At 39.8% G+C, this 55,808-nt stretch overlaps 1 protein-coding gene across 3 annotated transcripts; it reads right to left on the bottom strand.

Moving 5' to 3' along the window:
• Positions 1-4,393: 4,393 nt before the first annotated feature.
• G3BP2 (G3BP stress granule assembly factor 2) lies at positions 4,394-38,361 on the bottom strand. 3 transcript variants are annotated; one of them, XM_059159050.1, is made up of 12 exons: positions 38,227-38,361; positions 22,131-22,249; positions 19,429-19,510; positions 18,225-18,398; positions 17,041-17,131; positions 15,965-16,067; positions 15,264-15,444; positions 14,185-14,283; positions 9,931-10,033; positions 8,595-8,723; positions 7,919-8,037; positions 4,394-7,312 (listed from the first exon to the last, which is right to left on the bottom strand). In XM_059159050.1, exons 2-12 carry the CDS (start codon positions 22,223-22,225, stop codon positions 7,040-7,042), a joined length of 1,449 nt encoding a protein of 482 aa, XP_059015033.1. In that variant the 5' UTR covers positions 22,226-22,249; positions 38,227-38,361; the 3' UTR covers positions 4,394-7,039. The 3 variants fall into 3 exon arrangements, with proteins under 3 accessions (XP_059015033.1, XP_059015034.1, XP_059015035.1); XM_059159051.1 differs by lacking the exon at positions 38,227-38,361 and adding an exon at positions 38,032-38,186; XM_059159052.1 differs by lacking the exon at positions 14,185-14,283.
• Positions 38,362-55,808: the final 17,447 nt, after the last annotated feature.

The following is a 55,808-nucleotide window of genomic DNA, read 5'->3' as shown; positions in this document are numbered from 1 at the left end:
CTTGTCACTGTCGATTCCTTTTGTCAAAACCCCTCCTAAATTCAAGCGCCAAAAAACAAGCTAAATCTATTTCCTTCCCTTCTAAGTCTTGAATCACAGCAGCTTCGGTTTTCCTGCTCCCATTCTTGTCCTCCTAGCATGTATTCTCTTTTTAATATTTTAGTTATTATTCGAGACTTAGAGACTGGCAGAGAGCACAGGTGGGGAGGAGTGGGAGAAGCAGGCCCCCCGCCGAGCAGGGAGCCGGAGGGACTCGATCCCAGGACCCAGCGACCATGACTGGAAACAAGGGCAGACCCTCAACCCACTGAGCCACCCAGGTGCCCCTCCTACCGTGTATTCTTGACATGGCATTATTCTATCACTCGCATGCTTAATTTTTTTAACAGCTTCCTGTAGCAATTAGAAAAAAATTGAAATAGATCCCTTACCCTGGTTGAGGTGATTTCATCCCCTTACGTCCCCTACCCCACCTCTTACCACTCTGCCACCTCTTGACCCCACTTCACCAATCCCAGCGTCTTCCCCTTACCTTGCCTGCTTTTCCAAGCTTTACATGAGCTGGTTCCTCTGGCTGGAGTGCCAGAATGGGTGATCGGGGACCACCACCCTAAAGTCGCCCCACAGAGGCTATGTGTTATCTTAATGCTTTGCACAGCTTTCACAACTCGAGGAGACCAATGACTTACTCACGCGACTTCAGAATAAGTCTCCACAACAGTGTCCGGCATGCGGTGGTGGTTCAACTTACACCGTATCAAGCATTAAATGGTTTGTCATTAGAACAATAGTGTAGGGGTGCCTGGGTGGCTCAGTTGGTTAAGCAATTGCCTTCGGCTCAGGTCATGATCCTGGAATCCTAAGACTGAGTCCCGCATAGGGCTCCCTGCTCAGTGGGAAGTCTGCTTCTCCCTCTGACACTCCCCACTCTTGTACTCTCTCGCTCTCTCTCTCAAATAAAATCTTAAAACAAGGGTAACAGTATATAGGAAAACACATACACCCATGCCAAGGTACTTACAGAGACGATCTACAGATTAGACTATGGGAGTTCATTCTTTTGGATTATCTGTATTTTCTACAACGTGCACAGCATGTTTTCAATTGCAGTAAATATACACAAAATTGACCATTTCATATACTGGAATAAAAAAGGCACAAGCCAAAATTTCATACAGTCCTAGACAGCCTGACCTTTTCAGGTCCAATTTCACATGAAAACCCAAGAGGGTTTCACCAGCACTCCTGCCTCCTCACCCAGAAAGCCTGTTTTCCCTTGTTCCACACGCAGTTTTATTTCTCCAGTTACAAAAGTGAGAAAATTAGAATTCTTCTGATACTATGCTTTCCCACACCAAGCCCTGGCCATTCTACCCAAAGCTTTGAAATTCTTTCGATTCCTTATAGCCATACTCTAGCACATCTCAGTACACCCTAGTGCCAGCACTCTAGAACCGCAGCTCCTGAGATACCGGCAGTATCCTTTGACCTCATCTGCTCAGTTCATCACAGAACTCCTTCCATTTGTTTACTATGGAGCTAGAGACACTTCAAAATAGAATTACGTGCCCCCACTTATCAAACGGTTCAATTTGCCATTGCTCTTGGGATTAAGAGCAACCTCCTTAAGGCCAACAAGCTCCTTCATGGTCAGCTCGCTAGCCACCTTCTGAAATATGCACCCACATACTTCTTACAGCCTGAAAAGTGGATAGAAGGGAGGCAGAGAAAATTCTGAGACCAGAGAGACTTCAGACATTCCTAGGTTAAAGAGGTCAGAAAAATGGGACATTCATTAGAGAGCCAGGTATGCACAAATCACTTAGAGAAAATACATTGTTTTGGACTTCTGAACTTTGAATTCCCTAGGACTTCAAGGAGGTCCATGGCAGAAAAGGATTTTAAAAAGGTGTTTGGGGGGCCCTCAAGTGGCTCAGTTGGTTAAGCGTCTGACTCTTACATTCTGCTCAAGTGATCATCTCAGATCGTGGGATCAAGGGTAGGACCAGGTTCTAGCTCAGCAGGGAATCAATCTGCTCCCTACATTCCTCTCTCTCCCAAATAAATAATCTTAAAACACAAACAAAAGCAAAACAAAAAACATTACTTGGAACACAGGATAAGACAGCAAAAATCTAGAGTCAAAAATTGTTAACAGGTGGGGCACCTGGGTGGCTCAGTTGGTTAAGCCGCTCCCTTCGGCTCAGGTCATGATCCCAGGGTCCTGGGATCGAGTCCCACATAGAGGTCCTTGGCTCAGCAGAGAGCGTGCTTCTCTCTCTGCCTCTGCTGCCACTCTGTCTGTGCACACGCTTTCTAATAGTCTTTTTAAAAAAAATCGTTAATAGGTATCACTTGCGGAGGACCCACTACCCTATTTTACTTGCTTTATACATGAAGTCACTGAGAATCCTCACAAACACCCAACAAGACCCACCACTGAACGGTGGAGTTGCCCAGGCTGCCTCGAAAGCTCTCCTCTTGACCGTTTCACTGTGTGGGAGCTACTGAATGGACAATATACTGAAGCTGCAGTTGTGCCTGGACTAAATGAAACCACGCAGATAAAGTTTACCAGGGAAGAGACTGAGGCAAGAAGGGACTGGGGGTAGGGGCGGCTGGCGTGTCCGCAGTTGTGAATTGGTTAAGATCAAGTACAGAAAACAAGAGCAGTTCAAAGAATACTAAGTCCTGAAGGTGAAAATGCATTTGGGTAGGCAGCCAGCTTTATGAAACTCCGGGGGAAAAAAAATAAAATCTCAGAGATCAAGGACAAAGATAGCAATTAATTTGGCAATAGAGGCCCAGTAACCTGCCTGTGAGTTTAATTCTGAATCTGCATTTATAGCATTTTGCCCAGTATTTGGTAATAAAAACACTTTCCTAACCTGGTGCATGTTAAACATAAAATGTGCATATATAAATAAACAGATTCTAGAATTTTAGTCTCTATTTTTCAAAAAAACCCCAACAACTTCAGACGTAACTTATTTTGAACAATTACTCTCTATATGAACCTACTGAAATCTATCACAAAGGGAAACTTCTCTCATGATGTAATATTGTTCATTTACCCAGTAATTTTAAAGAATTTAGAACTCTGGCATCAAACAGACCAAAATAGTCTACTACTAAATTAGAAAGTCTTATGGAACACAGAATAAAAGGGGGGGAGGGGTATTTATTCTTCTGTAGTTAAAAATATAAATTATGGGAGCACCTGGGTGGGCTCAGTCCTTAAGCATCCACCTTTGGCTCAGGTCATGATCCCAGGGTCCTGGGATTGAGCCCCACATTGGGCTCTCTGCTTCACGGGAAGCCTGCTTCTCCCTCTCCCACTCCCCCTGCTTGTGTTCCCTCTCTTGCTATGTCTCTGTCAAATAAATACAATCTTTAAAAAATATATCTACATATAAATTAGGATGAACAAATTGTCCTAATTTAAAGGAAAAATACAAATAGCTATCCACTAAATTTTCCTTCACTTGCCACAGACTACATCAAATCATAACTGAAATGGAGCATCTTGTGTGGCTGAAATGTTCAATATATTTTGTTTCACGTAAGTTTCCTGGACCAAATGGTAATTTGCTGCTTCAAACTTGATTTTCAATATAGTGTAGCATATACATTTTATCCCTTCTAAGAAAATGTTTTCCCCAGTCATAAAGTTAGATCAAAGTTACATTATAATATTGAACGTGAATTTACTGTATATTTACAAAAATCTTAAGTCTTACTTCCTTGAGAGTACAGAAATAATGACTACTCTGGCTTCGCTGCAGTACAAACTTGTGAAGACGGATTCAAGGAATCTTCATAAACAGTGTTATGAATACATCATCAGGAAGAAATCATTTATAACCATCCCTTTTCACAAAAGCCTCAAGTTCTAAAATTATATATGCATTAGGACCTCATTTTTCATTTGAAATACATACTTGCAAATGGGATTAATTATTTTCCCTTGAATATTCTTTTAGAACTTGACAAATTCGTTCCGCCTTCTGAACTGGATCATGCCTGTAACTTCAGGGAACTCAATCTTCCCATCCCTCTCCCTTTCCTTCGGAGATAGGAGGCAGCCATCCTTTGGATGTTTGTTTAAAGGTTTAGTATAAGCAGTATGATTTTGATCATTCTCACCTTCCTTAAACTTATTCCCTTATGCTATCCTTTAACTCGTATCCCACTTAGCTAAGTGAATTGGGAAAATATCTCTAACCATGTTCGAGTTGTCCTTAAATGTTTTTTACTTCTTTAGACATCAAATTCCACAAACAAGCCACAGTTGGTTTTAGAACAATTCCTTATTTTCACTTAGGTTGTAGGAAATGCGACTGGGAGACAATACTCTGGAGCACAGACCTACAGATTAAATCAGGGACATAAATGCCGCAGACGTCAGTAGTTTATTGTTTGTTTAGTCCAAACACATTCAAAATGGAAACTCAAAGAATACTTTTCCACCTGAAACAATTAAACTAGATTCTACTAGCATATAATGCTTAACACATTACAGCAATAAAGATGGTAATCCATTGTCTTCTATACCTACTAAAGCCAAGATGGTAAAGCCAATTTGGTTGCGATAGTGTCAGAAGGATAGAATATTACCATCAAAAAAAAAAAAAATAAAAGAAAGAAAAAAAAAAATCAGCAAATAACAGTAATGGTCAATGAATTATTTTTACTCTGGTTCACTGAAAAGGGGACAAAATGTTAAAAGTCCACAGTACTGCAGGTGAACAATCACCATGTAAACTTCTCCATGTGATGTTTTAATGTTTTCTTCATGGTATGTAAAGACTGAAGCTGAATGGCTCTTTACTCAAAATTTTCTACTACACTTAACATTTGTCATTACTTTTGGTGCCAGAACGCAGTTCTTATGGGTGGCAGGGCAATATCCTAGATCGGAAACTATATATATATTTAAAATGGAAAGATAAGAAAAGAGTAGAGGGAAAAATATGCTATAAAACAAAACACTGACAATAAACCACTTATTTAAAAGTAGTTTGAATAAAGGCTTCAAAACTCAAAAGTAATTTTCTGGTAAGAACTTCAAGTACTATACATCAGAAAGTGTAAAAGTGTTCAAAAACAGGAAAAAAATCTTTAAGCCCCCCCCCAAATGGAAACTATGAGGAATCTGTGTCCCCAAAATATATGCAAATAGTGCAAGACTTTCCCCCAAACATGGAAGACCTCATTCAAAAGGACAGCTCTAATTTCACGTATATCGCCCAGTACATGAAAAACAGAATATACTAAAATAGCAAACAGTTTCATAATTCAGATCCAGTTTGCTACTATGTCAAGTGCATTTTTTTGTTGTTGTTATTACTAACATTGGAGAAGTCTTCCATGCTAACAAGCAGCTTTAAGTGGTCACACTTAATTTACCTCACTCCTGGAGCCTGAAACATCAGAAACTGTTATGTACCAAATGCTCCAAGCATAAAATTGGATATCCTTTGCCATACTTGCGGTTTACTGGAACTTGCTATAAAGACAGACAATAATCCAGCAGCTACAAACTTTGCTCACAGAATTGTTTAGAGATTTATGTAAAAATAAAAGATGTCGTCCCAGACTTAAATTCAGAGCCACTCGGGTGCGGACATCAGTTCAAGAATTGTGCAAAATGAATGACGGTTCCCTGCCCCCCCAAATAGAAAATGCAAACACTTAGGAGCTGCTGTTCTTTTCTCCGAAAATTGCAGTATCCTCACTTCAGGTTTACTCGCCATTTATGGAATCTGACTGCTTTTAAAAGGTCATAAAAAATGTACATCAAGGTGATGACTTTCCCAAGCACCTCTCGAGTGATACGCTTCAACGTTCACGTTCATGCTGAGAGAAAAGCCAACAAGAGACTTACTCAAATAACTGACTTCCTCCTTCCCTGTCCCTCCCGAACACACAAGACTCCCTCCCACAGAGAACACAAAGTTGTTAACTGAAGAACAAAGTAAATAATATGCTAGTCGATTTTACTGATTTTAAAGATACTGCAATTTTTACACACTTCAATGATTTTTCAACATTTTGCAGCTGTTTGGCTTTGCAGCACAGCAATTCATACACTATACTGTACAAAATTACCAGCAAGACTGGAATGATGTATTAAGAGAAGGCACCATCATGCTTATTACATTACCAGAGAACGAAAATACAGTAAAGACAATTCTCACTGTACACAGCTGAAAGGAAGGAAAGAGGGAGGAGTGTGTAGAGCAGCCGGCCATCCCTGTACTGAAGAGGGGCAGGTAGAAAAATCTTAGATATGGAGCTACTAAATCTGGTCTAATACTCAAGACCATAGCATTTGAAGTTCGGATTTTTGTTATTTAGTTCATGACTAAATGATTCCCTTCTGGAATATACTTGTAGTCTTGTTAAGGTTTATGTGTACACACGCTGGTCACAGCAAGCAGATAAAATGCCCTCATCATTTCACAAACTATTCTCTACTGGAAAAAAAGAAGAAAGATTTTTTTCCCCTGTTGCCTCCTGTTGCAGATGTCAATGTTAATGAGTTCAGAGTACCCATTAGTGCATTTTGATGAGTGCATAACAAGTTTCTGTTGGGTTGTATTTTGGGGGGAGCCAAGAAAAAAGGCAAGATTCTCCAATTGCACAAATTGCACTATTTGTGTTTCCAACATTAATAGGTAGAAACAGTAACACTTAAACAAAATGTGCAGCAGAGGATTTTTTTTTTTTGACTCAAAGGACCTGAATTCAGTTGGGCATGTCCTTTTAAGTTCATTTTGTTGTAGACAGTTTAAGATATGGTCATTTCTCAGTCCTTAATTCTCCAAGTCTAGATTTATAAATTAACAATGTGACTCCTGTTGTGAAATTGGGGAAATAATGTCCACCTCAATTTAACTGATAACCAAAAGATGCTTTTCACATCAAAGAAATGATCAAAAAGGCTGTGTCACATTCCAAAGCCAAAAAAAAATTAACAAGAATGCAAACACGATGAATAATGTACCACTGCCAAGACTTTGCCAACAGTGGAGCTTCAGCGACGCTGTCCTGTGAAGCGGCCTTCCATTTGCCCGGTTCCTCTTCCAGAGCCAAGTTTCTGTGCCATGCCACCTCTCGGAGGAGGTCCTCTTCCGTCCCGGTCACGCATCATTCCGCCGCCCACTATGCCACGGGGACCACCAGGACCTCGGTCGTTGCGCCTAATATCCCTGCGGTCGTCACCACCACCTCTGGTTTCTCGCTCTCTCGCAGCTCTCGTTTTTTTCTCTTCCACATTTAAACGCACTTCCCCTCGAAACATAATAGGCTTTAAAAGGAGAAAAAGATTTACATGGTCAGGTTAGAGAGCAACTGTCACATATTCCCTTAAGAAATAAAATCCTGACAAAAAACTCCAGGAAATTTTTAATATGCAATCTATTCCAACCCTCTTCACCAGAGCAAATAGTGCGATTTAAAAAGTCCACACCTCAGGGCGCCTGGGTGGCTCAGTGAGTTAAAGCCTTTGCCTTCGGCTCAGGTCATGATCCTAGGGTCCTGGGATGGAGCCCTGCATTGGGCTCTCTGCTCAGCGGGGAGCCTGCTTCCCCCCAACCCCTCTGCCTACTTGTGATCGCTATCAAATAACTAAGTAAATAAATAAATAAAATAATCCACCCCTCAAATTGCACTATCATAAGTAACTGTGTGCTAAAAAAAAAAAAAAATAGTAATAAACAGAAAATAATCCATACCTCAAGCTTTAAAACTACTAATAAATCTTTATTCTTTGCATAAATACCATTTCTAATAAACTATCTTTAGCTTCACCATTAAGAAAAGTGCTTCTATGGCTTTAAAATACACCAAATGAGTATTACAAACAATAGGAATGATAAAGTCTTGAACTATGTACACCCTTTCAGTCACTTACTTTTGCAATTAAGATTCTCTGAACTGGTTCAGAGTCATCAAAAACCACAAAACCGAAGTTTGGAAGCTTTCCCCCAACACCCTTTGTATTGATGCGAAGTTCCACAACGTTTCCAAAACCTGTGAAAATATGTATTATTACACCAAGGGTTAAATATTTAAAAAGAATACTTTAGCTCTAATTATTGAGGAAAAATAACCTTAATCTACTTGAAACATTTCAAAATAAAAGTTACAAGCTGCTTCATCCAGTGACAACCAAGGTACATTATTCACTCATACAAGTCATTCACAGAAAGACTCCAACAACTAGCCCGGCCGCCTGTTTTGTTCCCCTTCTCAATTAGTGCTCTCAAAAGGAAAGTTAGCTGCATGGTGTTACAAAAACACTGACATTTTCTATTTCTGACTTAAACTTGCCCCAAGAATCTCATCCCCAATTTTAAATCTGCATCGGCTCTTTCTTCTAACCTCTACAACTAGGCCAGTCAACACTAAGTACAGTCCTGGGGAACATCCAATACAACCTTCTACTCCCTTTTGATCAACTAAAGTGATTGGTACCTGGGGACATACAGTTTAGAGAGATAAACGTGCTTTTAAGTTCTAATTACATTATAAAAAAAGCTCTATTCCCCCCTGCTTAATTTTCCAATAAACCAAAACAAACTACTCACTCATGAAGAACTCTTTCAGTTCATTTTCATCAATATCATGTGGCAAGTTACCAACAAAAAGTTGATGACTGTCTGGATAGCGGATTATTCTACGGTTGTCAGATTCATTCTGTTCAATATCTCCCCTGCCTGAGAAAAGGAATAGGACAGATATTAAAGTTTATAATGTCACATAGTAATAAAGCTCAAAGCAATGAATGTACAGTAGATATTCCTGTTTTAGTTTAATAAGATAGTGAGCTCCTTGAACAGAGGTGGAAGTGCCTATTATTAGTAGGTTAGTTAGAAAATAACATGACACTAAGTGTAAAGTGAGGGTATTGACTAGATCACTTAAGTACCTCTTCTAGATCTACTGGTCTGATTATACGAAAGTCCAACATTAGTACAAATGTTCCTCCTTAACCAAACTCTTGCCATCACCCAGGAACCAAACAAATTTCAGATAGTGAGATGTATCTGTTCTAAATATTTGTTCAGTATTTTGAAGTTTGCAAATTAATTTTTGGTTGTATGAAGTTATAGCCAAATTGGTAAATTTAATAGTAATAATATCTCATTTAGATAGCCTATATACATATTAATGTGCTCAAATTTATATAAAAAGTTTTATTTGATCCAATAACACAAAGAACACAGTGAGGCATATAAGAAAGGCATCACACAAGAAAAGTTTGTGTAATAACTAAATGGCATAAGAGAAGCTCGTATTTTAAGGGTCTCACCTAAGACCATGAACTCAAGCAGTAGCAAAGCTAGGACAAACTCCAGTTCCCATGACTTCTGGTTTAGTCACACATCACTTAATCTTACTTTTGTGGGAATAATTACATATGCTATTAATAGGTACTATCACCCACCTCCTCCCAAAGGCAATCTAAACATACTTATAGAATTCAAATAGAGGTGCTACACATATTAGCTAACAATGGAAACAAGTCAAAAATCATGGCAACTTACTTAATACCTAAGACAATCAAAATAAGAAGAATCAGGGTGTGCTTATTGTTTATCTGTGAAGAGATAAGAGTGCTAAGTAAGAGAGTAGGTTATTGGCAGCTCGGTTTTGAATTCTTAAAACCAGTGACAATAACCAAATCAAATCTGTCTCAAAATTTTTACACCTTCAAAATACAGGTCTCCGTTGCATGTCAACTAATCCTCCCCTACAAGTCAGCTGTTCTGCCCCAGACTGTACTTCCGCAAGTTACTTAACCCTTTAAGAAATTTTGTACTGAGAGGAACAGTATATAAAACACATTATTGCATTTTAAGCTCAGTCTTTTCCAACTTTCCAAGTACTAAATGTGAAAGGCCTCAGAGGCAGCTGACTCACCTGGTCTCGGTCCTCTAGGAGGGAAACCAGGCCGTTCTCTAGGTCGTTGTTCACGCACACGAGGTGGCTGAGACTGAACTTCCGGTTTAGCTTCAACTCTTGGCTAAAATACAAGGGAAAAAACACATTATAAAGAAACTCATTCCATAGGAGACAAAACAACTAAAGCAACTAACAGCAAGTCACCAGCACACATAATGGTAACTTTAAGTTCAGAATATTTTTAACATGGTGTCCTATGTATATGAAGAATTAATTTTTATAAAGATATTCTGTACCAATCTAGGACTGTAGAGTAGGTCTGTTTTCCCATTCAAGGATATCTAACCCAAAATAAGCTGCTTTTTACAACCACATTTTTCCAATAAATTTACATCCACATTGAGACAGCATTAAAGGTACTGCTACAAAAATCACAAAAATGCAAGATGAGCCACTCCATGTAAATGCATATCCAAAATAAACAGCCATCTTTATTTTACACAAAATTGTGACACATACTTTCTAATTATCTAGCTGCCCTTCAAATTTAAGTGCTTAGCCAGTAGCTTTAAACCCCCCCATAAATAAATCTTAAAACAATGGATAGTTCAAAATACACAATTTAGCTTACTCTGGCAACTAAAATAATCCTACTTTTAAGTTACAATTAAACAAACAAGACAGACACATGTAAACACCTCTTGATCAGAATCAAGGAGTCCTTTAGCTTCCTACTGTTCTTCCTTATGGGAAAGACAGATCATTGTTTAAGGACTGACCCCACCACTTTTCTTTTAATAAACCTTGGGGCAGGGGCAGGTAGGGAGTAATAGGACATCCTAAGATGACTTCTAAAAATTTCTGCTAACTGCTGAATTACACACATAAAATTAACTATTATAAAACAAAATAACATCTGTATCTGCTATTACCTTTTCCCTAATTTTCAGTATTCCCATACTCTTCGGCCATCTACTGCCCAAATATTTATGGTCCCAGGAAGAGACAAAATACACCTTCAAAGAATGCTGAAAACACTCAGCAGGATATGAAGAAAATGTCCTCCTCAAAATCAGAAAACTAGTGGTTTCAGCCTTGTCTTTATGTCTGATCATCTCTGAGGACCTCAGTCCAGCCAGTGTCCCAAACTTTTTCATCATTTATCTAACTGGAATATCATAATTTACAAGGACAAATTTTGATATAAACAGTTTCTTTCAAAAATGACAATTTGCTGCAAGAGATTTCACCCACTGTAATCAAAAGGCATATTAATTCTGATCCTAGCAGTTTTTAACAGATGTCTCTTTCCAAGTTGTTTTTCCATGATTTCCCATTTCCCTCAAGATCAACTTGCCTCCCATGTTCTAGAACTCTGCTAGTTAAAAATAATTTTTTTAACTCTCTCCAGTTTTCTCAATTATTTATATGTATTTATTCCTCTAAGGACTGTACCTTATCTTAATTCATTTCTACAACACCCAAAAACCAAGCACAGTGATGTTACACATAAATGTCCAGTAACTCTTGGTTCATTTAAAATTAAATTACATTTTTGTCTTGAAATTGTAGGAGAATGTTCTGTGCCTGACAAGGGATTCTATGTTATAACCCTGAGACCACTGCTATCTGTAATTGGGTTTAACACTCAATGGTAATTTGAGCTGAAATGTGATGCCTTTTTAGGCAGTTATTTACAAATTTCACTAAGGGGGCCTAAAAGCACCAACTGACTTCAGTATGAACATAAAACAGAATTAAAGAATAGATGTACCCTAACAAAGTTTGATTAAGCTAGTTATGTTTAGGAAATTAATACAAATAGCAAATGTACCTTTTAATCTAGAAACTGCACAAAAACCTTAGACTCACTCAATCCAAATGATATCAAGAACTTAAGAGGTGTCCTCACTGACCTAAATTTTTTTCAAAACTGATTTACCAAAAATAACTGCAAGTAGCAAAATAGAAAAGTTCACTATCCTTTAAGGATTTAAAATTAAAAACAATTTCCAAAGCCTTTCAAGTAATTCATACAGGGATTTAGCAACCTGACTTTGAGAAGATATCTGATGATGCCAATGCAAAAGAAAAACCAAGACCAAAAATCGAACAATATTCCTTTCAATAACTGATTCATACATGTTAACTAAGCCAGCTGTGTATTTATAGTTCTCCAGGCTCAATTTCATGATTAGATTTACTCCAATAAGATAAAATAGATAACATACCACATACTACACTTTAGAGACTTACAAATTAATTAATTCCATGCAACCAGAAAGTGTGCTCAGACGACAAATTCCACAAAAGAAGGTCAAACAGAATATGAAATAAAAATACAACCATCAAAGCAATGACAGCAGGTAAAACCACAAGAAATTCTTCAACTGAACATAAGCTAGTTAGATACACTAGTCAATTTCCAGACAAAATCTTTTCACCAAGAAATTACCTTACCTACTTCTAAGTTAATTCCTACCAATAAATTAAAATTCTCCTTTTATTAAACTGTGCTAAAGGTGTTAAGGAAATGGAAACTACACCAAAGTAATAAACAGAAGGGTTTATTAAATCAAACGGAAAAATCATGAATCCATTCTAAATACAGCCTAAAAAAGATCAGAAAAGTTGTTTTTTTTCTTTTTAAGTTTTATTTATGTCAGTGATTGCTACACCCACCAATGTGGGGCTAGAACTCACAACCCCAAGATCGAGTTGGATGCTCTACCAACTGAACCAGCCAGGCACCCCAGAAAGTTAAGGTTTATAAACTGTACCTGTTTAAATATGTCTTAATAAGTATGGTCTCCTACAATTAAAAAAATAAATAACTTCAAAACTAAAAGAAAAAAAAAAATCCCCTGGACAAAAGGACAGGATCTAATGTAATTTAGACAGGCCTTAAAAATAGTACTCTTCTTTGATGTAAAAGGAGATACATTTCCCTCCAAAGGGCTAAAGAAACCTACAGGTTTGTGTGAGTCACAAAGGGACTCTGGTGTCAAAGTGCATGAACTCAAAGCCCAGCATAAAGCTGTCTGACTTAGGGTGAGGCATTCTAGGCCTCAATTTAATCATCTGTGAAACAGCAATAGTAACAATAACCACCCTCAGAGGGGGACTGAGGATTAGCTGAGAATGAACATAAAGTACTTTGCACAAGGCCTGGCATATACTAAAGGCAGAACAAGCATTAGCTATTCTAACTTTTAACTTGTGGTAGTTTAAAGTAAGCGCAGCCGACGCTCGGAAGACGAAGCAGATGCCAGATGCAAACCTGACAGATATCAAGCAATTCAAAAGAAAATTCCGAAGTCACTCTCAGGTCTTCAGAAGGCTTGTGCTTGACAAATTAATTTCCTTCACTAAGAATTCTGGTTTGTGATCTGACAGTACACAACACTTCCTGATGTTAACAACAGGTATCCTGAGCCCATGTATCAGCTATTACGGAGCTGACTATGTGCACCGACATCGTAAGGACTGTCTAATGATTACTACTTTTTTTGAAACCTCAAAGTTTCACTCTTTTTAGAGCATGTAAGAGGCATATACAAATAACTGTAAATGCATGAACCATTTTAAATGTAAATTTTCTAGTGGAATAAAGTATGACTCAAAATGTTGAAAAAAGAACTGAATACCTTTTAACTGTACTATAAATTTAATTATAATTTAATTTTAAACTATACCTAATAAACACACCAGGTAGCCAGTGTCTTATTTTCAATGTTTCTGAAAGCTCTGAAATGGGTTAAGATGACAAACAGATGGAAAGCAGAATACTGGAATGATCTGTTAAGTGAACACTACAGTCATAAGTTGGTACAGGCTTCAATTAAACAGTGAACCACTTACAGACTGAGCTTAGGTGGTGTATTTTTTAAAGTTTTCTTTTTCTTTTTTTTAAAAACAGTGATTTTTATAATGCCATACTACTTTGTGCCTTCCTTAAAATATTTTTGCTAAATAAATTTTAAACTTTAAAAGGAACATTTTTTTGTTATTTTAAGAAGCCTTTTAAATGACTCACTTTATCTGTCTATCAATCAAACCAACTTAATGTGTATTTCACACCCAAGCCCCAAATACCACCTATGCAGATTATGATAGAGATTTGGCATTTAAAGTGGGTGCACTGACATTTAATACAATTTTTTAAAATATTTTATCCATAATTTCTGATTGACTCATTTAAAGAAGTATAAAAAAGATAAGCAATTGGCAATGTAACAAGGATACAATCCAATGTGTTCACAGATGGGTTACCTGTGAGACTGGTGCTTTAACATGGGGTGGAATTCCAGAGGAAGAAACAGTACCACTAGGAGGCAGGTTTTTACTGGTCACTGAAGCCCAGGAGAAAGCCTGCAGGAAATGCAACAAACCTAGACTACTAATCATGGAAAACCACCAACATTCCTATAGGGAAACTTCCAAATATATATTTTCTTTTCATTTCTCAACTATTGTTCTATATCGGAGGCCTCCTCAAGAGAAAGGCACACACACACATGCCAGTCTATGTGCCAGCTTTCAGAATCTCATTATGCAAGATTATTCGTTTTGTCTGACTGCTAAATAAATCCACAAGCAAGTTCCTATTTGCTCTAAGGAGATGAGCAATGGAAAACAAAACCACTAACTACACATGCTAGAAAAATAAGAACCTAATAGAACCAGTTTATTTCCCCTTTGGGGGGGAAGATAAGGTGTGTGATGGTGTTGAGGGGAAGGACAGGAAAGAAGAGAGTACTCACTGGAAACTTTAACAGACATTCACAAATTGAACAAGGAATCTCCTCTCACTACCCATATATACTTTAACTTTCTACTTTACGGAAAGATAAAAGATGTTTTAGATACGCTTAAATGATACACTATGGGTGTCACTTTTCTTTCCAAGGTAGTTTAATTGGTGTAGTAAGGAAATTGCTCCCATTTTAACCAGAAATAATGGTATCTCTTCTTTTCATAGGCCAACTTGTTTAAGTTGGGAGATTTCATGACTCCAGTTGCATCTGTGCCCAGAGGACTTACAGAATGGAAGAGCAACTCTCAGCTTTATACATGGACTCAAATAATTTCATGTGAGAGATTAAACACTGTGTACAGACAAGGATTAACCCTAAGTTTCACTCTTAGGGATATTTGGCCGGGGAGGCAGGGGCACATAAATACAAAGAAATTTCCTCAGGATTACAAAACCCCACAGCTTTCATATACATAAAAAAGCATAGTTTACTATATTCAACGATTTAACATAATAGAACAAAGGTCATGCTTCATCAATGGCACCAAATGTGAAAGTATGCTGCTACAGGCCTAAAGAGCTCCTCTGATCTAACCTTTGGTGGTTCCTGTGGCAGAGAAACAGGTTCAGCAGGAGGAGGAGAAGTCGACTTCTCCTCTAACTCTTCTAAGTTCTTCTCCTCCACTTGTGGCTTTAGTTCTTCAGTCTTTGCTTCAGCTTCTGGCTCAGGTTCAGGTTCATGAGAGGATTCTTCCAAAGGCTCCTCTATGCCATTACTACAACAAGATATTTTGTTCATTTTTTAGTATGACTGAAATTATCAGTTCTAAATAAAATAGAGCATTTCTCTAATGGGCATAACTCGTAATAAGAGGATTTGACGCCAAAGTCCAATAAGAACTAGGTGGTGGAAGGGAGTAACAGTCATAAGCAGCATCTCTTTAACCCCAACATTTTTAAATGGAATTACTAAGTTACTGAAAATGTTCATCTCAATACTAACTATAAATAAACCCCATATTTATGAAAATAAAATGCTCTCTGTGTTGTCTCAACTATTCTGCATTATCAGTAAGTAAACAGTGTTTTGGGCAAAACCATGTTCAATTTTTTATGTAAATAAAACAACTCTTTCCAAATTTCTTACACACACGCACACACAACCGGGCCTCAAATACTGGCCTACCAGGTAACTTTATCAAAAACTGACTTCTAAGAGTAATCCTAGGAACCAAAACCACCTAGCAACTACGTTACAGTTCAGACCGAATCTAGCCCAGCAAACTCTGTTCTTACGCCACAGGGTGAGCTTCATAGTAACCACTATCAGCGTTTTCTTGCACAGGTTCTGGAGATGGTTGCCTTTCTTCTTGTTCCTCTTCTACCTCATCTTCTGATTCTGACAATACAGAACACACATTTCTTTTATAAGAGACTCAACAATGTCATGTGCATGTTTTTCATGTCTAAGGAAGTGATATGATAGTTCAAAAAATTGACCTTGTTCTTACTAAAGCATTCCCTGTTCTCTTAAGTGAAACACGAACAAAATGAAGTTTGGTATTTACTGTCATTTATTTCTTTAAGATTTTATTTATTTGTCAGAGAGCGCGAGAAGGGGAGCACAGGCAGCGGAGTGGCAGGTAGAGGCAGGCTCCCCACTTAGCTACAACCTCAATGTGGGACTCGATCCCAGGACCCCGGTATCAGGACCTGAGCCAAAGGCAGGCACTTAACTGACTGATTCACCCAGGGATCCTTTTATTTACTTTTTTAAGTAGGTTCTAAGCCCAGTGTGGAGCCCAATGCAGGGCTCAAACTCATGACCCTGCAGATCAATACCTAAGTCAAGCTCAGGAGTCAGTCACTTAACTGACTAAGCCACGCAGGTGCCCTCATTTTTTTAAATGATCTATTAGTAAGAAAAGGAAAGGATAGGAAATAAAATGGTATTAAGCCGTAACTCGGTTTCCTATGTCACATCTATTCAATAGTACGATAATGAAAACAAATATAAATTAAAGATCAATAATTATGATATAAACAAAAAATTCACAGCCAAGGAAGATATATTAAATAGAAAAGAACAAGCTTTGAACTAGCAGAATTCCATTTTTATAAAAATAAGTACTGCTAAGGGTGAAATCCAAACAAACTCACAATATAACTCTTGGTTATATATAGGATGAGTCTGAATTCTGTTTTACTTTCTACGTCTGATTTTTATATAATGTCATACAATGAACACCTATTTCTTTTTAACAAAAGGGAAAAAAAGAGGGTTTAAGTCTGTTATAACAGAGGCAAATTTAAGTTTCATATTTTTCATGTCCTTAAAGAGTACGGATAGAAGCCTTCAATCTTAACCTCACCTTCATCAAGTTCTGGTTCAGAATCACCAAATACTTCATCTTCATAACGAAACATATCATTGTGAACATAAAACTTATTTGGAACAGATCCCTACAGGAAAACAAAATCCAAATATTCCATTAAACACTCATAAATATGGCACTACATAAAAAGAACAAATTACATGGCATATGCAATATCTATTTTAACACTATAGAAATATTATGTAGATTCAGGAAAATCTTCTAAAATTAAACATGCTATATATATATTTTAAAAGACAAATGCCTTTTTTTTTTTTTTAAGATTTTATTTATTTATCAGAGAGAGAGGGAGAGAGAGTGAGCACAGGCAGACAGAATGGCAGGGGGAGGCAGAGGAAGAAGCAGGCTCCCTGCTGAGCAAGGAGCCCGATGTGGGACTCGATCCCAGAACGCTGGGATCACGACCTGAGCCGAAGGCAGCTGCTTAACCAACTGAGCCACCCAGGCATCCCTAAACATGCTATATTAAAGTAGTATAGAAGAGCATTCAAATATTGGAACTCAAGAGACGCGTGCTCAAGAGAAGAGAACCAAAACTAATTAACACATGAAACTTTGCCATTTGAACATGTAAATTACCAAATAAAATATTTTTATATTAATTCTATAATCTTAGTAAATCTATTGATACATTTCTATCAGTAGACTTACTTTTAAATAGGCAAGGTGAAAAAAATAAAAAAGACAGGCAAAGGGTATACACACACAAAGCTCAAATTACTGCTGCCTCCTGGAACAACACAAGTTTGAACTGCACACGTCCACTGACCTGAGTTTTTTCGATATAGTACTATAAATGTATTTTCTCTTACTAATACCATTTTCCTTTCTCTAACTTACTTTATTGTAAGAATACAGAATTATAGAATACATATAAGGTACAAAATACGTGTTAATGGTAAATATACCATCAGTATGGCTTCTGGTCAACATAAGGCTATTAGTAAAGTTTTTGAAAAGTCAGAAGCTGTATGTGGATTTTCAGCTGCAAGGGAGGTGGGTGCTCCAAATCCCTGCGTTGCTCAAGGGTCAAATGTTTATCAACGGGTTCAATGCCAACTTCTCAAGTTTAGCCACATGCATATCTAAACCTGTTCAAGCAAGTAAAAACAAATCAAATAAAATCATACAAATGAAAATGAAGTGAGAGGAAAACTTACTTCAGGAGCCAGAACAAAGGTCTGCATAAACTTCCTCTCCGGCTGTCCGCTATTAGATAGCAAACCCATGACCTGGACCACCACTCCATCACTCAAGGTTGCGTGAGCATCCACGTGACGAATTTTAGTATGACATTCACTGAAGTTCAGCGATAATACTTTGTGGTGTATATCCTGTAACAGAAGAAAGGAAGGATGGAAAACAAACTGCTGTGACACTTCATTAGTTCATACTATCTGAGCTTCCCCGATCTCCTCACAACTCTAAAATATTAACTACATAATCTATCGATCTCATTTGAATCCTTCCCACCATGACATGCATTACTGCCAGGTTGAAGTTTCTAAACCACCATTTTCAACATGTCACAGCTCAATACAAGAGATCACTATCTCATATGGCTATCTCATATTAAGCAATAATACAGGCTTTATATAGCTCTCTCTCACTATTCTTTATTAAGCTTTTTGGGTTTGGGATTTTATTTTTTTAATAGATTTATTTATTTATTTATTTATTTGACAGAGAGACAGCAGGAGAGAACAGGCAGGGGGAGCAGCAAAAGGAGAGGGAGAAGCAGGCCTCTGGCTAAATAGTGAGCCCGATGTGGGGCTCGATCTCAGGACACCAGGCTCATGACCTGAGTCGAAGGCAATCACCTAACTGACAGAGCCACCCAGGCACTCCTGTATTAGGTTTTTAATCATTCATACAAACTGTGTTGACTACTCCCTAGCCTCACAGCTGATTTTACTTTACTGGGTTTGCTGTACCATTTCTTCTCCTTTTAATTTCCTTTTGTACGGTAAGGCCAAATTTTGTAATTCAGCATCTAGCTAAAGTCCCATATCCTCTATATAATGTCATAAAGCACATATACTTCTGTGCACTCCTATAACATAAGGTTTAGCCCGTATCTGTATAAACTTATTGTTCTCAACTGTTTTATGAATAAAATACATCAAGGATAGATAATTTCGTATCTTCTCCTTGGTATCCAACCCAATGTAACACCCTGTTTCAAACAAAATGGATATTTGTAAGAACTGAAAGCTCATTTAACAACTATTGTAACACAACTTCTAGTTACAAGTGCTAAGTACATTCGGGAAGAAATCCATTGGCACAAAAAGACTGTTTTCAACTATCTTAAAACAAGAAAAAAGGGAAAAAACTTAAAATGTATATGAAATTGGTACTTACATTTTGGCCATAAACAGCCTCCTGGGGCTTTCCACTAGCATCTACTCCACCATGAACATAGGAAGAATTCCTGCCATAAAACCTATAAAGCCAATGAGAATTCATTAACATTCAATTGTCAAAAGAGGCCTAAGAGGCAGCAGAGTTCTGGTATAAAACTGACATAGTTTCTATGTCTGGCTTTGTCATTCAGTAGTGGTATAATCCTGATAAAGTTACTTATAGTCCTTAAGCAGTTTCCTTGGTTATCAAACGCAAAATAGTAACTACTCCATAGGGTTGTTGTAAGGATTAAATAAGCAACGACAGAATTCTGGCCTGGCACACTGGAAATACATTCAATCACTTGCAACTCTCATCTAATTCCTAGTATATCTATTTTTTGAGGTGGAAGAATGAGATATTCAAAATACATTCTAAATACTGATGCTGTAGTAACTGACCCAGTTTTTCCCTTTAGATAAAAAACTCAAGTTATCTAGATTTGTTTTGGAATCAGCTGCTGTTTAACATTCTACTCAAAGTTCCAAATGATTACTAATTCCAAAATCTTAGATTAAAACAGTTTAGTAAGATTCATAATAAGTGAAATAATTCAGAGACTAAATAAGAAAATCTACATTATTTCAGTTTCTGATATTTCATTAATATTTTATACTGCTCTTAAGTATATGATAAATTGGTATTTCTCTGCAATACCTAAAGCAATTAGAATTAATATATTTCTAAATTAATGTTATCAAACATGCAAAATTAATTTTTTCATAAAGAGAACTCAGCTCCTATTGTTACTGAAACATGTATGTAAGACTTCCTCTATGCCAAGCAATGTTCTCAGTGCATTACATATTATTTACTTACCCCTCCCCTAACAACCTCATGAAATAAGCACTATTATGTAAATGAGAAAACTGAAGTTCAGAAAAAATCAAATTAACTCTCCTAGGGCCACACAGTAATCCAGTGGGGTTGCTAGACATGACCCCAGACAGTCTAGCTCCACAGCTCACATTTTTAACTATTACCTGTAATTTTAAGTTTATACTATTTTCTTGCATGTACCACTGGCAAACCTGTGAACTTCTACCATTTGTTGGGAGGACAACTTGACTGTTAAGTGTAGGAAAAGCCTTAGAGATAATTATACCTTTGATTTAACAATTCTACTTCTAGGACCTTAAGAAAATAACTAGAAAGGTGCAAAAAGATGCACAAATAAGGATACTGATCACAGTTTGTTAACAGGCAAAAAATTACTGATTTTCATTTATAGGTAAACTGGTTACACAAGCTACGTTTAAAACAAGTTTATGGGTTTGTTTTTTTAAATGATTGTGGAGACCCTGACCCTGACTGTCACTATTAAAAAAAAAAAAAAAAGCTAATACCTACATTATATAAAGACTAAATTTCAGACAAGGAAAGGTCTTATTAATTCCATTCTCCCCGCTCCACCCAAAAACTCCTTTACATACACTGCCTATAAGAACATCTTTTATTTCTATAATTAGAAAAATGCACAGGTATTCACTTTTGGAGGGTACTTGTTACAGAAAAATGTCATGAAATAATACAAGACATATTGCAAAATCTAACTTTAGAATGCCCAGCGCATTTATAAAAGAGGACCCAGCTAAAGGAACATAAGTAAGTCTTTTTAACAGCTTTTTCCATATGAAGTGGCAATGATTTATGCCTTAGCTTACATGGTGGTGTGGTCTACAAATACTTGTAAAAACTAATCCTTATAAAAGTCTCACTTATCGGGCGCCTGGGTGGCTCAGTGGGTTAAGCCGCTGCCTTCGGCTCAGGTCATGATCTCAGAGTCCTGGGATCGAGTCCCGCATCGGGCTCTCTGCTCAGCAGGGAGCCTGCTTCCTCCTCTCTCTCTCTCTGCCTGCCTCTCCATCTACTTGTGATTTCTCTCTGTCAAATAAATAAATAAATAAATCTTAAAAAAAAAAAAAAAAAAAAAAGTCTCACTTATCTTTCACCTGCTAAAATACACCAGAAGAACAAAAATTGTAAATGCTACTCACAATATAAATCAATTTCATTTCAACTTCTGGAAAAAGTAACCTTACAGATGTCCAACTCCTGCCAAAATAGTAAACAAGGCTACTACTGCTGTTTCACCAAAGAATACTATTTTGAAGATCAATCAGAAGAAATTTCCACAAGTATAACCACTTATATGGTTCATTTTCTAACACTGCCAACGGGAACTTAAAAAAAAAAAGTTCACTAATGACTATGATTTCAAATTGCAGATTAGAACCCATTAGCCTACGGTCAGGCCCAAGGTTTATTTAAATGAAATACAAAATACTGAAGGATATAATTGTATACACGTGTGTACATAGATATGCAAATGTTATATAATGGGATAAAACGTGAAGCTTTTTTTTCACCATGGATTTCATTTTTTGCGTGGAGCTCCAAACAGGGCTTGAACTCAAAACCTTGAGATCAAGGCCTGAGCTGAGATCAAGAACTGGACACTTAGCTGACTGAGCTACCCAGGAACCGCTGTGATCTCATTTTTTTAAAAACTTGAAAAAATGGTTTTAGCCGTTAGATAAAATATTGGTTATGGTTTGCAAAGAAACAATCAGAACATGAAACAAGACAAAAATACTACGCAGTCCTATTCAAGAAAACAAAACTAAATAAAAATACTAAATAATCCATTTAAAATTTACCTGTGTAAATATTCTGGAGCTTTATTCAGCAAAGTATAATATTGCCTCACAAACTCCCGCCCTACAAGCAGCGGACTGGGCTTCTCCATAACCATTTCTTTGCTGCACAATGTCAAATGCTAAGGGAGCAAACACAAGAACGGTAACTATTAAAAAGTCATCTTTGTAAATTTCCAGGAAGTAAGTTTTCTTAGCCATACAAAAGGGAATAAAGAAAAGTAATGTATTTATTGAAAAACAATTTACAATAACAAAATAAATTCCCAACAACTACTGGTAACTTCCAACATCTGAAGTTCCTCTTCGTCTCTATTCCTCAATGCCTTCCCCCTCCCAACCTCCACACTGTTCTTTTTCTTATTCCCAAGAAACTCCCCTGCCTCACAGTATGAACACCATAACCAAGTCTTTTCCAGTCACAGTACCTCTCTCCTCTAGGGACTATAATCTATGTCCCTGGATTCCAATGGTTTATTTTGGAAAACTAGGCAGAAGGCACACGTCAGGACCTGGAGAGTAGACTTACTATGGGAAAGTACCAACTTTTATCTTCTCTGCATTCAATCTCCTTTAGAATTATTTCACTACTTCAAAATGATAATAATTACCATTAAAAACCAGCAATAACCCGAGTACTCAGAATTTTTTTTTTTTTAAACAAATTTGGTGTAGGTCCAGTATTTCTTTCCATTAACTAAGTAAAAAGCATCAATACATTGCCAGGTGCTCTTTAATAAAGGGGACAGCCTGGGGAATAAGATTAAGACTTCAGCCCTCAAGAAGTTTATAATCTGGTGGGATTTAAGAAACAAAACAAACAAGCAAAAGGAGGGGAAAAAAAAAAAAAAAGAGAGACAAATGAAGAAACAGACCCTTAACACCAGAGAACAAACTGATGGTTTACTAGAGGGGAGGCGGGTGGGGGGGACGGATTAAATAGGTGAACGACACAGGGTGACATATGGAAGTGCTGAATCCATATGCTGTACACCTGAAACTGTTAACTGTATGTTACCTGGAATTACAATAAAATGAAAAGTTTAGAATCTGTCATGGATTGGAAACAAGCTCACAGGAAACAGAATGGGTTAGGTGCTATGGTAAAATACTGCTAAGCACAAATCTCAAAGGTAAGATCAAGAAAAACGATGCAGGGGGAAGGAGGGTCTATGCTGACAGGGAGGGAGCTTAAAAATAAGAAAAACAAATACAAGATATATAAATAGAAACACACAATCATTTAAAGTAAGTGACTTACACATGGTTATAGGCCCCCCTGAACAGTTAAAATTACAACATTAGGAACTGGAAAAGGGGGGAAAAAAGAGAAAGTTAAATATTACTTGTTTAAATATATATATTTATAATCAAATATCCTTTCCTATTACACTTAAAAGTACTGGGAAAAAAAAAAAAAAAACACCCTCAGTATCTGTGTGTATTTACTGGGCAAACCAGGATACAGTTTAAACTCCTGCTTAACAAATAAATCACAATGTAGGTTATTTATTTATTTATTTATTTATTTTTGGTGAGAGAGGTAGGGGGAGAGGGGAGGGATGGGGGGGCGAGAGAGAGAGAGAGAGAGAGAGAATGAATCCTCAACAGGCTCCACAATCAGCACAGAAGACACAGGTTCAATGGCAACCCTGAGATCATGATTTGGGCCAAAACCGAGAGTCCCACTTAACTGACTGAGTCACTCAGGTGCCCCTAGGCTTCCTTTATTTTTATTTTTTTTAAGATTTTCTTTATTTGACACAGAGAGACACAGCGTGAGAGCGATGTGGGACCCTGGGATCACAACCTAAACAGCTGAGCCACCCAGGAGCCCTAACCTAGATTTCCTTTAAACAAAAAATTTTATAGCCAAAGAGAACCTGCCATAATCATTACAACTGTGGTAATGTTTTTAAATAAAAATAGGAGGGTGACCTGGGTGGCTCAGCGGACTTCAGCTCAGGTTTCGATCTCAGAGTCCTGAGTTGGGGGAGGGGGGCGCTCCACACTCATTGGGGAGTCTGCCTGCCCCTCTCCCTCTGCCCCCACCCCGGCTCTTGCGTGTTCTCTCTCTCTCATAAATAAATAAAGTGTGTATAAATAAACCATGGCAGAGCCCACAGGCAATATTGTAGCTCTACAGAATCCCAACAATTCCCAATTCAACTTTCACATAATGCTCTATTAGGTTTTCTCTCCTTTTAAAACAGTCTTGAAACAATATACAAAACCCACAAATCTGTTAAAATTTTTATGCCTCACTTGCTTTCAAAAATAGTTAATTTACTGCTTTCAGTGGCAGCGTCTGGGGATGAGGCAGTGGCAAGAAGCTTTTGAAGCAGTTCAAGGAGATGGACCAGGAAGAGATTGCTTTCCAACAGAAACAAAGAAGCTGGAGAAGCTCAAGTGAAGACTATGTGGAAGGGCCCCAGGCCACAGGAGAAGCTGAGAAATCTGGCAAAAAGCAAGCAGCTACTTGTGTCTCCATCAGATGGTGACCCCCTACTTCCGTTGCTGTTTAAACATCTGGATTCTCTGCCATTTACATCTCTTGCCACCTATAGCCAGAATGAAGTGTTGTGTCAGAGCTGTTATACATTCAAGAATAAACTTCAGAAAAGAAAAAAAGAAAAAAAAAATCCATACAGTGGGACTCCTCGTCTTGTCTTTATTTCCTCTTATTCAGCCACTGCTACCTTAGCTGTTACGGTAAGAGTAAACCCAGCTGAGAATTCTGCCAGTCTGCTTTGCAGTCTTTGTTCGACCTTGAATTCTGTACCACCTACAATTAAACTCTTTTTTTAAAAAAAGAAAAGAAAAATTTAATTCACAAAGTAGAATCAGAGAGTGTCATTTCAGGGGCCATTAGTTCCCCAGCAAACCTAAAAACTTCCAATAAAGAATAACAAATCCTAATGCATAAATGAATTCTCATTTGCTATATTTAAAGTAACAAAGCTAAACAACATAGTATTTTTATTTTGAATGATGGTGAAGTGTGAAGAACAGTAGACTTATCTAGTAAAATTTTTTAAAATAAAAAAACCTAAAAATGAATACATGCTTTAATACTGTAACTGATGCAAAAATAACACTAAGACGTGGAACAATACTAATTTATCCTCTACATAAAATACATACAAAACAGTTTTGTTCAAATGGTGAATAATAGATATGCTATTAGGGACTGGCTATGGATTTGGAGATTCCCATGTTTTTCTTCTTCTGACACACTGATTTATTTATTCTACACAAACATCTGCATCTTGCCCATCTTCTCATTTTCTCCCTTTGAGTAGGAAAATTAACAGTGCAATACATAAAGCATCAAAGAAGCATTAAGATGAAATTATAAATGAACAGGGGGGCACCTGGGTGGCTCAGTGGATTAAGCCTCTGCCTTCAGCTCAGGTTATGATCCCAGGGTCCTAGGATCAAGCCCCACATAAGGGCTCTCTGCTCAGCAGGGAGCCTGCTCCCCCCTCACTCTCTGCTTGCCTCTGCCTACTTATAATCTCTCTGTGCCAAATAAATAAAAATAAAATCTTTTAAAAAAATTATAAATGAACAACCAATAGGTAGTTTGGGTAGCTACAGGAAGTTAAGATTGGAAAACAGTACTATAAAGTGTGCATTTATAATTCACACACAGCCATGTATACAAGAATCTGGTTAGGAGGAAAAACAAAAGATCCAAATTACACATTCAGAATAAATATGATTACAGGAACAACTGTGCTGTTTTTATTATTCACAGCAAATCACCCAACTCGTAGGTAAGCAAATTCTGGGATGTGGGTCCTTCCACTTTTTTTTTTAATAATTCCCTCTCTGTTTTTCTTTCTTTCTTTTTTTTTTTAGATTTTATTTGAGAGAGGCCATTAGGAGAGGGAGAGGCAGAGGGAAAAGCAGGCTCCCTGCTTAGCAGGGAACTGGATGTGGGCGCTATCTTGGGACTCTGGGATCATGACCTGAACGGAAGGCAGACACCTAACTGATTGAGCCACCCAGGCGTCCCTAAAAATGGTTTTAATTTTTCAAAATTAAAAAAATTTTAAATAAAATCTTATTTTATTTATTTAAAATAATTTTAAATAAAGATAATTTAAAAATTAATTCTTAAAAATTAAAACCATTTTAGGGGCACCTGGGTGGCTCAGTGGGTTAAGCCTCTGCCTTCGGCTCAGGTCATGGTCTCAGGGACCTGGGATCGAACCCCGCATCAGGCTCTCTGCTCAGCAGGGAGCCTGCTTCCCTTCCTCTCTCTCTGCCTGCCTCTCTGCCTACTTGTGATCTCTGTCAAATAAATAAATAAATAATATTTAAAAAAATTAAAACCATTTTTAAAAAGATCTTTCTTTCTTTGAAAGAGCAGGAGGGGGCGGGGAGAGGCGGAAAGAGAGGGAGAAGCAGGCCCAGGGAGCCCAACACCAGATGCAGGGCTCAATCCCAGGATCCTAGGATCATGACTGAGCTGCAGGCAGACGCTTAACCAACTGAGCCACCCAGGTGCCCCCCACACTACATTGAACATGGGACAGAAAAAGATTTTAACTGTCTAAGGCCATGAAAAAGTTATGGCCTATCTGGATCTTAATTTTCTAATTTACAAATTGAGATATGATCTCCGGTCAAATCTACAAGACTATACAATACAACAAAGACAGCCAAGATTAAAAGATACTTATGTGCAAAAAGAATCTTCTTTATTTGGTTGTTAGCTCTAGCACCTTCAAAAATAAGAGCAATTAATGGGGCGCCTGGGTGGCTCAGTGGGTTAAGCCTCTCCTTCCGCTCAGGTCATGATCTCAGGGTCCTAGGATGGAGCCCTGCTTCGGCTCTCTTCCCCTGCCTCTCTGCCTACTTGTGATCTGTCAAATAAATAAAATCTTTTTTTTTTTTTTTAGAACAACTATCTCCTGAAATCTTTTTAGATAAAGTAAAATTACATGTATTAAACCCCACTTTTTCCATGAACGCCTGAAAATCTGGAGATTTCTGTCACACTGGGATAGATACTATAAAATGTACTTTCCCTTGTTAATTAAAAACAATCAGTCCTTTTTATTCAGCCAAATACCAACATGATTATATCTGGTTTCCCTCACTATTTAGAGTCTCAACTACTTCAAAGATCATCATTCTACTTTCCACCTTTATCCCACTTAAAATCCCCATATATCCTGTATCTTCATCAACAACCTTTACTTCATTTTTTTTTTTAAAGATCTTATTTATTCATTTGACAGACAGAGATTACAAGTAGGCAGAGACAGGCAGAGAGAGAGAGGAGGAAGCAGGCTCCCTGCTGAACAGAGAGCCTGATGTGGGGCTCGAACCCAGGACCCTGGGACTATAACCTGAGAGGAAGGCAGAGGCTTTAACTCACTGAGCCACCCAGGTGTCCCCCTTTAATTCATTCTCATTTCTTAAAATGATTCCTCTCCCTTTGCCCAGACTAATGCCTGAAACATATCTACTCCAGCTCTCATGGGAAATTGCTATCAATTCTCACTATCTTTTCTGAATCTCTCAGTATCATTGAGAGGGAAGTGGAAGAGAGAAAGAAAAGTAAACACATACACAAGAAAGAAAGTCACGCTGGGCTTCATCCTATAATATACTGTGATTTCAAATAACTTAACTTAAAAAAAAAAAAAAAAAAAAAAACAACTGTCAGCAACCAAAGGAATTTTTGGTTCCTTCTTTGACTAATAAAACTTCAGCTTTTAGTTAAGTACTTAGGTTTTTTGCTTACTTCCTGGTTAAAAGTAAGTTTGGTGAATCACTAGTATAATGGAGCTGCCCACAACAGAGATGTAATGTCTAAAATGAACGGACAATTCTTTGTAAAAGTTAAATACTGGCTGAACAGTAGTTACGTTCAAAGGGTAGATTTAGGTTCAAGTTAATGCAATAATAATCAGAATAGAGCTACTTCATAAATAGCCAGCTTTGTAAGTATTTATTCCAGAGACTGACTAAATTTAACAGAAATATAGTATAATAATCTATGTCTAGATAGACATATTGTTAGTCTAGTTATAGTGTTCCAACACTAGGATTCTAAGTCTATTAAACAAGAACCAAGACCTTTGATTCCTACTCCAACACTCATTCCATTACTTCCTATCTGTAATGATTGAAATTCTACGCATTTTGGGGTACCCTGAAAATCTTTCTTGGTTCTTCTATAAACTATAACTGTCTTTCCTTTGAATTCTCCAAGTACTTTGAGTTGTCTTCATGGCACTTTATTAATCACATTGTTCCCTAAATTACTAACTGCATTAATCTTCCTCATTTCTCCTCTCAAATATAATCTGAGCTCTCCCTTAAATATCATTCTCTGAAAAGTCACAATTTTAAAAAATTGATGGCCACTACTTTATTTCCATCTTAAAAGCTTTTCTTATCTCCTCCTAGTTCAAAATGCTTGCATCTTTTAATAGCCAGCATTCTCTTAGATCTGCAAATGGGCTCAACACATTCAAGCCACAGGACAATCTTCTTCGTAGTTTTAGCCTTTTTCCAGAAAATCCACTTAGTCTGCCCACCACAGCCATGCTGCTTCCTGTCAGAACGCCACTTTCCCTAGGCATAAAGAAAATCTTTGTCTTTCTTGTACTGTGTCACTTTGTGGGGTTGGTGCTTGCCACACTTCTTGCACAAAGTCCAGCGGGTTTTCATGTCTGCAAGAGCACTATTGGCACGGAAAACTGGAAAATCACAATTCTTAAAAAATACAGCGACTTTCCAGTCTTCCACTTGTCTGCATTGGCATGTTGATAACCTCCTCCTAATGCTTCTAGATTTCTACCACAAGGCAACTTCTCACCAAAATGCAGAAGTTCTCAAAGTTTTGTCTTCTAACCTGGCAATTTCAGAGTCTAATGGCTTTAGCTCTCTTATCTACCTAAATGCAAATCTAGTATCTACCATGAACTCAAATTTTATTTTAACCCCATGCCTAATATCCTTACATGCCCTCACAGGATACCAATATATGCATCCCTCAAAATGCTTTCGGTATTTCTGTTAATGATGCCACCATCTTCTTGGGTAGAATGCTCAGTTCTAAGTGACTTTCCTTCTTTAAGCTTCAAACTGTGAAATCCTGACAACTCAAAAGTCTCTTGGAATTTGCCCCATTCTTTCCACTCCCACTGAATTTATACTCTACATCTTCCTCTAATCTTCCAAGCCTCTTTATCATGTGCAGAATACATTAATAGAGTAAAATTCAAACACCTGCATTTAATTTGAATTATAAAGCACGCCACAGATCCAGTCTGACATTCATGGTCCCAATAAATTCTGCAAATTTATTTCCCATCACACTTTTCACCTCTGTAACAAATTCTGTGTTCAAAGAACACTATGCCACTGACCACCATTCCCCAAACCGGCAATTTTCATCCTTTAGGCCACTGTCTTATTTCATTCAACCTAAGATGGATGAACAGGTGGGAAACACAAATTCTTCCAAGAGTCAATGAATGTCTACTATACATGTATCAGAAACTACTCAAGGAAAAACAGTGATGAACATGAAGGACTTGATCTGCTGCTCCAGAGAAATTTAAAGTCCAGTGGGAGACAAAATTCCTACACACAACTATGTGCTAAATGCTACGGCCCTATCACAAAGAATATACCATTTGAAAATTGGAACAGGCATAAAAACTGGACATGCAAACAATGAATAAGTATCTCGAGCCAAAGCTAAAAGAAAATTTTTAGGGGATGACTATCTCCTCAAAACCTCACGCCACCAAATCCTGCCCCTGTTTACTCTTCAAAAATCTGCTCAAGATCTCATTCCAATTCCATCTCTGGTTTTCCTAACTAGGGTCCACGAAGAAGGATTAACCATTTCTTCCTCTTAGTATGGCAGATGTCTTCTAGCTCTTATTAATGCACTCAATCCTAATAATATATGTACATGAGTACAGGCACATCCCTCTCCTATTCCTAAAACGACTCCATGCTAATGCTAAAAGCATAATCCCAGCAATGTTATGCTTCCAGGAGATACTCAAGACATAATAATCTTTGCAGCATCCACCATTGCTGTGCACTTAATAGGATTAAAAAAATCTGCTCAACAATTCTGATACTAAAGCCCTAAGAGAAGCAACAACTAAACTAAGAAGATACTTCAATAGCTAATGAATAAAACTATGACGGAATGTTAATGAATAGATTAAACACATTAAGCATGCAATTTCAAATGATCTTTATTCTTTTTAAGATTTTTATTTATTTGACAGAGACAGACACAGTGAGAGAGGCAACACAAGCATGAGGAGTGGGAGAGGGAGAAACAGGCTTCCTGCCAAGCAGGGCTCAATCCCAGGACCCCGGGATCATGACCTGAGCGGAAGGCAGACACTTAATGACTGAGCTACCCAGGTCCCCTCAAGCTATCTTTAAAGTCAATCACTAGGGCACTTGGGTGGCTCAGATGGTTAGGTGTCTGCCTTCAGCTCAGATCATGATCTCCTGGATCTGGGATTGAGCCCCATGTCAGGCTCCAAGCTCAGCGGGGAGTCTGCTTCTCCCTTTCCCTCTGCCCTTCCCCCTCCTGCCTGTGCTCTGTCTCTTTCTCAAATGAATAAAATCTTTTAAAATAAAAAATAAAGTCCATCAGCTACAGTCCTGTGCTTATTTATATGTAAATGCATATTCGTACACAGTCATCTACAAGAATACTTACTACTCCCGTAATATGAATTCAGAGAGTTTTGAGATTAAAGGTCTAAACAAATCAAGTATAGCAGTTTTGGCACAAATAATTTTAAGAACTTTTAGAAATCCCCCCTGCCAAATGAGCATTACAACAAACCCACACAATATAGCCAATTTCTTTTCAAAGGTAATTTTATCTTTTCAACAAATGATTTGGGCACAACCTGACATCCGCACATTAAAAACAAAAGGAAGTCTGACGCATACTTGGCACCCACGTACAAAAATTATTTTGAAATGGGACCACAGACAAATGTAAAACCTAAAATTCTAGGTTTCTAGAAGAAAACTTTTCTAGCCTTAGGTTAAGTAAAGATTTTAGATAAGACACAAAAAGAAAGGGAAAAAAAAACCCTGCAAATTGGACCTCCATCAAAATGTACAACCCCTCATTTAAAAAGTCATCGTTTAGAAAATGAAGACAAGCCAGTCTGAAAAAAACTATCTGTAGAATACATATCCGATAAAAGATTTGTATCCAGAAAAAAAACCCGATCTTGCGTAACTTAAAAAAAAAAAAGCATTACTGAAAGCTAAAAAGTTGGTATTACCTGATTCTACTGATAGAACATTCTGTAAAATGCAAAACTATAGGGTTAAATCAGATCAAAGGCTGGAGGTAGAAAGGACTATAAAGGAACAGGAGAGAACTTCTGGGGTAATGGGACTATCTTACTATCTTGACTGTGGTTGGTCATGGTTCCATGACTCTAGGTCTGTCTAAAGTCATTAAACTGCACAAGAGTCATCTCTACTAATAAATTATTCCTCAAATTTTAAATATAGCAATACAATCATGCTTCATTATATCAATCATTTCATGAACATTTATTGAAAACGCAATGTAAGGGAACCATGATACCCTGAAATCAAGAACATCCAGTTCAAAAAAAAAAGCAATTTATTCAAAGTTGACACCTTTTACATATAAAATTAACAAAAATGAAAATTACTGGTAATATCCAGTACTGTAAGGGTGTGGGTTAATGGGCTCTTCCACAGTGTTGGTGAAAATATAAACTGTTATAACCTTTCGGAGATGTAATTTTTTTTTAAACATTTTATTTATGTATTTGACAAAGATCACAAGTAGGCAGAGAGGCAGGCAGAGAGAGGAAGGGAAGCAGGCTCCTGGCTGAGCAGAGAGCCCTATGCCGGGCTCGATCCCAGGACCCTGAGAACATGACCTGAGCCGAAGGCAGAGGCTTAACCCACTGAGCCACCCAGGAGCCTCTGGAGATGTAATTTTATGGTTTTAATAAAATTGATTAAAAATGAAAGCATATAACGAATAATTCCACTTCTAAGATACACTACAAAGAAACAGACATGCAATTTCACAAAGATGTATATTCAAAGTTGTTTCACTGCCACAAAAGAAAATAAAGCAGTCTAAATGTCCATCAACAGGAAAATGTAAAGCTATAAAATAGAAAATTATGCACTCATTAAAAACAGGGGGAAATAAAGTTATAAATGTGAACAAAATACAGTCCGCAAAAGTAATAATCAAACTTCAGAATAATTTACAAACCCCATCTTTGGAAAAAAGCATGATTTAAACAAAACAAAACAAAAAAACCTCATGGGTCTAGAGGAAAAAGAACACAGTGCAAGCTATATACCAATTCGTAACACCACTGGTAAAACATTAAATCCTACTCTAAAATTTTCATTTAATTTATGATAACCTAACAGATACATGTATGTTATTGGTTAGAAAACATGGCTCTAGGGGTGCCTGGTTGGCTCGGTCAGTAGAACAAGCACTCTTAATCTGGGGATTTTGAGTATGAGCAAAATCTCTACACACAGGTGTAGAGATTACTAAAAGAAATAACTAAACTTAAAAAAAAAAAAAAAAAAAGAGGGACGTCTGGGTGGCTCAGTTGCTTAAGCGGCTGCCTCCGGCTCAGGTCGTCATGATCCCGGCATCCTGGAATGGAGTCCCACATCAGGCTCCTTGCTCGGCAGGGAGCCTGCTTCTCCCTCTGACCCTGCCTGCCACTCTGTCTGCCTGTGCTCTCTCTCTCTCTGACAAATAAATTTTAAAAAAAAATCTTAAAAAAAAAAAAATGAGTATGTGCTTTGGTGAGTGCTGTGAAGTGTGTAAACCTGGCGATTCACAGACCTGTACCCCTGGGGATAAAAATATATGTTTATAAAAAATAAAAAATTTAAAAAAAAAAAAAAAAGACTCTAGAATAAAGGCCAAGAGTGTGAGAAGTCATTCACCACTAATAGTAAAACAAAAAGGCAATCCCTGACATTATGCCTACATTAGTGACAATTTATGGTTCAAGTTTTAAGTGTGTTTAAATATTACCAACTAATTGAAGATGGGACTGAGGAGGCTGAGAGATGGGGAAAACAGACTAATAGCATGCTGAAATTAAAACTGAGCCAATTACAGAATGAGTAGTAAAGAAAAACTCACTGGGAAAGAAAAGTAAAAGATAAAAGAAAAGCTTATTGCTTAGGATTCTAAGATACACTCTCCAAGGTTTCCAAAAGCTTTTTTAAAAAACATCTGATATGCTTATTTGATATAATTTTTTGGTAACCTGGTATTAATGGTCTTTGAAACAAAAATATAATAAACTGAGCCCAGACTATAATATAAATCATCAATTCATATGCAGTCATTAAAATATACTATCAGACATGAAAACCATCGAAGAAAAAACACTAAACACAGTATAAAATTTACAAGGTATGATTTCAATAATGTAGTAAAGGCTATGTATACACTTGGGCAAGAAAATGAATTAATTTTTTAGATCTACTATAGCAAAATAGTTTTCAGAGCAGATTACAATTAAAAAAAAAACGTGGTAACACAAAAAAATGATGTCATATTCCATCAGTTCTTTTTAATCTTGGAGATCTCTGCAATGGCATGTCCATTCTCATTATAGGAACTTCTCCATACATTGATAAAATGACTAGATCAATATAAATCATAAAATCTAACTATTACTGTTAACTTCAAACACCTGGCCGCAACCACAATATATAAACATCAAAACGCACAGTCAAAAATTCACTCTTTGAGGAGCCTGGAGTGTCCTGACCACCATTTATAAAGAGTGATAACTGTAGCATCTTTGGTCAAGCAGTTGGGGGTGGGGGAAATCACTCAGGGCAAATTACTGATGTGAAATTTCATATCTTATTTTGATGGCCATTTCAATGTTTTGAAAAAATAGCCAAAATGAAAATCGCTGAGAAGCTGAGATAGTATGTCATCTTACAAAACAAAAACAACAAAAAACAGGAAATAAAAAGAAAATTACAAAAATTTTTAAATCTACAAAAGTCTTGTTTCTGCGCTGTAAAGTTACATGTACCATATCTTGATTTCTATAAAAAGAGTAAGATCTCTAGGAGCAGGATGCATTTCTTTCTAATAAAGAAATTATGTTACCAAAGGCTATGGTCTATGCTAGGACACTTATCTCTGCTATTGGATACTTAATAGGAGATTGGATACTTAACTCCCTTTCCCCTCTAGAGGCCCTTACTCAGAGCTGGGGGGCACACTAGTCAGGCCCAGGCCATTTCTCACTGAGCCACAGACTATTCCCAATCTCCACACCTAACCACATATTAAAACTGGAACTTTCCGAAACTACAGAGGTCTTCACCAATCAAAACAGATTTTTAAAAATATTTTATCCATTTATTTGAGAGAGAGAGAGAGGGAACACACGCAGGGGGAGTAGGAGAGGGAAAAGGAGTCTCCCCACCAAGCAGGGAGCCCAATGCTGGGCTGAATCCCACATGACCTGAGCTGAAGGTAGATACTTAACGACTGAGCCACGCAGACACCATTTAGGATTTTTTATTTTTAAGTAATCCCTACACCCAGCGTGGGGCTGGAATTCAGAACTGCTAAGATCAAGAGTCCCATGTTCTACCAAATGAACCAACCAGTCGCCCCCGACGATGAATAGCTATTTAAAGCTGAAACCTTCAGAGCACCTGGGTGGCTCAGTGGGTTGGGGCTCTGCCTTAGGCTTCCTGATCTCGGGGTGCTCCAATGGAGCCCACTGTCTGGGCTCTTTGCTCAGCAGGGAGCCTGCTTCCTCCTCTCTCTCTGCCTACTTGTGATCTCTGTCAAATAAATAAATAAAATCTTAAAAAAAAAAAAAAGGCAGAAACCTTTAATTTGTTGTGGCAGACCACAGAATGAAAATATCACAAACAAGATCTAAGCACCAGTGGTAGAAATAAATAAATAAAAGGTAGCTGTAGATTAAGTAAGACTTTTCTCAGACCCCAAAGCGAAGGAGGCAAACTTTGAAGTTCAGAAGCTCTTAAAATTGACCAAGCATTATGAAAAGGAAAAGCTATGCCACGAAAATAAAAGCATATATTTATATTACCCTTTAAAGTTTAACAAGTAACCTACATATTCCTTTATCTCCTTGAAATAGATAGGATATTTAACTTCATTTGGAGAAAACGAAACTGATGGTTAGAGAGCCTAAGGAAAGGAGTTTAGAAAGTCCCTTCAGAGTTATAAGAGGATTTAAAATCAGGTCTCCTGTCTCTAGTGGTATTTTCACTACACCTGGTTAAGAACAAACATTTAAAAGGAACAGCTATGGATGCAAATATAAAAATCTTTTGAAGTCCAACTGCTAGCTTATTTGATACTGTTGGGATATGTGAAAAAGGAGAGGACAGTAACATAATACAAAAAAAAAAAAAAAAAATCCAAGAGTCACCCCAAAATATCTATGATGATGTACCAAAATAAGGTAAACTATCTAGAAATTAAAAGATATGAATAAACTGAGGATATCAACAGCTGTCAAGAAACAACAACTATCGGAAGCCAGTCCAGAGTTCTGGGATAAGAACCAAACTTGTCCTCGCAGCTCTTAAACAAGTGTCAATCAATGTAGAGTAACTAAGTAATATTTGTCAATTAAATTCTACTGAATTTAAATTCAAAAGCAACCCTTAAGTTTGTACCTCCGAAACCCAGCCTTGAAAAGGGGTCATTCTCCACCTCTGTATCAACTCAATGTAAAATGTGGGAAGTCTTAAAGTAACCTAAGAGAGAATTAATGTTCAATCCTGATAATGAGTAATCAACAGCAACAATTTCGCAGGATAAAGAAAGCTGTTAAGAATCTAAACACACCAGAGACGCCTGGGTGGCTCAGTAGGTTAAGGCCTCTGCCTTCAGCTCATGTCATGATCCCAGGGTCCTGGGATCGAGCCCCGCATCGGGCTCTCTGCTCCGAGAGGAGCCTGTCCCCACCCCACCCCCCCGGCCCCTTGTGATCTTTGTCTGTCAAATAAATAGATAAAACCTTAAAAAAAAAAAAAATCTCAGACCCTCAACTATGAAGGATCACCTTTAAAAAAAAAAAAAAAATCTAAACACACCATTAGTATTTACAGATTTTCAGCCACTGATATGGAAGTTTTCGTTTTTGATTTCTCATAAGCAAAATATGGATAAAGAGTATTTCTTGCTACCAACAGAGCCATTATCACTGAAACTCAAGAATCAAACTACTAGTAAACACTAAATTAGAATATCAAATTATTTAAAGACTTTATTTCTTCTCCTTTCTTCTACTTCTGATTCTTAAGTACCCCACAAATATTCTGGTTCTCTCCACTCTTAAGACTTGTTCACCACTAATACTTCAACCCCAAATGTTTAAAAACCGGAACCATAACAACTCTTAATAAGCAGCTCATTTGAAGTCCTTATCCTCCCAATTCCTTTATAGCCTTTCAGAATTAAACAGCCTCTAGAGACTAAATCATAACACAGGAATACACGTGACTAATCCCCCAAATTTAAGAAAACAGGAAGGTAATATCACCAAAGAAACTAAGCATAATCCAGTTCTAAGAAATTCAAACTAATCATACCGTGTATCTTTGAAAATCGGGAATTCTGGACATCAAAAGGACCACTGGCTACTAACACGGGCAAGCGTTTACTTAGAAACTTTGTTCAGATGTCCAAAGCTATATTAACTGCCAAATATGGAGCTAGACAAGGAATTCCATCTTTCCCTCTAACATACGGGGCTCCCTAAGTGCAGCTGATGGTTCCCGGTTTCAGGTACAGGCAATGCTAGCAATTGGAGGACTAGCACGGTGTGTAGAGAGAGCCTTGAACCTAAAAGCAGTATTTGAAATCCTAACTTGGGGGGAGGGGGGTCAACTCTGCAATCACCGCAGCTTCGGTCCACGAGTTTTGCTGTCGTTGTTTTTTAAAGGGAGCAAAGGCACCTACCCTCAAAAAAAAAATAAATAAATAAATAAATAAAAATAAAAAATCTGTTAAGAAATTAGGTATGCCTTGGGGTGGGGGGAATTGATCTATGCGGAAAACTAGATGCAAATCTATATTCGCTCCAAATCGGCACAGAGCCATCTTTAAAAATCTGCTTTTAAAGACGCAGATAAAATTCTATCCGATTCGACAAACAAAAATCAACACAATCTAGTTAGTTCATGGTCTTGCCGTTGACCATCCTTCCCACCGCTCCCCCCCAAAGTGGGGGAACGGGAAGAAACCCATTTCCCAAAGCACTCAAACATCTTTCCTATTCCTGGGTCAATACGGAATCGTCTGCATAAAACGAGCAGGAAGGAGGTGTATGTCAGATACAGCCTCGGTGGTTGAGCACGTTAGGGATAACCCCCCCCCCGGGTGGGGGGTCGCCCGAAGACCGCGGAGCTCCAGGTACCGGGTGAGCAACGCGGCGGCCGCCTTCAAACCCGGATTCTGTGTCGGCGCACAGAAATGGTGCCCGGAGGCCGCTACTTTCGCATCTGCGTCGCTTCTGCCTCCGCCGACACAGCCTATTCTCCCCTCCCCCACGGGCGGGGCGGCGACGGCCTCCCCGCTCCCCTGAAACCGGGAACGAGAGACGCAGACGGCTCGGGGACCGGGCTGGTGGGCTCCCACCCCGAGACCTCCTCCCCGAGAGCCTGCTCGTCCACGTCCCGCAGTCAGCCTGCACCAGCGCGCCTCCGGGAGCTGCTGCGGCCCGGTTCGCGGCTCGCCACTTCAGCTCCCACAAATCCGGGCCCCACCTGTGCCCTCCGGGCCCTCGGTCCGCAGGACGCGCGCCGGTCGCCCCCCTCCCACGCGGCCTCCCACCCTCACCTGGGAGGAAAGGTTTGGCTCCTAACGCGCCCACACGGCAGCGCAGGCAGCCGGCGAGAACAATGTCTGTCTCCGCCGCGACCACCTCCGACACTACGGCTCACGCACAGGACGGTTGCCTCGAGCCGCGGGGCGCGAACGGAATGTCCCCTTCCGACCACCACACCGGCCTCCCTTCCCGGCCCCCGTACACACCTCCAACCAACAGCGGCGGCGGGTACGTCGCGCGGAGGTCAGCAGGAGAGTCGCCGAAGACCGGCCGCAGCGGATTCTTCTCGCTCGCCGCCCCCTCCCTCCGACGAACCCCAAGCCTCGGAAGCCGGAGAGCCGCGAGCTCGTCTCCCTTACAACCACCTCTTCCCGGGCGCCAGGCGCTGCGGCGAGCGACAAGGAACACGGACGGCCCGCCCCCTTTGCCGCCGCCCCCTCTTATTGTTTTACCCCTGCCGAAAGGGCTGGGGAACCCCCCAGCACGGCTTCAGCCAATCACGCATCTCCTTCGCGCGCCGGACCCAACCCTCTCGCGTTTCTCTGCGGAGCACGCGCAGAACGCCGCCGCGCTCACGTACTCTCGCGCCCAGAAAGCCGGGGAACCGGAACCGGCCTGAAGCCGCGGCGAGAGTCCGCTGATTTGACGTCACAAGGAGGCTGCCTTTCTAATGCCCTACGGCGCTGGCCTCGCCGCCCTTCCAGACCGCGACCCGACGGGAACCGGTTGGCCGCGGCTTTGGCGGCGTCTGCTGGAGAGCGAGGTTCCTGGTCCCCTTCGGTTATGCATGTTGAGAGGGCAGGACCTCGGTCATTTTCTCTCCGAACCAGGTGCCTGCAGGTTGCCGCTCGAGACCGGAAAACGCAGCCAGGGGTTTCAGCTGTTTGCGCCCCAAACTGGCCTGCACTGTGTATGAACCCGTCCTGGGAAATGGAGGTATTAAACTCCACCCAGAAGGTCAAATCCAGCCTAACAGCTGAGCGCGGTGTAGGTCCTGGAGCCTGCCGGGGGCTCGGCCCTGGGATGGAGGGACACAGGAGGCGGCCCGGACAGAGGGGGAAGAAATCCATTTCTTCGTGTGCGTGTTTTGTATTTAGCTGTGGCTGAATACATACTAAGCGTTTTACATGCTAAGGCTGCTAAAAGGCCGAAATCCCAGGCGGTATCAGGATTACAGCCCTGTCCTAGATCTAGGCCCACGCTTGGCCCCAGGGCATAGCTGGGAAAACACTAGACGCTGACTCTCGTGACCTTGATTCATGGAAAAAGCCAAATCTGATAGTCAAGGAAGCCGCTTCGCACCTTCGTTCTGGCAATGTTGCTCCCAAGAATACCAAGACAGCAGAGGCAGTTTTGGAAGGAAGGGCTGAGAAAATGATGGAAGAAATGAAAGGGCAATTAGAAAAGGAAACCACATTTATTACATGCCCATGTACCAAACAAGATGGGGGAATAGACATTTCATCAGTTTCAAGAACAGTTTTAAGGTATTTTCCACGTGTGAAAACTGAGATTTACAGACACACAACACCTGAACCTCCGAAAACTGCAGTTTTTACCTTAGTTTGCTTAATAATTTTGTTACATGAAGAATATTTCAGCAGACCGTAACTTTTATGAAATGAACTTTGACTTTTTTTTTCCTTTGAAGCATAGCATATTACATGAAGGTTTCCCTTTAAATCAAATACTTCTGTACCAGGCACTCTTCAAAGTACTTTATGTAATGGTTTAAGCATAACAAGCATAAGCAATTGTTTAAACATAACCTTATAGAGTAGTTACTATTTTATGCCCATTTTACAGATGAGGAAGCTGAAGTTTAAAGAGATGAAATAACTTGCCAAGGTCACACAGCTACGTCTGGGTGGAGCTGGGATTCAAATATAAGCAGTCACCATCACACTCCATGCCCTTAACCACGGGCTGTAGAATACTGTCAAAGTATTAATTGCCATGATTTATTTATCTCCTCTACTGCTGATTGATATTTTGATTGTTTCCAGATTGGGGTTCTTTTTTTTTAAAGATTTTATTTATTTATTTGACAGAGATCACAAGTAGGCAGAGACGCAGGCAGAGAGAGAAGGGGAAGCAGGCTCCCTGCCAAGCACAGAGCCTGATGAAGGGCTCTATCCCAGGACCCTGAGATCATGACCTGAACCAAAGGCAGAGGCTTAACCCAATGAGCCACCCAGGTGCCCCCAGTTTGGCGTTCTTATTCACAACCATTGTTCTTCTTCCTGATAATGGATCCTGGTGCATAGATAGAAAAAAGTTTCTCTAGGGCAATGTTTCTCAGAAATTAACTTACATCAAAATCACCTGGAGGGCTAGTTAAACCACAGACTGCTGAGCCCCACTCCCAGGGTTTCCGATTCATCAAGTCTGTGTTGAGACCTGAGAATTTACATTTCTAACAAGTTCCCAAGTGATGATGCTATTGCTGCTCTCTTAGCCACACTTTAAAAACCCACTTGGGTGGCTCAGTCAGTGAAGAACACAACTCTTGATGTCAGGGCTCGGAGTTCAAGCCCCATGTTGGGTGTAGAGATTACTTAAAAATAAAAATCTTTAAAAAAAAAAAAAAAAGGGGGGGGGGTGCCTGGGTGGCTCAGTGGGTTAAGCCTCTACCTTCGGCTCAGGTCAGAATCTCAGGGTCTGGGATCAAGCCCCGATGGGGCTCTCTGCTCAGCAGGGAGCCTGCTTCCTTCTCTCTCTCCCTCTCTCTCTGCCTACCTCTCTGCCTACTTGTGATCTCTCTCTCTGTCAAATAAATAAATAAAATCTTAAAAAAAAAAAAAAAACCACTGACCTATGGCATGAGTTGGCAAACTTACATTGTAAAGGACCAGAGAATGAATATTTTAGGTTTTAAGGCCCACAAATGGTCTTTATTACATATCCCACCTTACTCCCTTTAAAATCCTTTAAAATAATGTGGGATGCCTGGGTTGCTCAGTCAGTTAAGCGGCTGCCTTCCGCTCAGGTCATGATCCTAGGGTCCTGGAATCCAGTCCTGCATCTGGCTCCTTGCTCAGCAGGGAGTCTGGTTCTCCTTTTTCCTGCCACTCCCACTGCTTGTGCTCACTCTCACTCTGATTTAAAAATAAAATATTAAAAAATAAATAAAAATAAATAAAATCCTTTAAAAGTGTAAAGAAACAGGGCCATCTGGGTGGCTCAGCCAGTTGAGCATCAGACTCCTGGTTTCAGCTCAGGTCATGATCTCAGGGTTGTGAGACATGATCTCAGGGTTGTGAGATGGAGTCTGGCCTTAGGCTCCGCACTCAACGGGGAGTCTGCTTGAGGTTCTCTCTCTCCCTCTCCCTTTGCTCTTCCCTCCACTTGGGTGCGAGCTCTCTCTAAAATAAATAAATACTTTAAAAAAGATTTTATATTCATTTGAGACAGAGACAGAGCACAAACAGGGAGAGGCAGAGAGAGGGAGAAGCAGACCCCTGAATGAGCTGGGAACTGAACATGGGGCTCAATCCCAGGACCTAGAGATCATGACCTGAGCCAAAGACAGGTGCTTAACTGACTGAGCCACCCAGGCCCCACTAAAATAAATAAATCGTAATAAATCAATCAATCAATTCTCTCCCTTTGCCCCTCCCTCCTCGCACTCTCTTGGAAAAGAAAAACAAAAAAGAAATACTTCTCATTCTCTCTATCAAATAAATAAGTAAATAAGAAGAAACATTTTTTGCCTAGCTCTAGGGCTATCCAAAAACAGGCCTCAGGAAACCCTGCTCTAGAATAAATATCAGTAAGTGAATTATTGGGGGCAAAAAGATTCAGTTATCCTCGACTTTAGTAAAAAACCATAAACTGTTTTCGAAAGTAGTGATTTTTACTTCCTAAATATCTCTCAAGTCTGTGCCGTTTGAATGCCTCTCCATACTTATAGCCTCTGCCCAGGTTCAGGACCCTTTCATCTCTCCAGAATAATTCCAGTAGCCTCCTAATATCCCTGCCCTTCAAGTACAACCTCCATGAAACACTCTCTCCCCTAACAGACTGTAAGCCAGGAAGAGCAGTATGAATTGCATTCATTCAGTGGCTCAAGCCAAAAACCTTTAAGTCACTCTTGACTCTCACACCACATGGCTGGCTAATCATCATAAACTTCTATTCCCTCTACCATTGATTGATATTTAATCTGGATTAAACACTTCTCATCACTATCACTACTATTATCATGGTCCAGGCCACCATCACCTACTACAACAGCCTTCCATTTGGTCTTTTTTTTTTTTTTTTTTTAAGATTTTATTTATTTGACAGAGATCACAAGTAGGCAGAGCAGCAGACAGAGAGGGGGAAGCAGGCTCCCTGCTGAGCAGAGAGCCCGATGCAGCGCTCGATCCCAGACCCCGAGATCATGACCTGAGCTGAAGGCAGAGGCTTTAACCCACCGAGCCATCTAGGCGCCCCCCATTTGGTCTTGATGCTTCCATGCTTATGCCTCTATAGTCTAGTCTCACAGACGCAGCAGCCAGATCCTTTATAGCTATAATCAGATGACATTTTCCAAACCTTCCAAAGGCAACACAATTAAAAAAAAACCCAAGTCCTGGGGTGCCTGGATGGCTCGGTCGTTAAGCGTCTGCCTTTGGTGAGGGTCATGATCCCCGGGGTCCTATCCTGAGCCCCGTGCATCAGGCTCCTTGCTATGCCTGCTGCTCCCCCAACTTCTGCTCACTCCCTCTCTATCAAGTAAATAAATAAAATCTTTAAAAAATAATAATATGTAAAATAAAATTCCAAGTCCTGACTGGCAAACAAGACCTACCTGATCTAGTCCTTATGTTACTTCCACCTCTTCTCTTAACCAGTTTTTCTCTTCTACAACCACTCTCCAGTTTGACACTTCGGTCATATTTCCTGCCCCAGGGGTGGATCTTGGATGCGAACCTTTATCAAACGTCCGTGAAAGATCAAAGTTAATCGCATCTATCGGTTTCTCCAATTACTCCTCCTGAAAAATCACACTCAAGCATTCTAAAGATGAGGTAGGTGTGATTTTCCCCTCCACAAACTATCCTTCTTAGAATTTGAGTTGACCTAATGCTGCTTAGTCTACCAGCTTGTCTAAGCTGTATTTTGTGATTATTTGGTATTTTCTATATATTCTGTAGTTCCTAGAGTCTCTTCTAGATTTTTTTTTCCTAAATAAACAGAATGAATTTCAAATGGAAACAGAATTTCAAATGGAAATGTATGGGGCACCTGGGTGGCTTAGTCAGTTGAGCATCTGACTCTTGGTTTGGGCTGGGGACATGGTCTCGCAGTCATGGCATCAACCCCCCTGTGAGGCTCTGCACTGGGCAGGGAGTCTACTCGAGATTTGCTCTGTCCCTCTCCCGTTCACATGCTCTTGCTCTTAAATAAATAAATAAAATAAAACTTCTAAAAAATGTGTACATACATGTGTTCAAATGGTGATCTACGGGTTGCCTGGAAGAATGTGCACTTAATTAACAAATAGGATTCTTTCAACTCCTGGGGTCCATTCATTCCACAGCCACCGCTGCGGGCCAATGCATCAGGCAGGGCACTAGGCTGGGCATAAGGCAAAAATAATTGAAACGTAGTGTCTTCAGGGACTGGGGAGAGGGAGGGAGGGAGAGAAAAGAGAGAGCAAGAGGAGGAAAGAGAGAAAAATAGAACAAGACAGCCAGAGAGACACCGTAAAAATGGGAGACTCGGAGAAAGGCAGTAGAGAGACCATGACCACAGAGGGTACTGTCAAGTGATACTGTGCTAGGGATACCAAACAGCACTTTGTACTTGTACACAACACTGAATTCTTCAATGTATAATTTGATATCTGATGTTTCCCTCCTTGTATATACACATGCCCTGTAAGTTCCACAACGGAGGATCTGTTGTTGTTTGCCTTTGAAATCCAGCATGTGGTACTGGCAGAGTAATAGTGCTGCCCTCAGGGCACCTGGGTGGCACAGCCAGTTAAGTGTCTGCCTTCAGCTCCAGTCGGGATCCCAGAGTCCTGGGATCGAGCCCCATGGTGCACTCCGAGCTCAGCAAGGGGTCTGCCTCTCCCTCTCCTCTTGCTTTTGTTCTCTCTGTATTGCTCTGTCTTAAATGAATAAATAAAATCTTAAAAAAAAAAAGGGCTGCCCTAGTCTCCATGAATTAGCTGAGTGACCATTTGAAAGCAGAGGGCACAAGGGTCTTTGTCCTGGGCACCTGGTATTTATGATGTTTCTGCCCTAACTTCTGAAACAGTATATGATTTGTAGATTTCTGTTCTTTCTTGATAAATAATAATGGTAATTTGAAGACTCTAGATTTTCCCGTGCTTATTATATTCTAGGCCACATCCTATAGGTTCTACTCAGTACTATTGTTACTCTCTGGAGATTGCAAGTGTAGTTTACGTTCACTTTTTTCATTCAGTTACTGTAGAAACAGAGAATGTCCAAATAGTTTTAATTTTCATTTATTTTATTTTTTAAGATTTTATTTATTTCTTTCACAGAGACACAGCGAGAGAGGGAACACAATTAGGGGGAGAGAGAGAAGCAGGTTCCCTGCTGAGCAGGGAGTCCCCAACATGGAGCTCTATCCCAGGACCCAGGAACCATGACCTGAGGCGAAGGCAGATGCCCAACAACTGAGCCACCCAGGCACCCCTAAATACTTTTAATCTTTAAATTTAATTTTTAAATTTTTACTTGTTTTGATTTGTGAGTATGACATGTACATTTCTGTGCTTTGTGGAATTGTTGAGATTTTTCTTTGTGGCCTAATACCGGTACAAGTTTTGCAAGTTGTCTATAACACTCTCGTCTATCGAAAACATCTACTTTTACTGCCTCTTAATATCCTTTTCTCTTCCAAGTGGTTTTTACACTTCTAACTTTTTATTTTGAAATAATTACCTAGGGGCATCTGGGGGGCTCCGTGGGTTGAGGATCTGCCTTCGGCTGAGGTCATGATCGCAGGGTCCTGGGATCAAACCCCGCATCAGGCTCTCTGCTCTGTGAGGAGAGAAACTCTCTGCTTCCCCCCCCACCTCTCTCTGCCTGCCTCTGGGCCTACTTGTGATCTCTTTCTCTGTCAAATAAATAAAATCTTTTAAAAAAGAAGAATGAAATAATTTCATAGGTTTTGAAAAATTGTAAAAATAATAAATGAATTCTCATATGCCCTTCACTTACATCCCTCAAACATTAGTTTTTACTACACTTGCTTTATCATTCTCATGGTCTCTCTTTCTCCGCCTTGTTCTCTCCCCCGTCTCTCACTTTCTGCACCTGCTCATCTCCTGTAGTCTGTCAGTTCCCCGAAGACACTGCCTTGCAATTGTTTTTGCCTCATTCTGTGTCCGGTACTGTGCTCGATACACTGGCACTCCATGGTATATACTGAGTGAACAAATCCAGGAATTTTGAAGAAACCTGTAAATGGTTATTATGGACGCTGTCAGACAATTGGTAGATAGTCACGTAACCACCATCTACAAAAGAGCATCTATGAAGAAACTCTAAATTCTTTTCTGATATGATGTCCCTTTACTGCTAACACTTAAGTGTGTATTTTTCTTTTCTTTTTTTTTAAAATTTTACTTATTTAACAGAGAGATCACAAGTAGGCAGAGAGGCAGGCAGAGAGAGAGAGGGAGAAGCAGGCTCCCTGCTGAGCAGAGAGCCCGATGCGGGACTCAATCCCAGGACCCTGAGATCATGACCCCGGCCGAAGGCAGAGGCTTAACCCACTGACCCACCCAGGTGCCCCCTCTGGTGTGTATTTCTTAAAAGACAAAGATATTCTCTTACATAACTGCAACACAATGATCAAAATCAGAAATGAACATTGATACAATTCTATAATCTACAGACATTCAAATTTCATCCATTGTCCAACTAATACTCTATAGCAAAAGAAAAAAAATTGTTTTCTGGTCCCAGATACAATCCAGGATTACAGGGGCACCTGCGTGGCGAATTCGGTTAAGCTTGCAACTCTTGGTTTTGGCCCAGGCCATGATGTGAATATTGTGAGGTCGAGCCCCACGTTGGGCTCCTCACTTGGCGCAGAGTCTGCTTGAAATCCTCTCTGCCTCACCTTCTGCCCCTCCTGCCCGTTCTCTCGATTCCTCTAAAATAAATAAATAAATCCTTAAAAATTACAAAGCCATGTAGTTGTCATGTCACCTTTGTCTTCTGTAGTCTGGAGTAGTTTCTCAGTCTTTGTTTTTTATGACAATGATAGTTTTAGAGTCCAGGACAATTATTTTGAAGAACACCACTGAATTTGGTAACCTCTAGTGTCTGTCTGTCTGTCTCTCTCTCTATATATATCCTTATATACTGTGTCTTTTTGGCAAAAGTACCAGAGAAGTACTGTTCTGCCCTTCTCAGTTCATCACATCAGGAGGCATCTGATGTCCATTTGCCCCATAATGATGACGTCAGCTTTCTTCACCTGGCTGAATCGGTCTCTCGCAGGATTCCCCACCACACAGTTACTATTTGTAATTAATAAGTGTCTTGCGTAGGGTACTACTTGGAGATTATGTACGTATCCCATTTCTCATCATCCTTTGAGCCCACCGGTTTTAACGTCCATTGACAATTAGGATTCTTGGCTCAATCGACTTTTGTTATGGTGGCTGCCAAATGTGACTTTTCTAATTAAATCATTCCTTCTACATTTATTAGCTGCAGGTCTACTATAAGGAAGACCTTTCCTGCTTTTCCATTTATTTTTTAATTTTTTTATTTCTATCAATGTGAACTCATGGATTCCTATTGTACAATCTAATATCAACATTTATTTTCATGCTCATATTGTCCCCAATCTGGTGAGGGGAATCCCCACCAAGTTAGCGCTTGTGTATGAAACATGTTCATTTGACATCATTTAGCATGTAAAAATGAAATAATATATTTCTTTCAAACAGTGGCAAAGAGAAGAGAAATTTGAGGAGGGTATAAGTGGCAAAAAATGTGATAATTAACTAGATATGAGAAGTAAGAGAGAATTCTAGCATAGGAGGCTTTGCTGTTTCTGGATGATGAGAGAGCCATAGGTAATATTCACGGAGACCTGAATATTCTTCCAAATATTTTCTTTCTTTGTTTTAATTTATTTATCTGTAAGAGAGAGAGAGAGCCCGCACGTAAGTGCACAAACAGGCAGAGTGGCAGGCAGAGGCAGAGAAAGAAGCAGACTACATGCCAAGCAAGGAGCCCGATGTGGGACTCAATCCCAGGACCCTGGGATCATGACCTGAGCCAAAGGCAGTGGCTTAACCGACTGAGCCACCCAGGCGTCCCTAGATTTTATTTATTTATTTGAGAGAGAGCGCGAAGGGGGGCAGGGGGAGAAGGACAAGCAGACTCCCCGCTGAGTGTGGAGCCAAGGTGGGGTTTGATCCCACCACCCTGAGATCAGGACCTGAGCCAAAATCAAGAGTTAGAAACTTAACCAACTGAGCCATCTGGGTGGCTCCATTCATACTCTTATAGAAAATATTATATTAGTTACTTAATTCAATACTTTCTGACTGAACTGATGGCCAGCTTAGGTCTTCTCTAAACACTGAATCAAGAGGAAACCCTTCATTCTTCATCTCTTAGCCTGCTCTATTTTTGTTCATAGCACTTCTCACTACCTGACATGTAGTCTGGGTTTGGTGGGTTTTTTAAATTAATTTTTAAAAATTTTTTTACTAACATATAATGTATTTAATTAATATTTTTTTTTTTTTTAAAGATTTTTATTTATTTATTTAACAGACAGAGATCACAAGTAGGCAGAGAAGCAGGCAGAGAGAGAGGAGGAAGCAGGCTCCCAGCCGAGCAGAGAGCCCGATGCGGGCCTCGATCCCAGGACCCTGGGATCATGACCTGAGCCGAAGGCAGAGGCTTTAACCCACTGAGCCACCCAGGCGCCCTAACATATAATGTATTATTAGTCCTAGCGGAATAGGTCTGTGAATCGCCAAGTTTACAAACTTCACAGCACTCACCATAGCACACACCCTCCCCAATGTCCATAACCCAAATTTGGTGGTTTTTAAAAATTTTTGGCCTCCCCAATAAACTTTAGTTCCATAAGGGCTCAAACTTGGTCTGTCTTGTTCAAAGATGTATCTCTGCCACAAAGGAGACATTAAAAAAAATAATAATTAGTGAATAAATAAATGTGTGTGTGTGTGATATATGTAAAGACAGATGGAGAGAAGTGGGATCATAATTAAACATTATTTTGCAGGATATGACTTCGCTCCTGACAGTATAATTTGGGCATCCTTTTATATTAGTACATTTGTCTGCTTAGCATTTTTCCCCCCAAGTGGTAACATAGATGAGGAATGACTTTTTAAGCTTAGAGGCAGGAGAATCAATTATAAAGAAAATTATGAGGATATAACCAAAATAAATATGAGCTGTGTACTTGCACACTTCTGTCACAAATTTGATTCAAAGGGCTAATCAAATTTGATAAATCAATATGAAAACCTAGTCAAGGGGCACCTGGGTGGCTCAGCTGATTAAGCATCTACCTTTGGCTCAGGTCATGATCTGGGAATCCCTGGATTGAGTCTTGCATCAGGCTCCTTGCTCAGCAGGGTGTCTGCTTCTCCTCCCTCTGCTCCTTCCCAGCTTGTGCTCTCTCGTTCGCTCACTCTCTCTCTCAAATAAATAAATAAAATCTTAAAAAACAAACAAACAAACAAACAAACAACCTGGGGTGCCTGGATGGCTCAGTGGGTTAAAGCCTCTGCCTTCAGCTCAGGTCATGATCCCAGGGTCCTGGGATCGAGCCCCACATCGGGCTCTCTGCTCAGCAGGGAGCCTGCTTCCTCCTCTCTCTCTGCCTGCCTCTCTGCCTACTTGTGATCTCTCTCTGTGAAATAAATAAATAATATCTTTAAAAAACAAACAAACAATCAAAAAACATGTAAAGGATGTCCAATTCATAGGAAGAAAGTACATAGCATTGAACACATACGAAGAGCTGTTCAAATGAAACAAGGGCGAACCATAAATACATGTAAATATTTGTGAATGCAAACATCCAATATGCAAAACCATGCCTCTTTGTACACTTCTATTGCAGGTAAATGTTAATTCACCCTTTAAAAAAAGTAATTTGGCAAGATATATCAAAAACTTTAAAATGTTTGTACTTCTTAAACCCACAATTCCACTTCTAAGTATATATCCCTCTTAGAGTATGCACCAAGAAGTTCACTATGGGGGTGCCCGGCTGGCTCACTTGGCGGAGCATGTGACTTGTGAGTTCAAGCTACACATTGGATGTAGAGATTACTTAAAAATAAAATCTTAAGAATAAAAAGTTCATTGTGATGTTATTTATCACCATTTAAAAACTTGAGGCGTCTTAAAATAAATTTAAAAAATTAAAACTGGAGGCATTTTAAATATCCAAAAATCATAGTCTGTAGTCTAGAAAACAAGAATGGAAGTGACTAATATGTAGAAATTTCTAGTCTCCATCACAGTTTAACATGTCTGGCAAGAGTAAACTACTCAATGTTTAATTTAATTTAAATTTTTTTTTTTGGTGGTACTTTTTTTTTTTAAGATTTTACTTATTTATTTGCGAGAGGGAGAGAGAAAGAGCACAAGCAGAGAGGCAGCACAGAAGGAGAGAGAGAAGCAAGCTCTCCACTGAGCATGGAGTTTAACATGGGGCTCGGTCCCAGGCCCCTGGGATCCTGACCTAAGCCAAAGGCCAATGCTTGACTGACTAAGCCACGCAGGTGCCCTGATTTTATCATTTTTTTTTTAATTTTAAAGATTTTATTTACTCATTTGTCAAAGAGAGAGAACAAGCAGGGGGAGAGGCAGGCAGAGGAAGAGGGAGAAGCAGATTCACACTGAGCAGAGAGCCCGATGTGGAACTCAATCCCAGGACCCGGAGATCATGACCTGACTCAAAGGCAGGCACTGAATCAACTGAGCCACCCAGGCACCCCAAACCAACTCGATCTTAAAACACCATTATCACCATTTTGCTGATGAAGTGAGTATGTAAGAGATGATTTTTCAAGCATATTTCAAGGCCGTAGGACCCCAAAATATGGCATTGGGGGGGTGTCAAATCCAAATCCTGAAAAGATACTCGTTTTCCTTGGAAAGTAGCTTTATTCATCACAATTTTAGCATTCCAGCACTTACTTGACACAACCTTTTGAGACAGGCATAACAAATGTCTTGGGCTGCAACCAATTCAGTTAGTAAGGGTTAGGATGCCAGGAGCTCGGTCCAGGCTTTGGAGCCAGGCCGCCTGGATGTGCATCCTAGCTTCTCTTCAACACTTGTTAGGTATATTACCTAGATATTTTACTTCTGGCAGGATGCTTAACTTTTCTGTGCTTCAGTGTTTCTCATCTGCAAAATGGGAACAATATTTATCTTATTAGCGTACTTTGAAGATCAGACATAAAACATCCACCATGCCTGGCCCATAGGTAAAGCCTCAGTAAACATGAGCATTTAATGCTTGGTGCTTAAAAAAGCATATGCACCAATTGCTTTCAACGGATTCCTTCTTCCGTGACTGCTCATAGATTTTCTTGGGTATAAAACCTTACATTTGTGTAGCACTCCACAGTTTTCAAAACACTTTTTTTTTTTCATTTATTTATTTGACAGATAGAGATCACAAGTAGGCAGAGAGAGAGAGAGGAGGAAGCTGAGCAGAGAGCCAGATGTGGGGCTCAATCCCAGGACCCTGGGATCATGACCCGAGCCAAAGGCAGAGGCTTTAACCCACTGAGCCACCCAGGTGCCCCTCAAAATGCTTTCAAACACAATTCACTTCAGTTTCACAAACAAGTAACAAAGTAGGCAAGTTGCGTGAGGCTAAATTAAGTGGCCAATTTAGAAAGAGACCCCAGAATTTCCCCGGGTTCCTGCCGCTGTTTAATATCCCACTGTTCAATGATGAACCTCAGCAGCCTTGGAACAAGCCTTCCTGATGGAAAACATGTTATTTGGGAATTTCAGGGCCCTCTTGGGGAAGCTAGCTTCTTCCCAAAGCTTTCTGATGCAAAGAGAAACCTGTTCCCAGGAGTAGGATGAATCCATTCCTTTTAGAAGAGAATAGGAGAAAGGCTATTATGGCTTGATGAATGAATCAAATGTTAATTTCCTCTGAAATCTTTCCATCCATCATCCTTGTAAAGCCTGGGACAGGCTAGGGTCTGAAGAAATGTTCTTCCTCTCCAGCTACCCGGCTTGATCCCAGGATCCTGACCTGAACCAAAAGCAGCTGCTCAGCCAACTGAGCCACCCAGGTGCCCACTACTTCAGAATTTAGAGATGAAAATTTCATCAAAAATCAACCCAAAGGGGCGGTTGGGTGGCTCAGTGGATTAAGCCTCTGCCTTCAGCTCAGGTCGTGATCTCAGGGTCCTGGAATCCAGCCCCGCATCAGGCTCTCTGCTCAGTGGGGAGCCTGCTTCCTCCTCTCTCTGCCTGCCTCTCTGCCTGCTTGTGATCTCTGTCTGTCAAATAAATAAATCTTTTTTTTTTTTTTAAGATTTTATTGTTTATTTGACAGACAGAGATCACAAGTAGACAGAAAGGCAGGCAGAGAGAGAGAAAGAGAGAGGGAAGCAGGCTCCCTGCCGAGCAGAGAGCCCGATGGGGGACTCGATCCCAGGACCCCGAGATCATGACCTGAGCCGAAGGCAGCGGCTGAACCCACTGAGCCACCCAGGTGCCCCTAAATAAATAAAATCTTAAAAAAAAAAATCAACCCAAAGTTGATTTCAGTCAGAAAGGCATGTAACTCTTGATCTCTAGGTGGTGAGTTCGAGCCTCACGTTGGGTGTAGAGTCTCCAAAATAAATAAATAAATAGACAAAAAAATCAACCCAAAGAATTAGGTTACGGGATTACAAAAGTGACCCATCTGATTAAGGGTTTGTAAATTCTAATAGATTCTATCCAATGCTCATGAAGCTGTGATGACAGCTAAAAGCACCTCAGGCTGAGTGATCTAAAAGAAACACTAATCTTGGGAAGTACAATAACTAAAGATAATGTAAATAAAAGAGTCATTGCCCGGAGTCCAAAAAAATGACGACTTGGAAGGAGGCAAAATTTCATTAGTGTTTATCTTGCACTGCCCCAAGTAGATTACATTTGGCAGACATGAATATTCTAGTCATTACTAGGTTACAGGGTGTGTTTATTTTTTCAAGCCCTCTAGTCTGGATATGACATGCCTTGAGGTCATCTAATTCTCTCCTTTTAATGCTCACCAAGCATTCCGACCCAGGGGAGGGGCCTTGGTCAGCAGAGAATCTATTTATTGAAAAATAATCTCGGGACGCCTGGGTGGCTCAGTTGGTTGGACAGCTGCCTTCGGCTCAGGTCGTGATCCCAGCGTCCTGGGATCAAGTCCCACATCGGGCTCCTAGCTCCGAGGAGCCTGCTTCTCACTCTGCCTCTGCCTGCCATTCTGTCTGCCTGTGCTCGCTCGCTCTCCCCCTCTCTCTCTCTCTGATAAATAAATAAAATCTTTAAAAAATAATAATCTCACAAATAAATAAACAAAATTTATTTTAATAAATTAAAAAACATTTTTTATTTTAATAAATTTAAATAAAATCTTAAAAGAAAATTAGGGGCAGCCGGGTGGCTCAGTGGGTTAAGCCTCTGCCTTCAGCTCAGGTCATGATCTCAGGGTCTTGGGATCGAGCCCCATATCAGGCTCTCTGCTCCGCGGAGAGCCTGTTTCCACCTCTCTCTCTCTCTGCCTGCCTCTCTGCCTACTTGTGATCTCTGTCCGTCAAATAAATAAATAAAATCTTTAAAAAAAAATTATACAGCTGATACTCAGTGAAAGCATTTTGGCTGTCTTCTTTCTACATTGCCCACTTGAGAGCAAAACACTGAGCGGCAGCATCAGGCCTTCGTTTCCACCCCCAGGTTTGCAGGTGTAACCACTTCTTGCAGGTTCTAGGCTAGCTAGCCTCTGGATTCTCCCCCCATGGCAACCGAATTCTTCTCTAGGCTTTACCTCACCAGGAGGCATACATGAGGTTTATGACGAAGGCACGAATCCTCCTCAGAATCAAGATTTGTCCTACCTACCCTTCTGGTCAGACCAGATGCCTGGCTTTTAAAAGTATTTCTACCTTTCTTCTTCTGGATTGCCACTCTGACATATGCCTTGTTGACTCACGCTCTCTGGGTGAACCCTGACCGTGGAAGTTTCTGGCCCCGATGAGCTGGCTCAAAACAGCAACTCCCCGTTACATTCCCACATCTAGCTGGGCCTCAGGGATCTCAGCCCAATCTCTAACACCAGAGCCATGGCCCCCAGTTACCCACGTTCTTGTGGTAACCTGAATAGGGAAAGACCACTGAAAGTTAGTGACCAAAGACCTTCTGCACACAAGAAAGCAGTCTCAGATAAAGTGTGCTCACAGGGGCAATAATGTGGGAAGCAGGTGGGTTTTTTTCCTAAGCAACCAAGAACTGTAGAAAACGCAAGGAACTTTCAGCCCGTTAAGTAAAAGAGTTATAAGAGAATTGGGGGGCTTTGTAGAAGACAAGTTAGGAAAAGATTAAAAAAAAAAAAAGACTCTCAAGAATTGTTGAGAGTTTTAGATCTATTTATTTCCTTTATGATTTTCCTTAATGTATTCCTTATATGTTGTTCTAAACCAGTTATTTTGTTTTAAAGATTTTATTTATTTATTTGACAGGCAGAGATCACAAGTAGGCAAAGAGGCAGGCAGAAAGAGAGAGGAGGAAGCAGGCTCCCTGCCAAGCAGAGAGCCTGATGTGGGGCTCAACCCCGGGACCCTGGGATCATGACCTGAGCCAAAGGCAGAGGCTCTAACCCACTGAGCCACCCACGTGTCCCTCTAAACCAGTTATTAACCTGAGCTCTATGCACATTTTCAGGGGACAGAGATAGCGGATACTTGTAAAATCACGTACATTTTGTACATATGTGTGTCCAGCTGACCCATGAACAACAGGGGGATTGGGGTGCTGACTTGCCGGCAGTGGAAAATCTGCATATAACGTTTGACTCCCTGAAAACTTAATTATTCATAGCCTACTGCTGACTGGAAGCCTCACCAGCAACATCAACAGTAGATCAATACATAGGTTGTCCGTTATATGAATTCTATACTATTCTCACGATAAAGTAAGCCAGGGAAAAGAAAATGTTATTTAAAAATCATTAAGGAAGAGCAAATACCTTTATAGTACTGGACTGTATTTACTGAAAAACTCTGAATATAAGTGGATCTATGCAGATTAAACTGTTGTTCAAGGGTGAACTGTATATATCTTTTTTTTTTTTTTCTGAGAAAGTCCATGTTTCATTGTCTTCTAAAATTCGTCTATATCCAGGGGCGCCTGGGTGCCCTGGATTGAAGCCTGTCTTCGGCTCAGGTCATGATCCCAGGGTCCTGGGATTGAGCCCCGCGTTGGCCTCTCTGCTCTGCAGGGAGACTGCTTCCTCCTCTCTCTCTCTGCCTCTCTGTCTGCTTGTGATCTCTGTCTGTCAAATAAATAAATAAAATCTTAAAAATAAAATAAAATTCGTCTGTATCCAAAAAGGTTAAAAACCAGCGATCTGAACCATATTCTTCTTCAATGTCTATCAAGGTAATAATGAGTTCGTTTCTTAAAATGAAGGCTTTAGGGGTGCCTGGCTGATTCAGTCAGTAGAGCATACAGCACTCCATCTTAAGGTGGTAAATTCGAGCCTCACATTGGGGGTAGAGTTTACTTTAAAAAAGAAGAAGGTTTTATAGGATAAAGAATGCTCTTTTTTCTTTTCTTTTTTAGCATTTATTTATTTATTTATTGAGAGAGCGAGAGCATGCGCGCACATGCTTGAGCCGGGGGAGGGGCAGAGAGAGAGAGTGCCCACTCCACGTTCGGCACAAGAATCCACTTGAGATGCTCTCTCTCCTTCTACCCTTCCCCTGCTCTCTCTAATTAATTAAAATATTTTTAAAAATAAAATAAAACATTTTATTTAATTTGAAAAAATTTAAATTGTTTCTATTTAATAGTAACAGAAGTAAGGATAATATGCTTTTCACAAAGCTGGAAATGTTTTCCATGAAGGATTATTTAACTACACCTAAAGTTTAGAAATGAGCTGATATTATGATATTGGAAAGAAAGCTAAAGAAGGATCACGTAATTAATCATTTTTTGTTAGCAACTTGCTTTCTAGGAGTGTCTATGCTGATGGGAGAGATGCATACCAAGAATTTTAATGTCACTGCAACAGAATAAGTCTAAGACAGATGGGCACAGGGCGCTGTGAGAACGGAGAGAAGAGGCAGTGAAGTCAAACCAGAGGTTCACATTCAGACAGGAGATGACACCTAAGCGGAGTCTGGAGGGTGAAGGGAGAAAGAGCCATTAAAGAAAGTGGAAGGGTTTACAGCCGCTGCCCCAGGCAGAAGGAACAGCAGAGCCGAGGCAGAGGGACCTGTGCTGGGAAGTACAACAGTCCTTCTCCCGACAACATGGAGCTCACTATGGGGCAGGACATCTAAGGGGGCAGGCGTGGCGAGTAACTGGCATGTCACAGAAATTTTCTTCAAGTTTTCCCACTGTATATAAATCCTAGAAAAAAATAATTTGTGCAAACACTTTCATCACAGAATGCTTATTTCTGTGATGAGGAAAGACAAGTTGTACATCTTGGAAAAGCTGGGCTTAATTTCCTTTTTTCTTTTTTTTAAAGATTTATTTATTTATTTGACAGAGAGATAAAGAGCACAAGT

This window comes from Mustela lutreola, chromosome 1, assembly GCF_030435805.1.
Source record: "Mustela lutreola isolate mMusLut2 chromosome 1, mMusLut2.pri, whole genome shotgun sequence".
In the NCBI taxonomy this organism is placed as follows: domain Eukaryota; kingdom Metazoa; phylum Chordata; class Mammalia; order Carnivora; family Mustelidae; genus Mustela; species Mustela lutreola.
The sequence above is the reverse complement of the archived record's forward strand: the minus strand, read 5'-3'. Positions and strand labels throughout refer to the sequence as shown.

Bases quoted from the DNA above. Each gene is read 5' to 3' on its own strand.
- G3BP2 (XM_059159050.1), bottom strand. From the start codon at position 22,225: ATGGTTATGGAGAAGCCCAGTCCGCTGCTTGTAGGGCGGGAGTTTGTG. The intron at 15,445-15,964 runs GTAAGAACAGAG...ATCTTGTTGTAG, and splicing joins TATGAAGCTCACCCTGTGGC to TAATGGCATAGAGGAGCCTT. The intron at 14,284-15,263 runs GTTAGATCAGAG...CATTTCCTGCAG, and splicing joins TGCCACAGGAACCACCAAAG to GCTTTCTCCTGGGCTTCAGT.